Source organism: Cyprinodon tularosa, unplaced genomic scaffold (assembly GCF_016077235.1).
Source record: "Cyprinodon tularosa strain WSP-4 unplaced genomic scaffold, ASM1607723v1 ctg164, whole genome shotgun sequence".
In the NCBI taxonomy this organism is placed as follows: domain Eukaryota; kingdom Metazoa; phylum Chordata; class Actinopteri; order Cyprinodontiformes; family Cyprinodontidae; genus Cyprinodon; species Cyprinodon tularosa.
This window is the reverse complement of record NW_024038475.1, coordinates 673,774-745,862: the sequence shown is the minus strand read 5'-3', so window position 1 is coordinate 745,862 and position 72,089 is coordinate 673,774. Positions and strand designations below refer to the sequence as shown.

Sequence of the window (72,089 nt, the reverse complement as noted above, 5' to 3'; positions counted from 1 at the left end):
GGGTTCTTTCAGTTCTTTTATGTTAAACTACATTCTTGTTGTTGCTGTTTTGGTGTAGTTTCATTGTTTCTATTTTATTAATATTAGTATTTCCTATATTACATTCTAGTTTTAGAGTTTTTCTTACTTTTTAAATGACTTTGGACAACTTTGTTGGTTTTCAATATGCTTCATACTTTGACACAGGTAGGTCATGGAGATTTGTCACTTTTTGTTCTTTGTTTATTGTACCAGGGTACATAATCCTTGCATTTATAGCCATCTTTAGTTTATTGTTAATTTTTCCCTGTTTTATTTTTTATATCCTGTCCCTTTCTGTTCTTCATCATCTTTACTTCCTGTTTTCTTGTGGTTTTCAAGTTTCCTAGCCTCATATTGGTTTTGAATCTTTTATATTTGGCTGTGTTCTGCTTTTTATCTGCATAAAAGTTTCTTGTCTCTGTTAAGATCCTGTTCCGCCATTCATTCTCAGTTTCTTCCATTCTACCTATTAGTCTGTTTTGATTCTTGGTCCACTCATTAATTCTGTCAACTTTTGCCTTTTGGTTTTTTAGTCACTGCTTATTCGTCTTGACAGTGCTAAAGCATAATTGACTGTGATGTGTAACTCAGCTCTCCTTTTCCTTCCCTCTACATGGACCAAGTTTATGTTTAGGTTTGTTTAGTTTCATTAGCTTTAATTCACTTTTTTTTTATCTTTGGACCTTAACCCTTGGTTTTTTAGGTGTATTTGTGCATTTTTACAAATCCTTATTTTTACTTTCCGGCTTCCTTTCCTTTGCCCCATGCAGTTCATGCACAAGCAGCTGCGGTTTAAACCTCGGAGGGAAATATTTGGAGCTCTTGACTGCATGATGTGCAAAACTATCTTAAAATAATCTAAACTATTGTCTTTCCTCCAATCACTAACAACAGGCAGGTAAATGATGCAAATATAAGCTGCAGTCAGGTACCTTTTGTCATGTAAAAACTAATATATATATATATATATATATATATATATATATATATATATATATATATATATATATATATATATATATATATATATATATATATATATATATTAGTGCTGTCAATCGATTAAATTTTTTTAATCGCGATTAATCGCATCACTGCCTAACTCGCGATTCATCGCATTTTAATCGCACATTTTTTTTCTGATTGAAAATCATTTAAATACTCTCGATGACATACAAAAAAATACATACAGGCTAGGTTTGTGCCAATGTTCTTTTTTTATGAAAACAGGTCACAGATACTGATTTATGCCATAGAAATATATGGCAAGAAGATGGGGAGGCATGTAGCAAAAAATAACAAATATGTAGCCAAAAAAAAGGCCCTGAAAACAGGCTGATGTAAAAGACAGTCTTTACAGTTAATACAGTCTTTTGAACACAGACAAGCATTTTACCCTACTGCTAAATTATGTAGTAGAGTTAACATTAGATGTCAATTAACCAAGGTAATAATGAACAATTTTCAATCAATACATCAAAATCAATAGACCGACATAACTAGATGGAGGTAGTCTATGCTCTAGAAAGTTACTTTTGAGCCTCTTAACAAAAATGAGAACACACACACTCACACACACCCACACACACACACACACACACACACACACACACACACACGATACTGACCTGTGGCGTACACAGACAGCAGGAGTGCCGTAGCAGATTCCATTTCACCTCAGTAATCTGTTTTCTCAGCGTATTTCAGGTTGCTACTAGTTACCAGACACTCAACTTGTTTGTTGGTGGTGGGGCTTAAAGAAAAGGCACTAGCGTCACCCAGTGTATGAGCGTCTTTTTCCCTTGAGGAGCTCCGCTCTCGAAGCCTATGGAAAATGCATAGACTGGGGGAAAATAGCCCCGCCTTCCCGCAGGCTGCAGCAGGATGTACTTGGAAAATTGTACCATAAAACCACATAGCGTTAATCTCACGTTAAAAAAATTATCGCCGTTTAAATGGCCTCGCGTTAACGTGTTAATAACGCGATAATTTTGACAGCACTAATATATATATATATATATATATATATATATATATATATATATATATATATATATATATATATATATATATATATATATATATATATATATATATATATATATATATATATATATATATAAATTTGATGGATTTCATACTTATATTTTCTTTCTTTTCTCATTTAACATTTTCTCCTTTTACATAAGATTAATAAGAAAGACTAGGATAATGCTGTTACTGGTGACAGTAGTAATGGCCTGAAGAGAGATTTTCAGTCTGACTAACAGAAGGTGTTATCAGTGCTCAATATGTCACCGTCGCTTGTTTGGTTAAATGCAGCATGGTGCCAGTGTCAACCTTCCAGCAAGCCAAAATTACCCGCAAACACATACTCACACACCCATGGGCACACCACCAAACTTACATCACCAGTCAGCAATGACTGAATCATGATGCATGATGTCATGATTGTTTGCTTAGCTTGAAGATTCAGTTTAGGAATCAAACCCTGTAAAGTCATTGAAATCAAACATCATAACAACTAAATGAAAATCATCACACTAAGAAATGAAAGCATATATAAACATCCATAGAAAAAAGAAATCAATACAGAAAGTTGGAAACATTGGCTGTGTCCGAATGTCCACCCTAACCAATATAAAGGGGCCTTTATAGTGGTTAGGCCATCTTAAATGGGTGTCTGAATGTGAAGTGGATAACGATGTTATGAAATGAGCCGAGGCGTTTCCCTGAAGCGTGTGTTGAGGCGTGATTCCTTTAGGGGAGGGGCCAAAACTGATGACGTCCGAGAACTTCGATAGGCATTTAAACAGCCTCAGTCAAGGTGCTTGAGTTTGTAGGAGAGTTGCTGTCAGTTAGGTATAGCTTGGATATATTCTGGAAAAACAACCAATCTAGTTGGTTAAAACTATTTTGGTTTGATTAAACAATGTTATGATCAACATCTGGGCAATCCACTGGTCACAGTTGTAAGATTAGTGTTAAGTATTATTGCTTTCTGGTGAGCAGTTAAGGCTGATTTATACTCAGAAACCAGCTTGCATGCGTGTGTGTCACAGTGAATGCAAACATTCTGGTGCACCCCTCCAAAATTGTAGGTGACCGCAGACAGTGCCGCGAACGGGGGCCTCTGATTGGTCAATTCTACATCCGCTCTAAACTATCCGTATTTCCTGTTTGGTACCTTACCAGCTTGTTTTGTTTGTATGACCACTATTGTGGAAAACGACTCATGAAGTTGGAGAAGAGTGAGTTGCGCGACATGTCTGGGACCCTTTTTCCACCTGGATTCCCGTTCTTTTTCGCCCTCATGTCCCTCCGTTGTCACACAACCGACCACCTCAGTCGTATCTAGACCCACAGCTAGTTCATGATTCTCCCTGCATTGTGGCATGGAATAACATAGCGCAGACCATGCTTCAATAGTGGGCATAAATCAAAAATATATGCAACAAGCTCACAGCGACACACTGCTGCGGGGAGTATAACCAGCCCTTTACTCACTTTTATTCAAATATAAAAGTCTCTTCAAAGTTTTTTGGTTTTAATCGGGTTTGAAGTTAGGTTTTCAACTAATCTTTTGGCTAATGATCTAATTTGGCAGTGTTGTTACCCAATCTATATTTGTACTAGTGCAATCAAAGACAAATGCGTCACATTAGCCAAAATACTTGTCAAGTATTATTGCAACTTTCAAAAGTCTAAGGTGGGTGTCCAATTAACAACCTCAGGAGGGGAATACAATGTCTTACAGCTGACATGACTAGCAATGGTAAAGGGCTGGTTTTTACAAGGAGAGCTCTCCTCGCAAAGCATGGGGATTTGCTGTCACAGTAGCCCACTGTCGCCATAGGCTGTCGCTACCCAACAGTGTCAACAAATAACAAAGATGGCGCAAGCACCATGCTGGGATACTGAGTCACGTGACCAACGGGGAGCATAAAGTAGTGATCATCTCTCCGAACGGTCAGATAATGAGTTCACTATAAAATCCAATATATAGTCCCAGCTCTACATAGTGATTGAGGGGCCAGGGGTTAGGGCGGATGTTCGGACACAGCTATTGAATTTGACATTTCTTTATCTCTCAAATGCATTTCGGATGTTTCATAACTTATCCATTGGAACAGGTGGAGCTGAATATCACTGAATCCCTGGAAGATCAATGAAAAGCAGGGACTTTATGATCAGAGTGAGGCAAAGAGATTCCTCTCAATTAATACACTTACCTAGTCCCCTCTATAGTAGCCATAATATGAAGAAGATATGAAATGGGTCAAACTTCTATTAAATACAGAATTGCTCAGGTATGGTGTATTTGTCTAGTGTAGGTATAATATTCCATTTTCTAGGTTTTAGAATTGCACTTTCCTCTTACTAATTTGTAAAAATCCACTTTTTCCTCCTACGTACTCTCTCTGTGATGACTCTTTCGTGAGTCAAACATGATAACAAAAGTCCTTGGTGCGGTAGTCACCGCCAAACTTTAATCACGCCCCTTCAATCACAGCCACAGAGACTGCAGGCAATAGGAACCTGATAAAAATAAATTGTTTCATTCTTTCCCTGCTCCACACACAACCTGAACTTAAACTTGTCTTTTGGGTCTTGTGGGAAATTATATCTATTTATTTATGAGCTTATCTTCTTTAATTGTGTTACTCTTTGAATTGGAACATTTGTTTTATTCTGTGGAGGAGCTTAATGAGCTGCCTTGCACTGAGAATGTGTCCACAAAGGACCCAATTAAGTGAAGTATAAAGACCATCATTCTTTTTACCCTTGCTTGTGCGTTTAGTGTTCCTGTCACCTCCTGAGTGGAAGGATGTGGGGAGGTACAAGTCATTTTCACTTGTCAGTTAATTGCAGGTTAAACACGTCATGCTACTACTTAACGCATAGTGGAAAATTAATTCAATTCTTTAAAAAAAAATCCAAACTGATCACACACATTCTGCTCTTGATTATTTGACACAGTTTCTCATGATTAAATTCTGACATAAGATAAAGATAAACAGAGTTAACACCAAATTAAGTTTTCAAAAAAGGGAAAATTATCAATGGAAAAGGCTTTGTATTTAGGTTTGCTTACCATCACCAGGCCTGGTTTGTGCACATCTGTAGAAACAAGAGTTTACTTAAGAAAAAAAAAAATAGAAAAACCTTCAGACAACCTAAAAAGACAAAAAAATAAAACCACAACAAGAAATCGGTATGTTTCAAGGAAGAGTTAAATTGTTTTTAAAGAGTTGGGACCTCAGAAAACCACAAAGAAAAAAGGAATAGTGGTTATTGATAATGGACAAAGGGAACATATATGTAATCAATTTCAAAAGATTTCAGAGAAGAGCATCATACTGAACATAAAATAATATTTTAATCATTTGTTCATCCATTTGTCTTAAACTTATAATATTTTCCTTTTGTTATTTTTTTATGTAATATGTGTTTTTTAGTAAATAATTTTAAAGGTATAATGGAGGATTTTCACAAATCTTTAAAAAAAAACCTCCCTCTCCATTTAAACAAAAGTACATGCACAACCCTGTATCTGCCCCTGAGAGGGAAGGTATATTAAACGTGTGCCAGAGCATGCAGAAGCCCATTTCTCCACGTGCTTTAAATAAAATACAAACTTAGCTGGTCGTATTTTATTTACATAAACTAATCAGTAACACATGAATGGCAAATGTTTATCACATAGGGTTGCATTTTTTGCTAATTTGGCTAACTTGACTCGCCAATAAGACTTGATCATAAGTAAGCAGTAAAGCATTGTCAATTCTGTTTGAGCAAGAAGTGCAGGTTTATGTTTACTCACTGGCTGGCATACCCTCACTTGACAATTCGATCAAATCAAGGTGATCAGTTCAAGGAGCCAATATGTTTTAAATAAACCAGTTCAAAATGTGTAGCCTTTGACATATACAAGGTATTAACATCCCCACAGCGTATGAGATGCTTTTACACCATTCAAACATTTCCTCATTAAAAATTACAGAACAATGATTATAACAAAATTGTAAAAAAAATTTTTAACCATTTTGAATTTAAGATAAGAAAAGTTCTATTTTATTTTTTTTGCCATGATGCTCAATGCAGAACTCCTCACGTGGAAAAGTTTTAGTTTCACCTTGTTTATTTTGTTGGACGTCTTTCTTAGGGAACATTTGACTATCTGGTTATTAGTTGATTAGTAAAAGAAAAAAATCAACAGATAATCGATTCATAAATTTGTTGCAGTTCTAAGATTTTCACACCACCATGCAACTGGGTCCATAAAGTTGACAGAGTTTAACTATTTTTTTATTAACTTCATTTCAAGCCTTGTGTGAAAAATCACAAACATGGACAATTTTTTGTGTTTTATTTAATATTATAGTAAAGCAAATATGTATTTCTTTCCTTTTAGCTACTGATGTGATACGAAATGTATTGCAATTTATTTCATATAACATAAGGGACATTTAAATAAGTGCAAAGTGGCTTTGGTAGATTTACTAAAGTAAAGTTTATCAGAATAGATGAAATGAAGAAACAAAAGCAACAGGTGCAACATTCGCATGATTAGATTCAAAGCCCAACAATTACAATGGAATTATGTGAATGTCTATCTGAGTGAGGAAACCGAAGGCTGCTGACTGCTGCTCAAAATGAAATCCAAATAGGGTTTTTGTTTTGTGGTCAGAGGCCAGACTTAACACTTTTTACCAAACAGGAATTATTTATTAAAGTCCTTCTAAACTCCCACACACATTCATCCACTCTGGTAGAGAAGAAGGTGCCCCTGGCTTCTATACTGCAGTATTACAGAGACATGCACACCACACACACACACACACACACACACACACAGGCCCAGTAATAGGGCTGCAAGCTTGTTTTTTGTTATTATCTCTTGCTTTTTTAAAGGCTTTTATGCTTGTTGTGTTCACCCATGTTCAGGCCCCCACCACCCCCTCCTTTCCCCTGGTGATTTCCATAAATGTACATTTCTACCCCCTTCAGCCACCTTTTCGACAAGTTGTTGGAATCGCACATTAGAGGAGAGGAGAGTGTGTCTTTGGGCTGCTGTGGCAACAGGGTGAGTCATTCTGCTGCAGTCGGTTTAGTCACACTTACACCGACTGTATGTTTCTCTCTCTTCACATTCTTTCCATCCCACTGTCCCCGTGTTTTCCTGTCCTTCATAAAATCCCAAATACACTTATAGGAAAATTGTTCTGTGCAGTTTCAGTATTTAGAATGATACACCAAGTTCAAGAACTGGTTAAAATTGTATCTCTTAATAATCTCAGATTTTCTGCAGCTTTTCTTGAGATGAAAATGAGTGTGTATGCTGTTGGGATGTGTGCAAGCGAGCGGTAATAAGGGCGAGCGGAATATCACTGCTCTCACTTTGATTACTTATTTATGGAACAGGCTAATCAGTAAACCTACATCTGAGAAGCACTCTGCAAAAGAGACGGGGAGACATGAGGGGAGAAGAGGCAGGCTGTAAGAGGCAGGGGGCACCTAACACTCCTTTTCCAACGACACTTGTTAGCTCTCATTAACAGCATAATTTTATAAAACTTTTTTTTCCCCCTTTGCTGTTTTTTTTTATTATTTTTTGATTAACGCTGTGAGTCTTACTGTTTGGCTACAAAGGTACTTTTTTGCAAATTTACAGTCCCAAGGTTAAAGCTACACCTGTGTTTTAGATGTGAATCACCACACAACTCATTGTTATTTAAATTTCGCATCACCTGTTTCTTTTTTTTTAACATAATACAATTGAACATAATACACCCATTGACAAGAAAAATCAGTCACATTTTCTACTAAAAGGAAGGACTTAAAGTAATCTAAATCACTTATCTTTGATTTATCACAGATTAGGTTTGAAAGATTGCGACTGCATTTCAAAAAGGATGTTTACCAAGCCATGGGGCCAATTACAGAGAAAACCAACGATGCACCATGAGATTTTGCAATACAAAATTAACTTAGCTGATCCAATGTTTGCAAAGAAAAATGTAAAAGGATATTTCAAAAGCTGTTTGCAGGTGGTCATTGGAAAATCAGCTAGCATAGCCCAGGTTTCAAGTCTTTCGGTTGTCTTGTTGAAATAAGGAAAACGTGATAAATGAGAGCTTACTGTTTTGAGTGAGCCTTTAATACATAGGTTTCATTTGTTCCAAGGTGTGTATCTCAAAGCAAGTGTTACAACTAAAAGAGTAAAATGTGTGTGGGGGGGGGGGGGGGGGGGGGGGGGGGGGGGGTAAGTATTTCACTAAATTTGATCTTAATTAAACAATTTTAAACATTTAAGTTTTTTTTTTTAAATTGACTGTTGTTTTCTATCTATTTTTATTTGGATCTTCAAGTAATGTGTATGATGAAACAAGTGTCAGTTTAAGCATTTAATATATTAGCAATGGCCTGCCAATGCCTTTCCCTGGTATTATTGATGGCAGCAGTGTTCTTCCTTTTTTCATAAAATTGTTGAACTCCTGGTAGCTCTCAACCAATGAAATAATGTTAGTGTTGACATTTGGTCATGGCTTCTCAATAAACTTCATAATTTACTGCGTGATGCAACAGTGGTTAGTTAAGCCTGTCTTGCAATATTAACATTAAGCAATCAAAGCGTCTTTTTGGTAAAACACAATAATCGCTCCTTGACATTTTCTCTCACTCACAACACCTGAGGACTGCAGTTTTAGGATAGTAAGTAGTAAAAAATACTGTCTACAATCTGCGTTTGACAAACACTGGTTGCTTGTCATCAAGGCATGGCACAGAACGATGATTAGTGTTTTGAAGAAAAAAAAACAAATACTTCAGTCCTGATGGGAGCCATATATTGTGAGCTTAAGTAATCTTTGTGCACAAACTGACAAATTTCCTTTTTTTTATGGTTTGTTTTGTTTGACTAGAATTAAAACTATGTGTACCCTCCCATAGCTGCCTTAGTGAGTGGGGGCTTTTGCATAAAGCAGTGCACATTTCTAACAGGGCTGCAACTTTCCTGTTTGAATTGCAAAAACTGCTATTCAGACTCCCCAAGCAAAACCTAAAGCTTGATTTATGCTTGACCAATCCATGCAGCTAAATTGTGTCATTTTGGGCTTCCCTGCCCCTCCATGCAGCCTCCATGTGGACAGAATTGACGCACCGCTAGCATGGAAAATGTGTAACTGCGGACGAATTCACATGGAAAACATGCCAAGTGAGCAGCTACTCCTGCTGGCGAGGGTTCACAAATGTAAACATCTTGAGACATCCCATGATTTACCTCATAAACATCACCACTGTCAACAGGTTTTGGAAAAACTGCTGGAAAGAAATGGCTCCAGCACAACACAAAGAGGCTCTGGAAAAGTTGTAAATGGCTGTGTTTTCTAATTCCTCATGTAGTTTGGTGTTGTAAGCTTGCAGCTTGTGAATCACTTCTTAGTTTAACCATTCCTTTTTGATGTTCTCTCCTATTCAGCATTCTTTAGTCTTTACTCTAGCTTTATTTTGCCATTCATTGTTTGCAGTTATCATCAGGTTATGTTTCCCATGGCATCATAGTTATCTTAAGTTTTCTCCAGTCTCTTCCCCTCTCCTCTAGTTGGTCATTCTGTATTTTCTAGTTACTAGTTTATTTCCCCTTTAGCTTTATATAATGTATTTCTTAGTTATATTTAATCCCTGCTCTATTCCCTGGGTCCTCTTCATTACCCCTTCCCCTATAGCTCCCTTCTAGCTACTTCTGTCCACACCTGCTCCCAATTAGTTGATTACCCCATTCATTGTTCAGTCAGGCATATATACTCCTCCTATCATTGCTGGATTCTCTTCTTTCCCTTCAGAAGTGTTACCCTCTGTTCCAGTTCCTGTGTTCCCTGGTTTGTTATTTTGGGATTTATGTTTCTGTTGCCCCCACCCTCATAATTAAATCGGTAAAAAACATCTATGCTTCGGCCTCTGCAATTGGGTCCTCTACAGACCTCCAGTCAACTTGACACCTCGCTAGCAACCAGTCACCAATTATCATGCAAAGGACCCTAGATAGCCTGTCAAATCGCCTGGTCACACTGCTCCTACTACGCAGATTCTTATCTGTTCGGGACTGCGCTACATTTTACACCTCTGCACACTAATCGAAACAGTGTCTCGCATTTAACTTGGTCAAAGTATAAAAAAACAAGCATAAACAATGACTGTGGAACAATTTATATTTTGGTAAGGCCAGTTAAAATGTTTTAACCCCCAAATTGATAAAAGGGGGCTCAAGAAAAGCTAGCATGTGTACCTTGTTGTCTCACCTGCTTTTTTTGGAGCTTAAAGAGAATCACTATTTTACTTTATATGTTGTCTGAGCTCCATCGATAAAGTACACCCTTTGTTAGAGAATTGCATTGATTGTTTATGTTTGAGTGTGCCCCACATGCTATACGCACACTGCATGCTTCAAAAATTGGCAAACCTGGCTGGTTTCCCTTGCACTCCAGAGATATTACTTTGTATTTTACCCAAAGCATATGTGGTTTATCTTGCCACTGTGTTTCTCTTCCTATCTGATTATTTACATTGCTGCCAAACTGCTGCATTGCTCCAACCAAAACAGACCACGGTCTATCTTTGTCAGAAGCTACACAAGGACAGTTGCAGAGGAACGTGTTGAGTATGACCAGCCCCATGCATTTCAAAGCTCTTTAATTGGTGCAGCCTCTTTACCGTCTGATTGGATGCTTCATTGTGTCTGGTGTGTTCAGTCATTAACTATATGATGTCAAACGGCAGGATTAGAGTTCAACTGTTCAGCTGCGAAGAAGAAGTAAACCTCTGTTTGTCATAATGATTTATGTAGTTAAATTCTGTATAAATTATTTAAACAAAAATCAAAGGCAGACTGAGCATCCATTTTGTTTTAAGTAGGTAATGCTATGATATCCTGTGTTGCTGCTCTCTTCTTTTCTTTTCTTTGTTAAACACTAATGGTAAAAAGATGACAGGTAATGCCACATTTAGTTGAATCTGATGACAGTGCTGCTGAAAACAAACATTTAAGGAGTTTAAAAAATACGTTTGTACAGTTGGTAAAATGTTGAGAATTGTGAATGTTCTCTAAAGAAAAGGCCTGTGCACAAAAAAAGTTGATAGAGAATGTCAAGTAGCTTCCCCATAGAAGTGCTGAAAATAGTAACAAACATACAACATTCCTGCGGAAGACTGTTCTGCATAAGAAAGGTCACTCCAGTCAAGGAGTTCTTTTCCAGAAAGCATTTACAATTCCAGGTTCAGGAATCCTTTGACTAAATAACATTACAAACTAATATGACTAAAAAAAATTCTTATGCTCTCTGCCACTGAGCAGTAGACAACAAAATAGGACGATTTTGCCTAGCTGCTTGATTGCTTTTACTGACATAATATAAGGTTGAGATTTTAAAGGAAAGGCAGGACTTGGATTGGGTGTCATGCTGATCTGGGTAGGTATCCCATATGGAAAAGAAATAGAAAACAAACAAAAATAAAACATTTTATCCTCTTCAGTTTATACATTGCACATTATATAATACTTATATGATTTACCCTTGAAAGTGTACAATTTGTGTATATTTTATTCAATAAAATATAATAAATTTCACAAAAATCATGTGAACCCTATTAGTATGGTATACTTGTAAATCATGTTGACATATGTTTTCCGTACTTTTTACTGTTGCAAAGGAGGTTATGTTTTTAGGAGAGTTTGGCTGTGTCCGGATGTCCGCCCTAATCACTATATGGTGTTTACACCATTTAAAATGAGTGTCCGAATGTCTAGTGGATGAAAAAGAAGTGGACACGGAAAATCCAGAATGCACCTTGAAAAATTGTGATCATCCATCCTAACTAGACAAGCAGATATATCCCGGAATGCTTTGCAAGGAGAGCTCTCGTCACAAAGCATCATGGGATTTGGTGTCACAGAGGGCCTGCTGTCGCCTTGGGCTGTTGTTACCAGACAGCAGTGACAAATATCAAAGATGGTGCATGCACCATGTTGGGAGGCGGAGTCACATGACCAGCGAGGATAGAAAAGTAGCGATCATTTGTCTGAACGGTCAGTTAATTGAGTTCACTATAAAGTCCACTATAGAGTCTATATATAGACTCTATATAGTGATTGAGGGATTTAGGGGTTGGGGCGGACATTCTATCTGTCTGTGTGTGCGTGTGTACAAGATAAGTTGAAAAGTTATAAATGGATTTGATTCCTGATTACTATATAAATGTAATTATTATTTTGCAAGTATCTAAAACTGCATTTTGGGTAGGCATTATTAAAATTTAGATATCTGGAATTCTAATTTAACTAGTCATAAAATACATAATTGCTACCTGTAATGATTTTTGATATCAAGAATTGGATTTCTGTATATCTGTAATGTTATATTGATTTTTCATATGTGAAATAATCATTAGTAGTAACTTTATTGTGTATATCTGCTATTAGAGTTCATCCTCGTCAGAATGCATTTTAAGATAGGAAGATTGTTTATTTTAAATAGGAAGAATGTTATATTACATATCCCAGTACACATGGATAAGAAAAGTGACATAATTTGTACTAGTAAGATTTACATTTCAGATATCTGAAATATTTATTTTATATAGGAAGAATATTATTTCAGATATTTAAAATGTTCCTTTTGACTAGGAAGAAATGCCTTTGAGACGTCTAGATTACATATTCAGTCAAGCTAATAAACGTCAAAAGGACCTGCCATAGGCCCAGGGACTTTCTGCATAGAGTTTGCATGTTTTCCCTGTGCATGCGTGGGTTCTCTCTGGGTACTCCAGCTTCCTGCCACAGTTCAAAAAGATGACTTTTAGGTTATTTTGCTTACTCCCAAGGTGTGAATGTGTGCATGCATGTTTATTTGTCTTGTGTGTCTTTGTGTTGCCCTGCGATAGACTAGCGACCTGTCCAGGGTGTACTCCGCCTCTCGCCCGTAGACAGCTGGAGATAGGCACCAGCACCCCTCACATGATAAGCATGGCAGAAGATGGAAGGATTGGTGCAATTTCCAAGTGACACTTGATTAACCAACTACCAACAATGATTGATGTTATCTTGTTCAGCTGATTCTGATATAGAAATCATTTACGGAACCAAACACTAATTAATTAACATCATCCAACACATAAATTTACAATATTCCTGTGTTTATCTAGTATAAGCAGACATTGTTGATTTTTACCATAACATTAGGTAGTTCTTACGTATCCTTCTCAGTTATTCCTACTCTGTCTGATCCGGATGTGTATTGTTATTTCACTGATGATTTTGAGACATCATTTTTGAGTCATGTCCCTGTGGAAATGTTGACACTTTCAGTTGGATGCGTGAGGATGCAATGAGTCATCTTTTGTTTACCTCAAGCTTAATCTGTGTATCATCGATGGTTGGTCGAGGTGAACTGAAAAGATTGACACGGCCATCACAACCACACACACACACAGGAAGATATTTTTAATTCAAATGTGGGCACGCTGCTTCTTAAATATTGCTTTGGTTATCCCCTGGCCTTTAAAAAAAACAAGCTATTATTTGTAGGTTTCTCAAAATCTGCCCGATATCCTGTAATAAGCTTTGAGACAAATTACTAAAGCTAAATTCAAGGATGATAAAGACAGGTTGATGGTTAAATAACCTCTAGTTTTGGGCAAATCTCTGCATATGAGAAGAAGTATTTTTGTCTTTCAGCACATAGTGAAGCATCACTACTGTAGCAAAAACTCAAAACCACTCAGTCTGTATATCACATCACGGCAAAAGGTGGGGGTGGGGGGTTCTCTGTCCCCAGAGAGGTAGGAGGGGAGTGGGTGTGAGTACACAATGAAGAGCAGGATGACGCAGACAAGAAAGGAAAGGGCGGGATGCATGGAGTAGAATCCCCAACAAGGGAAAGAGGAAGAGGAGCAGAGGGAGGATGAGGAGGTGGAGAGGAGGAAGCGTAGGCAGACTGCGTGGGAAGGAGATGCTGCATAATCAGCTTTGTAGGGCTTTCTCCTGCTCGCTTTACTTGACTTTTTTTTTCCTGAATAGCCTACTCACTTCTGCCAGCCCTTTCCATCTCTGTCCGATGATTGCTTCCTTTGATTGTCCTCTAAAATGTTTCACACTTTTCTTCTTCTTTTAGTCTCATACCCAGAATGACTCATTTTGCAAATGTTTGTGTATTAATAACAATTCTTTAAATTCACGCCCTGATAATATATATATATATATATATATATATATATATATATATATATATATATATATATATATATATATATATATATATATATATTTTTTTTTTTTTTTTTTTTTTTTTTATAACATTTTGGCAATGTTTGTATCTAAAGATACGACCTCATGCTAACCTTTTGCCTGAGCACAAAATAAATGATAAAAAATTTGTTTTTCCCCAAATCTCATTCAGAAAAATTAATCTCCTTTTAACTTCATGGCTTTCTAACATTCTGTTTGTCTGCTCTGTCTATCTTGTTTCACACGTATCAGCTTTTGGCAACACATTAAATTAGCTTCACATAATGAGTGAGAAGCGGAGGGAGTCGTCTGATTATGAGCGAAGAGTAGCCCGATGAGTAATCGGCATCTCTTGTGCGTTCAAACCTCGTCTGGTGCTGCTCCTCTAAAAGGCAATCCGGAGCTTGAGAGGAGAGGCAGGGGAATGCGTGGGTGGTGGGGGAACGGAGGAGCAGGTGGTAACCGGGGTAAAGGAAAGCAATGAGGCAAGAAAGAGAGAGAGAAAGAAAGAGGGAGACAGGGTTTTCCTATCAGAAGCAATCCCCTGAATACTGAGTAACTCCATAGCAGGTTGGGAGGTGGAGGAGAGGAGGAAGGGATTGCAGAGGTGTTCATTCATATGTGTGGGATAGACTTCAAATGTGCAACCTGTGGGCGGGTTCATGGACAAACAGCACAAAAAAGTAACACAGTGGCTAGTTGAATTTCTAGGCTGTATGGGTACATGTGATTATGAATGAAAAGCTCTTATTTAAATGGACTGATTCATTAAGAAATCTGGATGTTTAGTTTTAAAGACTTCTAAGTGATATCCAATTTTTCTCTTTTCTATAAAGGTTGGTAACCACAGTGCTGCTCTGAAAGCTTTAATATTTTCATTGTAATTGTGGTTGCTCATTGGTAGAATTATCTTATGACAGAAAGAAAGACACCTGAACTCGATTCACATCATTTGTCCTCCGGAGGGGCGAAACATTTATTTACAATTCGAATTCCTACAGCTGTCTTAAACACTTCATAAGTTCAGCGCTACATCGTCAGACATCTCAGTCTTCCCCCAACTCTCATATCATCTCAGGCTGTTTTATAGTCTCAATATCGCACTACGCAGATGCACATGCACAACAGAATATGTCAAAATCTTACTGGAATTCACCTGTGCTGGTCAAACCCAGATGTTGCTCTGACACCGGAAAGGATGTTTATACAGACGTTCTCTGTTTATACCAAAACCTCTTAACATATACCGGTAATCTAATTGTGTACAAATCCGAAATTAGGAACCATGCCACTGCCAAGACTCATACTTGACCTTCAGCATGTACTGTTTTGTTGCTAAATAAGTATAATGCCACAAAGGAGGCTATATAAGACAATACAACTGCTTCAGCATGCTATATAAGGCAATACAACTGCTTCAACATAATAAACATTAAGCATTATAATATTTCAACAAATGAATAGAGAAAACCTGTCATTGGTGATTGTACTCATCAAATCATTTGTGGATAATAGAAGGTCACACCATGATCACCTGCATGCTGTTTCACATGTGTTTTCTCCTATGGTCTTAAAAAAGTTCAGCTGGACAGCTGCAGGTCCAATTGCAGTAGTTCTGTACTGAAGACATAATTAAATACATGTCTGTACTGAGGCTGTCATGGTTAGCTGACATAAGGGGTTAGTTAGACTGGTAGTAACCCAGTCAGTGATTTATAAATGAACATTAATTAATGCAGGAGCCTGTGTCTAATCCATTGTGCCAAATAGTATAAGGTTTAATTGTTTATAAGATGTTTGCAACAAGTGATGAATCTCCAGCAATAACTGAAAATCAACAGGAGCTTGCGAATAAATAATATCACCAACTTGTTCGAATAAACATGGGATAAGACAGTATCCAATTCCTAGTCTAATGTACACTTCTTTTTTAAGCTTTATGCCTATTTAACATTCTACCAGGATCTGCTTTGTCAACTCTGTTTTACAATAATCAACTTTTGGTATTACAGGAAAATCTTTTTATTAACACATAAAAAAAAGCATGGTCTATTTCTATAAAATAAAAACTATAATTAGTACCTCAGCTCCGCTAAAAATGTTCATTATAACTTGGGGTGTACATTAATGTACATTAAAAATTGGGGTACATTTTGCAGACTTATAAATGGTGAGATCAGCAGCTAACCAATGTACATTTAGTTTGCAGCGTCACATACTATAATAATTTAAGGTTGAACAAATGTGACTGAATAATATATAATACAGTCTGTTTCCCTGACTATAATAAGCTGTCATGACTGTAGAGATGAGCAAATGAATCGGGTAAATTGCAAATATTTTGGCCCAATACCGAGGCACATCTCTGTACTAAACTTTTCATTTACATAGAGGAATACAGCTACTGGAAAGTTAGAGAAAATAATAGATTTTTTAATACCCATCTGAGTCACATACTCAATTTTTGCCTATCTATATGTTAGGAATGCAGTTTGTGTGGCCTGTTTGTGTGTTGCCTTTTTCCACCACCAGGAGGTGCCCTGTCTTCGCTGTCCCTCCATGCACACCTGCAGCTAATTGGATCATAATCTGGAGGAGTATTTGAGCAGTGGGCTGTCACTACCTCAACGCCAGAGTGTTTGCCAGTTTTGGGTACTCTAGCCAAGCTAAGTTTAGCTGAGTCTAACCTAGCTTTGTTTCTCCGAGTCTTACGAGTTTTTTTGTCTTTGCTCTGGGGCAGAAAGCTTTCCTGTGTTACTGGATTCCTGGACCTTCTCCCCCCTGGAAGGAATAACCGAGTTACACTGAGCTGAGTTACACCGAGTTCCGTTCAACTTGGAAATCCAAGTGACAGTCCGCTCCATTACTCCTCCGGCTCCGACGCTTGTCTACCTGTCCGCCCTCCAACGTGTGCACTATTCTCTGGATTTTACACAGAGACTGTATTCAAGGACTAACAACGTCCCCCTCAAACGTGAGTCCCATTCTTGCATAATCTGAGTACTTCCAAGATTCCCACATTCCCTAAACTCACCTCTGAACTTCCCTTCTCACTTCCAGTTCCGGGTCACCAGCTCACTGAGTTCCAGATCCAAGATCCAGATCCTGTATTACTCCCTCAATAAACATGTTAAACTTTTTCCATGCTCTCTGAGTGGTTTCTCTGCATGTGGGTCAGATTCGTAAAGCCGATCATGACACTATATTTATCTAACCAGTAAGGATGCATTGATTTCATAGATGTAATGTATTGACTTTTATAAAATCTCACTTTATTTACAAACATCTTTGAGATAAGTGAGAACAGCTAACCTTTTTTGCATTAACAAGATAACACAGTTAAAACATATTAATAATAAAGAATATGACCATATTTATATCTGATTCTCTCACTCTGAATGGAGATTTTAGGATGAGGAACAGTATGCATGGGTGATTTGAATTATTATCGGGAGATATTCTTGATTTGCTACTCTGAAGATGACAATGAGGACCTCTCCACATACTGAAGGACAAACCAATTGAATTCTACCACTGGAGGTGTCATCCTTGGTTAGTGGCCAGCAGACATCGGAGACTGGTGGAGCTAAGCCTTGGTATGATGCAAAAGAGAGAAATAAAATCAGGAAGGCTTTAAGAGACCGTAGATGTCTCTTGCTTTCAACAAAGATTAATCTCAGCCTCCCCAAAGCCTTTCATCCATCCCCACTTTTAATGAATGGATTTAGCTTTTAGTAGTCTGCTCCTTTCATCCTGCAGCCCATCAGTGAATTACAAAGCACTGTATAAAATTAGTGATTTTGCTGAGAATACATTTTCTGTAAAAACTGATTCTAATTTCATGAATTTGGACAGTGGCAAATCGGTATAGAAATCAAGCCAATCTAAGTATTAAAATATACTATAATTTAAAGTCTTTTCCAATATTTTGTTGCTTTATCCTGTTCTTATTTGAATTGATGTTTAATGGGGGCTGCAAGGTGTCAGTGTTTTTTATACTCTGCCTTGCACAAGAAGGTTCCCGGCCCGGGCTCTTTCTGCATGGGGTTTGCAGGTTCTCCCTGTGCATGCGTGGGATCTGTCTGGGTACTCTGGCTTGCTCCAACAGTCCAAAAAAATGACCGTTAGGTTAAATAGCATGTCTGCATTGACCTGAGGTGAAAGTATGTGCATGCAGGGTTGTATGTCTTTGTGTGTCTATAGGGTTTCCCTGCGACAGACTGGTGACCTGTCCAGGGTGTACCCCGCCCCTCACCCATGGACAGCCGGTGTTCTGTCAATTCAGCATACCCTGTCAGAGCAGCACACGCATAGTCAATACGCATGCGCATTATCCCTTTAGTTTATCCCTTTAGTTTTGTACAAAAAATACACTTTAAACTACCTTGACGGGCGTGTATCCCTTTGGTCATGTACTGTACAAAAAACAATTTAAGGTCAGATTGCCACACGCTTCAAAAAACACCCAAAAAAAGTAATAAAATTGTTTTTTTTTTGTATTTGATAAAGGGATACACGTCCGTTGAGGTAATTTAAAGTGTATTTTCTTTTTTCTTTTTTCTTTTTTACAGTGTCCTGTCTGGCAATGTGGCAATAAGAATAATTGTCTTGATGCCAAAAAGAGCCCAACAGATTTTACTTTCACAAGTGTAGCAGTATGGCAATTGCCATACTGCTCCACTTGTTTCATGCATATAAATTGCTTTAATATAATTATGCAGGGAGTTTTACAGTTTATATGGACACTGCAATGTAAGTAGAGCAGAAACACAGAAGAAAAAGGAAAAAAGAGAAAAGATGAAAGAAAGAGGAGATAGAAAGGAGACAATGAAAAAACATTTTCAGTCTGCTTCATCACCTGTAACGAGATGAAAAAAGAACAGCACAACCAAAAGACATGGTACGAGATATACAATAAAGCAACACCTTTAAACTATCGCTAAAGTAATATTATTAAGTCTGACATGTACTCTGTGTTACCTGAAGATATGAATGTGGGGTTTCTGTTTGGAAGTGAATCTCTAAGTACCTGGAGCCAAGCACCTGTAGTTGTTTGTGTATTTTCTTACAAAACTAAAGGGATATACAGGTATTGACTTTGGATATGCTGGTCTGATCGGATATGCTGATCTGACAGAACACCGGAAATAGGCAACGGCTCCACCACGCCCCTGACAGAATAAGTTGGAGAAGATGGATGGTTGAATGTTTAATTGTCTGACAAATCTACTAACTCTTCAACATCCATTGTTGCTCAGTCTGCGCTAATTATATTCAGGTAAGTTTCTTCTTAGCAATCTGTTCCCCATTTTACACTACGCCAACTCCAACGCTTACTGCAAACTTTGCATTTTATTCAGAATTTAAACTCACAGTCTACAGCAATTCAGTTTTTTTTCATTTCAAATCATCATAATTATCATCTGAAGCACTTCACAAGAAAAACTTTCTTACGAGTTGATTTTAGTAACACTAGTAAAGGACTACTAATTGCTGTAAGTAGTCGGAACCCCACAACTCTCTAAATAAAGATGCTACAACCTTAGTTCAGGACCTCGCTAAGGCAATTCTGAAAGGACGATCAAAAAACACAATTTCAAAATCTGGTGAAAAGTAACTGTAGAGGCTTTGCCAACATTTTATTAGACATGTGGATTAAGGTCAGTCATGGTGTTTTTCTATTGGTTTAATTGCATAAAGATCACTGCCCCTTCTGCATTAATCAGTCTCAAGCAGGCATCTTCTTTCAACTATCACTGAATCAGTTAAAGCAATGACTGCTTGGAGGCAGTTACCCAGCCCCTGGAAGAGAGTAAGAAAGAAGGAAAGAAAAAATACCTGACATTATTAGAGAGCAGATATCTTGGATCTGATTGAGATATAAATAATCTTCAAGTTTAAAGTCAAAGTTGACATCATGTTATGTGTATGTTTGCACTGCAGTCTGCAGAAGAACGAAAGGTTAGATGGGGAAGTTGAAAGTTGTAAAACTGGGATAGAAGTACAAAGTTGTAATTTCCTTGAAGAGCATGAAAGTAGGGTTGGAAAATCTTGCAGCGCTGGGAGGCAAAATAGAGATAATTTTGTTTTGCATTAATTCATTTAACATTTCATGAAATCTCATTATTTGTCCGACACTGATCAGCACTCAGTGCCAATCATCTAGAATGAATACAGAAGCAACTTTGCCAATGTAGCATACTGGTCAATTCAATAAGAAAATAACTAGATTGCGATAGCTTGTCTTTTCAGTATGATTTAAGTTAAACCTGTCTCCACCTCAGTAAAATCCCATGGTGTGGCTGTGTTAAGCTGTTCTTATCTTAGAATATTAAAACCTCCATCTGACTACAGGGAGAAAAAGACAAGCATAAAGCAAACATTTTAGAATCCCCTATTCTCGATGACGGACTTGATTTCCCTGCTCTCTCCAACTAATATGGGGTAATGATAAGAAGTAGAGGCACAAACAAAATCAATAAGAGTGGAAGAAACACAGAGAGCAAAATGAAAGGGGATTCATAAGAGGCAGCCTGGGCTCTGTTATTTTCCCACCACTAATAAACTATCAAAACCTTTGAATAAAGCACACTCTGGCAGGCTTTACTTCATTCATTTATTCACAGATTGTAAAACAAGCCTAAAATAAACACCTGTTTTTAAAACAATTTGGTCCCTCAAGCTTAAATAAATTTGACTCAACAGAAGCAAAATTGCTATGAAAGCGTACAACATTTTGTTCCCTAAAGAAATGTTTACAAACAAGCAATGAACACAGATTTACATTCCAAGTGATAAATCTCACAAAATCTAATGGGTTATATCGTTTGAGTCTGACTCTTAAAAGCATTTCTGAATAAAAAAAAAAAAGTCTGCCTTTAACAATGATGATAAATTATGGATTTGATTATTTTGTACCATAACTCTGAGAAAAGGATAAAGAATCCATTATGAAATGTTAACTGTCATGCAGTCCTAAATGTGGCTATGGCACCAATGCGTACCAAATGTGTACAAACACCATTTACTTCACTTTTACAGTATCATCCTAAATCTAATGAAGAACATTGATTTAGTCTAGCTCTTGAAATATTGTGCTTGAATACACAGCAAACTGTATTATTGTTACATTTCCACTATTTCTCTTAACCATTGGTTTTATGGTTTCTAAGCTGTCTTTTTAATACCGACTCAGATCAGATATTTCAGGCTTTTGACGTGCAAAGAAAGCCGCTACCTTCCTCTTTCATAAGACACATCTCACCCACTGGTGTTTATGTTATCTTATTACCTTTCAGCTGATGACATAACATATTTGGGAGATAACAGATTCATATGCATGGTGTATGAATGACGGTAAAGAACAGCAGTTACAAGGATCTCCACTCTCTTATTTGCATTCACCTCCTTTCATCTCAGTTGGACGGGGAATTCTCCTCCTGCCCACTTTGCCATAACAGAAGACTCTTTTCATGCAGAAGGAGAAGATCTAATCTGTGCAGGAAGGGGAGAGGCATTATCATCATCTTTCACCCACACTAATAGAGAGGGAGACCTTTCCATTTACTGCAAGGCTGCAGCCTCCAAGACTGAGAAAACAGAGATGTGGGATAAAAAGAGGTCTATCCCCTTCCTTATATGATTAATATTCATCCCCATCGTCTGCAGAGGTGCCTTTGCTAAGCATCAGAGAGACAGATATGCTCAGGATTATTTAACATATAATAATTTGTCCTGTCTTTACTCTTGATGAATAATCAAAATATGTCATTTTACTTGAAAGGCAGCTCCTAATTATTAGGATCACACAGAAAGAGGAATAACAGAGGAACAAATGTTGGATTAAATAATATAAATATCAGTTGGACTCACTTTTAAAAGAGTCTTCCAGCTGTAGAAGAGAAAGGCAATGACAGTGCCATGTAGTGATCATCTATGACATCTATGGCTTTTGGTGGAGCATTCAATCCAAACCTTACTTCCCACATACAAAATTGAGTCACTTCTCTGTTGCCAGTTCACAGAGCTTTGATCCCTTTTAATAGATACTGAACACTAAAGACCAAGAATGCTGCAGTTTTAGGAGGTGCTCTGACTCTATTGTCCAAGCATACCATATCAGCCTTTTCTGAACTTTTTCTTACACATAATATGAAGAAAAAATCTGTCTCTTGCTGCCTAATGTTTCTCACCAAGTATCATATTGAAGTGGTAATCAGTAGCCTCCCTGAAGCCCCGTCACACCTTGACGATTTAGCCTGACGTACGAAAAATCTGGCAAAAACGCTGGCATACATTGGATAAGTTATGGGTGAGTTTTGTATCAGTGATGAGGACGCTGATGCACGCTAGCACACGTCGACAAGTACTTATGTCAGCGTATGCTCATACATGGGTCATATGTTACAGGTAAGTTATTTAATCATTGATAAACGTTAAGTGTAGGTTACTCATAAGTCATGGTATCTAGCTTATCTAAAACCTATGAGTAACTTATGCATAACTTATGCGTAACTTAACAAGAACTAATCTCCAGCACATATCAATGTATCTGACGTGTTCCAGACAACTGCTGGACATGTTTCTAACTTACAGCTACTGTATAATGGTGTAATGGCAGCGTTTTGGTATAAAAGGGGGTCCAAAGGAGGAAATGGAGGTAAACGGCCACTAGGTTAATACAGCGATCAAAGAAATCTTTTTATGCAGGTCGGGCACCTCCAGACGCATTGCCGCCCCCCTCAGGACTGGCTTGTGACATTTCATGGGCATTATGCTGCCATGCGTTATGCATAAGTTAGGCTGTCGTTGGGCACACACTCTGGACTTGTTATGAATACTCTATGCATATGCCCAAAATTCAAAAAATACATAGACAGTTCAGGGTATTCCAGTGTTTTAGAAGATTCTGGGACGTCAGGGATACGCTGTCTAAGTCGTTAAGGTGTGACAGGGGCTTTATACAATGTTTCCAGCATTAACCCATAATGACAAGCCACTCTGCAGGAGATCTGCAAGCTCGAGGAAGAATGTAACATCGTCAGAAAGCTGTAGCTGTAAAGACATCCGCTTTGTGTGTTTTATTTTCCACTATAAGCGCTCCTGAAAAGTAGACATTTTGCTGAAGTTCAGTGCTTTAATCTGTCTTGTCACACATCAGAGAAATTCATCCTGTGTGTTTATAAGTAGAAACGATGTGCAACAAGCTGAAAAGAGGTGGTCTCTGCTCAGTTATTTTTTAGAAAACATCTTTCAACTAGCTGGCCACAGAGACCACTTTTAAATTGTTTCATGATACTCTGGAGGGGCAAAGTTTGACTTCACGGCCCACTTAGTCATCAAAAAAGAACAAAAAGATGGTAAAAAGGCATCAAATTCCAACACATTGGAGGGGTTTTTTTTGTTATGAAAGAATAAAGAGTATTTTACTTTAAAAGCTAGTGTTCATTATGTTATGATTGGTGTATGCTAAAAGCTAAAGGATGTAAAAAAAAAAAACAAAAAAAAGCCTGGTGTGGATCTAATAGTTTTCTCATATTGGAAAAAACCTGTCATGTTCAGTAGTTTTTATACAACTGCTTAATAGATGGCTACAGACCCGTAAACAAAAAAGTCTATTTTTCATGTCGCAATAGAATCCCATTGTGTCAGTGAGGCCCAAAGCAATAGGAGCTCATAGAGGTCTTACATATACACTTTAAAATTTGTAAAGATGTTCTCAAAGCATATGAGAATCCCAATAAATAAAATACAAGTTAACAAAGAAGCAGCAGCAAAGCTGAGGAATGGACTAAGCAAAGAGAAATAATTAGAACCCCTTCAAATGAATGCACCCCACCAGAAATTTGCCTTGCCTTTCAAATGCTTGGCTTGTAAATTTTTAACCTGACCTACAGTCACATGGAAATTAACTTTCCCAAAATGGTTTTGAGAGATTAATTAAAAGCAATGTTCCCTCTAAATTTTCTATTTGTCTGGTTATACACACAAGCCCCCTGAGTAGGCTGAGGACCAGTGTGGGCCGCATCACATGTGCATTCTGTTCCCACACACCAATATTAAACTTGTTATAAACCTAGGATCATAGCAAGCTATATGGCTTATTAAAATTTAAGAGATTAGTGCAGCAATTCCCATTAGTTTACTTCTAATTTAGGTGATTTGGCCGATTTAAAATGAAAAAAAAAAAAAAAACGTTGTCCATTAGATACATGGTATACTATATGTAACAGTCCAGATTTGGCCAGGGTCAGGCTCCTGCTCTGGAAGAAACGAAAAAATAAACCTTCAGAAAGAACTTTTTGTTCACATTAAAACATTCCTACAATGAAATGCGTGCTGTGCTTTTTATACACTACAAATTCTTATAACTAATTTTTAAATCAGAATTTTCTTAGCATTTCTATAAATTATATAACAGTATAAGCATTTCATGATTAATATAGATAAGTAAATAAATAAAAAAGGCTTTAATAAATGTCACTGGAATAGGAACAAAATGACTTAACCCTGACTTAAATTTGGATTGCAGGGCTGTTGCAAAGTGGTGAGTTTCATTGTGCTTGACTTTCGGTCTGCTTTTCTGGTAATTGTGTGTGTGTTTACCGTGAAAGTACAACTTTTTGTTTATCATATGACACGACATATGCAAATCTGACGTCTTGCGCATGCGTACTGACTATGGGTATGCTGGTCTGATGGGGTATGCTGATCTGACAGAACACCGGAAGACCAGACTGGTAAATACTTTGGGTCGCCGCATATTTTTCTTATGTTGGATTATTTCTTGCACTGTACCTCCCTGGGAGAGAATTATGAAGACTGGAAAAATGTTTAAAAGTTAACAATTTTTTAAATATTATTTGAGTTTAATATGGGAAGAAAGTCAGAATTCTCACCTTAATCTTAGAACTTTGTTTTTAATCTCCGAAGATTAAAACCAGAATTCTGATATTAAAGTCAGAATTCGAAGATTAAAGTCAGAATTCTGAGAAAGAAGTCAGAATTATGCTCTATTCCCATATTAATCTCAAATAAAATAGTCAGTTAACTTTAAAAAAAAAATTTTAGTAGCCCTAATCCTCAATCCTAGCTCTTTGTTGTGTGACACTTACTTTTAATGAAACATATTCACCCTAATAAAACTCTTAACTGTATTTATATTTGTTATAAAGATGATTTGATAGAGATATTATAAACTGGGTTGGAAGAGTAGATCGTTCGCTAGATAGACTGTTTTCCATTTTTATATTAGGAAACAGAATTTGGGGATATGTTCATTGATGGTTTTAAGTTGAAAAAAATTTATACATGAATTCAAAATGATAAAGACAAACATGTTATTGGTCCAATTGATTGCAGTTTATAATGAATTTTATTTTATGCACTGCTTAGATTTTCATAGGCGCTGGGAATGCTTGAGTAGCACGCAATTCCGCAGCCACGCAGCTTAGAGGGAACATTGATCAAAGTCTAATCATTCATTTAGTTAGCCAACTATGACTAGGAAGGAACAACTGCGACCGTTTCAAGAGCTTTCCACTTGTCCAATAGCACCTGGTTTCACAGTGGATCAGTGAGCAGAGGCTGTAATTGCCCTCACTTTCAGGTATTTTCACTGGAAGGACATCAATGCTTTCAAAAATGCTGAATCCAGGCATAGATTGGCTATAAATAAAAGTTATCAGTAAAATACTTTGACATGTTACTCTTGTAAACAATTCTTTAAAATAATTAAGGTATTTTCATTTTAAACAACTTAGAATGCTTAAATTAGGCATATTTCTTTCAGATCTCATGGTTTCTAGATTTTTGTGGTGATTGATTGAAAGTATAATTTGGATGTTTTATTCATGGCTCTAAACTTCCCCAATCAAGCCATGCAAGACAGAACTTAATGAAAGCAAACCAAAATAAATGAAAATTTGTATCAGGAAAAGGGATGCTGACAAAGTGGATGATTGGAGCCCTGCTACACTGGGCTATGGTCCGGGGATGCACATGTTGCTGTCACTGTTACACACTCCATGGTTGTGTCCTTGGTCTGGTGAAGGGCTGTGTACAGTCTCTCATCCAGGTTAGCAGTCAGTTTTTCCGTAAGCTCGGCTGTGATTGTTTGAGGACCATACCCCGAAGACTCAGGCAGGTGAGGGGGTGAGCGCTCATCCAGGGGTTCAGCAAGGTGCCCACATTGTTTGCCATCCTCCTTAGTGTCAACTTGCTCAGCCAGTCCTCTGTCTTTTTCAGATGGGAAGATGGAAGATGGAAGAGTGGAAGATGTTTGTTCCTCAGAATCTTTGACATTGAGTTTCCTTTCCCTTTCTGGAGAAACAGTAGACGTTGGCTTGACTTTTGGGGTGTCGGGGGTGCTGCAAGTTCCATCGCTGGTCTCCTCGTCAGGAGCACTGACAATGCGGGGCAGTGTAGTGTGGTAACTTGTGTCCAAGGGGTAGTTTACACTTTCCCCCCTCCGAAGAGGGAGTCTGTGTCTCTCAAAGGAAGAATGGAAGTGTCTGACTCCAGGATCGCTCCATTGCTTGTGACGCTGCCACTGTTTGCGAAGATGGATACGGGAGCGATGTTTTCTAGGCGACTCCTGCAGGTCGAACTGAGGGTCATGGCGGAGAAACTCATGGAAGAGTGCGTCTGTTTTCTCATCTATGCTGTAGTCACGCCGGTGAAGGGGAATCAGCTGAGATGGAGGTAGTTCAGCCTCTCGTGGGGTGATTATCTGACCATATGGCTGCCAGCTTAAAGCACTAGCTCCTATTTCCATAGAAACCCCTCCACTGGCACCCATTAACAACTCATCCTCAGGCTCCTCCTCAAACAAATGAGACTCAAAACTCTCACCAATAGTACCTGTCCTCCCCGCATTGGTGAAATGATGCCTTTTTTCATGGGCAGTTCTGTCTTTAGGACTTCCAGTGATGCTACTGCTGCTAAACAGTCTCAGGTCGTCTGGACCTCGAGAAGGAGCCTCTATCGACGCATAGCCGCTGTCCATCTGTAACAGTTTACGAGTACCGGATTCTGCATCACTACCCCTTCGCTCTGATTCTGTGCTACCGTATTTTCTCTTTCTTGTCTCTTGTATACCAAACCCCTTATCCTCATGTGCAAAGAACTCATTGTCTTCCTCTCCCCCCTCTGCCTCGTCCCCTAAGTCCTGGGATTGTTGACTAGGAAGCCCTCCTTTCTCACCATCTGTCCGTCCACCAAGTGAACAGACACTGTCAGCATCACCGCAAACTGAGTTCCTGTCATTGTTGCTGCTCTGGTCAGAGGCAGCGTACTTCTCAAGGGATGCGCGTAGTGTCCATATGTCTCTATAAAGTGATTGTGGATCTTGGGGTTGGAAGGAGTCCGAGGAGTAGCCGCCTTCCCTCCTCCCCACAGAGAGGGTCTCTTTTTGAGGATCAGGGGACAAGCCAATCACCTCGGGCCCATCGTGGCTGCAGCTGGGCTCCACCACCACCTCTACCTCTACCCTGCAGTGTGGACACAGGGATTGGGAGACAAAATAAAATGCAATAATAAACGAAACTGAACGAAATAAGTGCAACACAAGTGTTAATGTCAGCGCAACTGACCTGAGAAACATATCGTTCTGACACATATTTGTGTTCACAGTGCACACAATGATTTTCATGACTTGCAATGGCTTCAGCTGAATGTCGCATGAGAGTTAAACCTCTGGAGTCAGAGGAACCACAATAGTAGCGCTGTTATTGGTTTGACAAAAAAATGTTTGTTCCATAAGGCATAAAATGACGAGTGACTGAGCAAGAGGCTAGAAAAGAATGAGTTTACACACGGCAGCTTCCAGAAAGTTAATCACATATAGAATATTAGCAAATAAACACAAGAAATAATACAGTTTGTATATTTAACTAATTTGTAATACTAGAAAACCAAAGCATGTATTCAAAGAAATGTTTTTGCTTTATAAAAGCAAAGGGATTTAACAAACATATGAAGATAGAAAACAAACAATCTACTGTTTGAGGACATTGTGAAATTACCCAGCTATGTCAGCAATGGAAGGGGCTTTTAAGCCAGAAATAAACTCTGCATCCCAATTCTCCACCCCCCTTGGGCTGGGGGATTCCCCGACATCCTGCTTAAAACATGAAATTGGGTTTAAAAGACTTCTTGTTTACTGGGACTTTGTCAAAGGGTCGATTTACTACAGCAAATTGTTGTGAGCTGATTACATCTCACTGTTCCTCTGAAGAAGAGCAGTTTATAAACACAGCTGATTGCATTTTCTTCTTTCTTTTTAACCCATATACATGGTTGCCTCACATTGTTTAAGGCCAAATTCCATATTTTGCCAGAATTAAGCTTTTTGTGAATTTTTAGATGGATGGATGGATGGATGGATGGATGGATGGATGGATGGATGGATGGATGGATGGATGGATGGATGGATGGATGGATGGATGGATGGATGGATGGATGGATGGATGGATGGATGGATGGATGGATGGACGGATGGGTGGATGGAGGGATGTACAGATGGATGGGTGAATGGACGGAGCAATGGATGAACAGACAGAGGAGTGGATGGATGGATGGATGGATGGATGGATGGATGGATGGATGGATGGATGGATGGATGGATGGATGGATGGATGGATGGATGGATGGATGGACAGACAAACAGAATGAATGTAAATGACTGAAAAGATGGATACACACATATGGTTTGTAAATGATAAATAGTTTTGTAATTCAAATATTTGTCTATAAATTTCCAGATTTTGGAAAACTTGAGTGAAATCTCCTATGTTTCCAGACTATATTGGTGTATAAGTCTTAAACCTGGTAAAATAACCTTTTAAGAACTTAAGCAGGTTAGAGTGGGAATATTAAGAGTCAGAGTTTCATTTCAGTGTAAATTACAATCGCAGCTTCTGTAGCTGCAGTAAAACATGGTTGAAAAGCAGCAAAGCAGTGGACGGGATGAATGGCAAGGGAATTAAAGATACCTGCCGAGGGAGGGGGGTGGTGTAGATGGGGGTGACAGAAGGCGTGTGGTGGGTTGACTCTGATAGTATGGGACATCCTGGGTGCGAGCGATGTACTGGATGAGGTCTATGTGGTGAGTATCGTCATCCTGGTCCATGCTCTCGCTGGCGGCTCGCTGGCGCTGGAACTGCCTTCGTTTCGGAGAACCTAGCAGACACCAAACATGCAGAGAGAGAAGTGAGTTTGACAAGTTTTGAGACAGCAGGAGCAAAGTTAGGCTTAATTCAGCTGAAAGCTCTGCCCGACTGTTTGGGATTTTGAGATCTCTTTGGAGCAGAAAATAAAAGAGCATCGGGAGAAACTGGGGGGGAGAGTGTGTCTAGTAGGCGAGGTGAGCGGCAGGGAGGATTGAGTGGAGGGATAAAAATTATTTGGAAAGCGGATGGCTCAAATTTTACGTCATTGAGCCATCTGGGTTGCATGCCTGTGTGTACATTCAGTCCAGTCAAAAGGCAGCTCACAGTTGGTTGCTGCAGCTCCCTGCAAATCCATGTCTGTTTACCATGAGGATATTGGCAAACATGCAACACAGGCAAACAACAAGAAATTACTACAGAAAATAACAAGGAATGATAAAAAAATAATTGATCAGAAATTACCTCTTGTATCCAGGCTGGATGCTCGTTGGCTGCTATCCAGTTTCCACTTTTTTATTTTGAAGTAGGGGCTGGCTCCCTCCAGACTAGCATGGCGCCGTAGTTTAGTGAGAAACTGCAAGACGGGCCTTGGACTTCCAGCAATGCTGCCAGCGGGGCCCATGCCACTGTTTCCCATGGCTGGCACTGCCTCTCCAATGCTAACGCTGCTGCCTCTGTCCCGGGGCCTCGCTCGCATCATCTCAATCTGAGGAAAGACACAGAAAATTGGAAATGTAAAAAAATCTGCCTAGTCTATCTCTTTGAAGGGGTGTTTCCACATTTATTCTTTAACCATCAAACTTTGTTTAGATTACATAAGGCGCAAAGGCTGGTTTAAAATGCATCACTCAAAAAAAAATATTATCCATGTCAGCATCATTTTGACCTGGATCATGCCCACTTATTTCAGTTTTTTTCTACATCTTTGGACAGTGTTCATATCCATACTTGGTATTTTTCATAGACTGAATGTTAATATGTATATTTAATTTTACGTTGATGTTACTTACAGAGCTGGAACTTAGCTCCTTTTTGCCAAGAGCTGCAGAGTTCTCACAGAAACTGGTGTCAACCACCGAATTGAGTGTATCCCCAGGGAGGGCACAGCTGGGATTCACGCCTAAGCTGATCAGAGGTGTTTGTGGCAGGGGGCAAAGCATTGGCTAAAAGGAAATAACCAAAAAAAAGGGAACTTGTTTTATTCCGCTTCATCTGAGCATGCATTGTTTACTTATTTAATCATCTTAAATAAAGCAATGATTCAGAAACCAGAGTTGTAGTCACTGACCTGGAATATGGAAAGAGCTGATTTAGCAACAGGCCGCGCCACTGCTGTGATAGTGTTTTCAGCCGAGTCACACTCGTGAATAGTGACTATTTTGAGTGCTGGTGGGGGGATGTTGAGGTTTGTGAGCCGTGTATTCTTCAGATGATGGAAGTCGCCTTCGGTCAGAGTGTACCTGAGATGCATAGGTAAATAAGTGTTTGCAGCAAAGGGCCTTCCACAGACACTACCATTATTTCAACTTGTCAACGTTTTGTGTTGTTGCAACCACTACCAATAAAACAAAAGAGAAAATGTAGAAACTAATAATGAAGCACAAGGAAAGTATACATGGGTTTCCAATAAAAAAAAGTGTGATGAATTTGAAATAGGCCCCATTTAATCTGAAAATAAAACCAAAATAGGTGCAGTGCAACCAAAACAACAAATACTGTAAAAACACATGTCTTCAGGGGTCAGCCACTAGTTAACAGATTAACTAAATGTTATTTCATCTCAGTTTTGCAGCTCTTATGTGACCATCTCGGTTTGCTGGAGATCATTAGTTAAAGGTATAGTGGAGGATTTTCGCAAATTTTTGAGCAGAGCCACCCTTTCCACTTGCACATGCACAACCCTGTACCCGTTCCCGAGAGTAAACGCCTATTAAACACATCCTGAGCATGCACAAGCCCATTTCTCCTCGTGCACACTCTGTTTAAAAGTTACTGTTTGCATCGCTCATACAAGCTTACTTTCCAAAAGAAGATTTGCAATTTTTCCACTATGTCAGACTAAGCACCATTAAGTGAAAATGGGGACGAGCACATAGGATGGCCTTATGTAAACATATCACCAGAATAAGTGATAATTGGAAGGACCACTTATTTAGATGATCCAACCGAACACCAGACTCACCACTGATAAATTACATGCTACACAATGCTTTAAAGAATTTTAAAGGACTGATAGAGCCCAGTTTATTCCATCATTTGAAAATTAAGATTATGACACAATGGCAAAACTAACAAACAAACACACTGAAGAGATTAACAAGGAGAGGATCAATCAGAGAAAATGGGCTGGAGGCCCATGATATTTCTGAGGGGGTGAAGAGATCCACAGCTTAGGGAATAGAATGAATCAACATGGGAGATATTAGCAGTGCTCTCTGCAATCCTGGCTTTATTGGAAGAGTGGCAATAAAATAAAATAAAAAGGAGCAAAAAAGCGACTGTTGAAGGAAAGACATAAGAAATCCTATTTGCAGTTTGCCAAAAGGCATGTGGAGCACAATAACTAGTGAAAGGAAGATCATTTTAGACTGAAAGGTACTGTATATGTGACAAAAGATTAACACTGCTCATAGCCCTGAACACATTTTCTCTATAATAACACATGATAGTGGCAGTGGGCTGCTTTTCAGCAAAGGAAGGGGAGTGAAACTGGTCGCAGTTGGTGGGAAGATGAACAGAAGTAAATGAGGGAAAACCTGTTTGAAGCTACAAAACCCTTAAAACTTGACCTCAACCAATGTTGAGCCAGTGCTACGATGAAATGATTCAGATGAAAGCAGATTAATTTAAATAGCCCAATCAAAGCCCAGAAGTAAAGCTAATTGCGAATCCTGAAAAAGACTTTCAGGTTAGTATCTTTACACAACTATGTCTATCCAGACTATCCCATCTCTATAAAACAAGGCTAATCCTTATGTTAAAATTCTACATTAACCTAAAAACATTTAACATTTCATGTCAGAAAAAGCTAAAACATGAACAGAATTGGTATTTGTGCTCAGTCTGTTATAAATAAAGAACATTTCACTTTCAGAAGTAATGTAAATATCTAAAAAAAAATGAATGCAAGAACTTAGGTTTCTTCTTCTATATGATACAATTAAATAAATTATTATTAATTATGTAAATCAGAATCAGACTCAAGTTTATTGCCAAGAAGGTTTGCACTTACAAAGAATTTCATTAGGTGTTAATGGTGCAGACAAAATAGATATATATGCAGAATACAGCATCTATAGTTATGTACAATTTATATAGCTATACACAAAATATGTAAGTTTAGTTTTGGGCTTCAATGCAAAACCAAGATGGTTTTACTTGCCAATATAATTTTCAACATTGGAAAATATAAGTAATTTATTTATTCTATTTATTTATGTTTATTTTTTTCTATAATAAAATCTATTTGTTTTTACTTGCCAATTTAATTTACTACATTAAAAATATAATAACTTTTGTTTTGTCTGAACTACTTGAAAAAGGTAATTTCGCTTTACTTGGATTTTCAGATAAAGAATAATGTGAGTAGCTGCTTTAACCTTTTTATGTAGATAGAGTTGAATATTTTTATCAGTGTGATTTTAGAAAAGAATTTGCAAAAACATTGTTTTTTTATGTATGAACACACTCAAAGGGGATAAACACAAAATAAAAAAATATATTTCCTCAGGTTCCGTAAAAAAAAAAAAATAAAAAAAAAACAAATGGTCACATAGAAAGCAGGGCAATGTAACAAAATCTTTTTAAAAAATGGAAAGCAAATAAACATATTTGCATCGAGTGGAAGTGTCGCACATTTAACATAAAATGAACTGTTGCCTCTTATATATTTTGATAGATATGCATCTCAGACTGTAGGTTTTGGGAGAGAAGTAGGACAGCAAAAAAAAATCTGAAATGCTTGTTTGTATCCACAGCATATATAATACATTCTAGATGGGCTACATTCTCTGAACTACACTAGCATAAAAGTTGGACATACTGAATTGTTTACATGCTTTGATCTCAGAAAACAGCAACCATTCAGTGCAAGAGATGAGTGCTGAATCAAAAGGACATAAAAAAAGAAGATATTTGCAAATGTGTGGCTCTGTGTATGTGCTGGCTGTCTGACCTGCGGCCCTTCTCCTGGGTTTTCTTGCCATGATCAAAGAGAGCAGCTTCATTGAAGGAGACACGGCGGCCTGTGGGGCCGGTGGACAGGAAGCGCTCTGTCTCTTGGTCGTGAGAGCTGGCCATGGACAGGCAGTCTGACTCATCCACCCTGATAGTGATTTCTACCAAAATGTAAAGAGACAGAGAGAGGTCAAAGAGGGTAAGACTTTCAGGTTGACAGACGACTGAGGGAAAAACAAAGCTTTAATAAAAGATGAAAGGAAGATGGATATATGTAATAGTGATTCGTTAAATGTGACTGGTAGTCTGCTGTTTCATCTGCAATCAAATTGCCAAAAAACAACAAACCCATATTTTCTTAAGTTCTATCCAGGGTTGTAAACAGTTATGTTTTATTTATTGTTTTAATGATCAAATTGATAGACAAACATTTCAGCTTCATGGATGCGGTTCCTTAAAAGTGAACAGAGATCTAAAGATCTGGTTTTAAGTGGGGAATGTATTGCCTCTTTCTCAAAATTCACTTTAAATGTATTCAGCATGTGATGCACGGCCATGGGAAGTGGGGGTGCTGGGGGTGCTGCAGCATTCCCTAGTGGTGAGAGGGAGATTGTTTTTTAAATGTATTAAAAATACTTTGCACAATTTATACATTTCTTTTGAATGTTTCGGGAAATGATTTTGACTTTTTTTTTATATGGATTTGGATTTTAATTTAATAATTTTAAGGCCTAATCAACACAAGTTCGCGGATGTTACGTTGTCAAACAAGCTAGTGGTCGAAGAGTAAAGAAATATCCCCATCACGGCACCAGACTAGTACATTTACATATTTACATAGCAGCAGACTAGTAAGTTTACATAAATTTACATATTCGAAATATGGCACAGAAACGCATTTTGGATTTTTTTAAAAAACCAACCCAGTGAAGAAGAACACTGGTACCGCAACCACGACAACGGAGAGAAGCAGGAGTGAGGAGACTGTATGCCCGATTCTCTGATGGCAGCTGCATCGGCAGGCCCAGCCCCAGCACCCGCAACCCAACCTAGCATGATTGGATTAGATAAGCCCTTCCAGCCAACATCCAGTTTCAAATTTCCTGCACAGCATTGTGGTAATAAAACTTTCTCACGTTCTATGGCGGCGGCTTGGTTTGCTAGATGGCTGCATTATGTAAAAGAGACTGATCATATTTTGTGTTTCATTTGTCTGAAAGCAGTCAGAAAAAAAGTCATACCTAGAGACAAATTTAAGAGAGACAACCACTTCATGAATGCCGGCTTTTCAAATTAAAGCCACTGAAAATGTTTTATTGTGAAGTTTAATTAATAGCGCACATATTAACCTGAGAACTGATTAATGGTTAATATGATTAATGTCTGCGTGTTACAGTACGTGGTTACTTGCACTGAAGGGTACTGACAATAAAGTATTGAATATACATCTATTTTTCTATTTTTTATTTAAAATATGCCTCTAGGTGGATTGCTATTTTGTCTAAAAAAAAAAACTAAAAAAGATTTCACAGCACCCCTTGATCAAAATGACTTCCTGCGGTGGTCTAATTGGCTCTATATTAGGCACCTCTCTACTAACCTGGCAAGCCAGACTAATTTTCGCTGTGTGCATGGCATATTGGTGTGGAAATTAATGGTTAGAGCCCAATTTCAAAGAAAAGTCAGCAGAAACAGTAAGAACCAATCAGATGTCAGATCAGCCTGTTTTTCAGTGTAGTCCTGTTTCTGACTGGGACTAGCTGGATGTTCTCTCTTCATCCTCTTACATGGGAGCTGGCTTGGAGCTTGTCTGCCTGCCTGTGTGTTTCCTGGATGGGGCCGCCTGTCGAACTGGTTGACAGTTGCCTTTTGTATCTCTGCTTCTTTCTGTATGTCTGCTTATGTCTCCTTGAACCCCAGTCGGCCTCAGCAGATGGCCGCTCACACTGAGCCTGGTTCTGCTGGATGTTTCTTACTGTTAAAATTAAGTTTTTCCTCTCCACTGTCGCTACAAGCATGCATAGTGTGAGGGATTGCTTTAGAGTCAATGACTCGATGCAATAAACTGGTTTTCCTTAGATAGAAAACTTTGAATCAATCTGACTGTATGATCTGGTGAACTGTAAAGGGCCTTGAGATGACGTGTTGTGAATTGGTGCTATATAAATAAACTTAATAGAATTGAATATAATAGATGTCTACAGATGTGATGCAAAAACAGCAACTAGTTTTTGAATTTCAGCCATTTAAATAGCTCTTTTGGGACATAATAAAGAGCATCAATAAAACATCGATCCATTGCAGCTGCAGTCCTGAATATTATGGATACAGAAAAATGCTGTTGCAATCATGGGTCCGCCTCCCACGCCCTGATTGGTCAGGTTTGCTTCAAACCAGAGTATTGAGCCGCTCCAGACTGAGTCCAGACGTGTAAGTAAGTCTGTGTGACCAGGCTACCTCTCTACCACTATGCAAGGTCCACCCTGATGTTTATGTTTGTGTTTGCAGGGCAGAAGCAACTCCTTTCTACCAGCCTGAATAAGCAGGGTGGTAATAAATAAAATGTAGAGATGCACTGATCTGATACCTGGATCGGATATCGGTGATTTGATATAGGACATCCAATCCAGTGCACTTTACATGGAAATGTTAATTATTTAATTTTTTTTGCTGTTTATTTGTTGGGAAATAATATAAAATACATTTATATCTATGTTCATATGTTAGCTTATTCTAACAATGTTTATGTCAAGGCTAAAGCCTTCATTCGCATGGTAAAATGCATAGTTCATTCGTTTAACAATCAAATCGGATTGGTATCAAGCATTGGACGATACACTAAGCCAAGGTATAAGTATCATAACAGAAAAAGAAATGGATGGATTTTTAATAAATAGTTACACAGATGAAAGAACAAGGGGCACTACCCAGCAAGGTGGTCACTAGCTGAAAGAAAAAAGAGAACTGGGCCATGCAATCACATCTTTATGCATCAATAGAAACTGAAAGCAATATGATGCAAGAATCTCTTAAAATATATTATAACACTGTAAGTAAGTATTTAATCTGTTTTGTTCATATTTTTGTTAAAATGGCACGTCAAAAATCCTCTGCACCATTATTGATAAATCTTTATTGGTTTTTAACCAATAACAATGTTAAATCACTCAAAATTTCTGAGCAGGTTTCTTTGATCCCTCCACAAATGATCAGGTCGAAGTCAGGACTCTGATAAATAATACTTAGAGTCAGAAGTAAGACTTTAGTCAAATTAAAGATTACTTTAACCATTTATGTACAAAGGTGTTATTAGATTTCCTGCTCAAATGTACTCAGTAGACGTAGGGACATTATGATTAAAAGCAAACATGTGAAGTTACATTAAGTCAGGTGGTATAAGGCCACACTATTTACTAAGAAATGTAGATTTTCCACCTCTGAGGATTATGTGTTAACACAAAAATCCCTGTCGATTACGTCCCTCCCTTTGGTATGTGTTCTTTTATCTTTCTCCATGCCCTTCTTACCATTGGTGGGCTGAGACCCCTCCATATCAGTGGCAGTTTTCTCGGGGTCATCGCTGGCCCTGGGAAGAAAGAGAATTGCATTACTGCTGTGACGTGGTTACCCACAAATATTCGAACGATCAAGACACCAAGATGGACCCTCCTTTTTATACAGGCGGTCATCAACGTGTAGTGTTGCTTTTGGTTAACAATGAATGCGATCAGGTTAAACTGTTGCCTCATAATGAATAAAAGAAGATGATTTAGGAGCAGACATCAGCACCTAGACAGTGAATATCTAAGATTGTTTGGTGTATAAATGATTGCAGCAGTGAATGTATAGGACCTTTAAAAACTTTAAAACTTAAAAAAACTTTTAAAAAAATTTCATAATTTTTTGCATTATGGTCATAATACTAAATGTATTAAGTTGTGATTTTCTGTAAAATATTAATGCTGTGTTGCATAAATTAAAATGTATGGCAATGTTTTTCTGTTTAGCTCCTACTGAGTCAATACCACATCTCAATCTTTCTCTGCAAAAATATTTTTTGCCCAAGAGCTATAATTGAATAAAGTGTACAAATGTCTTGCCTTAGCCTTTCAAATGTGCCATCGTAACGTAATGCACGGTTCCAAATGTTCAAAATACAGCTGTTTAGTGTCAAATTTAGTCTCCTGGGTGGAGAAGGTCCATCACAGGCGTACATTTTATTTAGCATGTAGCATCCCTCCCTATGGAGGATGCTTCTTTGTTCATTTTCTAATTTCTATCCATGTTGTAAAGCAGATTTCCAAAGCATGATGCACCTTTTACCTGATAAAAGGGTGATCAATCCAAATGCATGCTATAAAAAAAAAGTATATCTAAAAAAGAAATGCAATATTATATTAATTTTACTTACAGTTATCAACTACTTTGTACCACTCAATCTTGTAAAATCCGTCAATGCAAAAATGCATGCGTTAGGAAAATCTCAATACTGTGATACAGGATGATCCTTCAAGGACAGGAGTCTTACTTGTGCCTTAACAGATTTTAGACCAACTTTCTAAGTTGCTGGTAAAACAGGCAATGAAAGATTTATACTAATATGATAGAGCTTCTACACCTACTCACTGGTTGCTCAACATTCTTTCTCAACAAGTTTATTACACATGTGGGATATTTTCTTAAAACTCCCTGTTTTACCATCATTATTAGCTGCTGATCCTCTATAGTGCCTCTTAAATCCCAAGCAGACTATTTGCTTGATGAGATAAGAAAAAAAAAAGCTGAAAGCTATCCCTGGGCCTTTTCCTCCATCTGATTTCATTCTACAGGGCTGAGAACTGCATGCATGTGCTTGTGTGGGTGTGAAGTGACTAGAGGGACATCTCCATCCACCCAGATCTGTGCTTTTCCTTGTCTTTCATTTCCTCTGTGGCTTCTGCTTTGCCATACAAGTGTGATTTGGTGACTGCGCTTGTGTGTGCGAAGTCTCTGCACAGTGCTGGGTTGAGACGCAACATTAATCACCACCGATGGCTGCTATGAAATCTCATTACCCTCATCATTTGTACCAGTCAGCCCGGTTCTCGTTTTCACGCCTGAGCTTGTGTGCTCGCTGTTTATCTGCACCTAGAGCTCTCGCCTGTTCAAGTGTACGTGGGGGTGCATGTGTTGCTATTGGACAGAGACACAGAAATGTGAGGGGCGAATAGGGAAAGGTGGGGGTGGGGTCAGGCATTTTTGCTTTGAATAAACACAGACGTTCGCGGATAAATAGCCGTGGATACTGAAAGTGCCTCCAACAAGGTGTTTTCATAACAGCACAGCAGGAGGTCCTGACATTTAAGCAGCAGCCATGTAAAATGAGCGAGCACGCTGTGCTGTCATGCTTTAACATGCTTACACGTCTCTGTAGGCTGGCACTTTGTTCCTGCAAACAATAACAGTTCAGCCTTCTGAGAGCCTAATTGTTAAGGTTTTTTTTTTTTTTATACCCTACATAAACAACGGTTTACACATCCCTGATTAAAAAGAATGACTGCCTTTTCCATATTGAATGTACTTACTATTCTGTACAAAAAATGAAAAAGCACATTTTGCAATAACTTGGTTGCATTAACACTATGAAACAGAGACATTGCTCCAGCATTTGTTCATTCAGATTCAGTATTCAGTGTTTGTTGGCATCAATATTTTCCTAATTTAGTTTGCAAATATATCCCTTATATATCTGACTGTGAGGAAATCTTTTTTTCCTTCTCAGGGGAACTTGGAGGTCTTCTGTCAGATTTTATTCTGAAGTTAATGGCAAAGCTCCAAATATTTGTTATTGTTGATAATGAATCACTCTCCATATTTAACTTTTAAACAGACACCTACATGACATGACAAAACCCCTAGTTCCATCAGAGCGAAAAATAATACCAGACCATGAAATTACCAAATTCACTCCCCACAGTTTTATGGTGCTCTGAAAAACACAATGCTGTTTTTCCTCTCAAACCCATGTTTTGGAATTGGACAAAATATGATTTTGGTTTTATCAGACCGTTCTTCAGGATTCTATTATGATTATTTATATTCTATTTATTTAATTAAAAGAAAACAACATAACATACGGTGGCCCTGAAGTGCAAACTGCAACTACAAATCTAAAAGCGCAACTACATTAAGGAAATCGCAACTACATAAAGCAAAGCGCAACTACATTAAGAAAAACAAAACTACATAAAGCAAAGCACAACTACATTAAGAAAAACAAAACTACATAAAGCAAAGCTCAACTACATTAAGAAAAACAAAACTACATAAAGCAAAACGCAACTACATTAAGAAAAACAAAACTACATAAAGCAAAGCGCAACTACATTAAGAAAAACAAAACTACATAAAGCAAAACGCAACTACATTAAGAAAAACAAAACTACATAAAGCAAAACGCAACTACATTAAGAAAAACAAAACTACATAAAGCAAAGCGCAACTACATTAAGAAAAACAAAACTACATAAAGCAAAACGCAACTACATTAAGAAAAACACAATTACATTAACCTACAGGAAAAGGTAGGTACCAGTGGGAAACATGAGACATCGCTGATTGGACGACGGCGCCGTTTGACCCTTGAACCGGAAGTCATTCTGCCTGCTGCGGCTTTTGAAAACATGGATATTGTCGCCGCCCAAAACATAGCTGCCGTTATCCAGGAATATTTTAAATCAGGACATACGTACGAGGTAATACTGGATATGCTCAAGACTAATCACGAAATTTCAGTTAGTTTGCGTAGACTGAAGAAACACTTAAAAGAAGCTGGACTGTTCAGACGACGCAACGTCCGGTTCAAGGGTCAAACGGCGCCGTCGTCCAATCAGCGATGTCTCACGTTTCCCACTGGTACCTACCTTTTCCGGTAGGTTAATGTAATTGTGTTTTCCTTAATGTAGTTGCGCTTTGCTTTATGTAGTTTTGTTTTTCTTAATGTAGTTGCTCTTTGCTTTATGTAGTTGCGATTTCCTTAATGTAGTTGTGCTTTTAGATTTGTAGTTGCAGTTTGCACTTCAGGGCCACCGTAATAACAAGACCTGTGCAGGTGACAACTGAAACTATGATTGAAAAGCAGCATAAATAAGTAGAAACTTAGATTATCTGCCCACATTTTCAACAAAGTGTTATTTATTAAACTTAGATCATTGGAAATATTACCAAAATAATAAAAAAAACACACCATGTTTACCCATACACAGAAAACAAACTAACAAAAATGAATAAAAGCTATTCATCAGCTTTTGCACCGTCATATCGCCTCATCAAAATGACCTTGAACTTTCTATTAAACACAGAATAAGCTTCAGCTTTTTTTAACTCACTGACAAGCTTATTCCACAAATCAACACCTTTAATAGAAATAAATATTTTCATCATTGCTATTCTATAAGTGCCTTATACATGAATTTAAAAATATTATACTCTGTCAATTCATTCCGTTTTAATGTATTTAATGTAATAAATATCTAATTTGTGTGATCTCTGTATGCTCTTCCACTTATAACTGTAATGGATCCTTATTATTATTAAATCCTACTTCGTAATACATTGCTAAAAAACAAAACAAAATAAAAAACAGGAGGTTGTGGCCACAATTACATTCAAGTTTCCTGACCAGTTCCATTCTTGTCTAGTTTTGGTGCATTTGGACACTTTCAATCTGTTGCCATCTCTTTCTGTAGGAATGCAAACAGGAACTATCTATGAATAAATTATACTCAGAATCGAAATACATTGAGGTTGAAACTAAAAGATTGCTAGTATTTTTTATTTTTTTTATCGGACAGGGTTTATGTCAGATTAAAGATGGAAAATCACACTAAGACACTTTTATTTCAAAATGAGCTTAACAATAGAAAAGGTGTGTTAATTTGTTGCTTCTTTCACTTAAAAGTGCTATATAATCATAACTTATAATATTTCTATAATTATATTTGTTAGATTAATCTGATTCTTCCTGAAGAGTTGTCAGATCCAAGTTTAGCAACTGTATCCGTGGCTTCGAATTGAGTTTTAGAGAGTTTTATGCTCTGGTCTGTATACTAGGAGGTTGTGGGAGGTTGATCGGTGAGTGATATAACAAGAACTTCAAATATCATAGTGAAAATCAGTACAAAAACCCTCTTTTACAGCCCCAACATCAGCAGTAGACTTTAATCAGACCTGCTGAAACTCACTCAAGTCAATGAAAAGCGAGCATGGAGGGGCTTTATGAGGTTATTATCTATTACTTTGCTCTCGTTATTAGATTATACAGCTGCTGCTTTTATTACAGCCTCTGATTGTATCCGTTATATCTATTGGTCTCATGTCGTCTCAAGGTTCATTCAAGTCCAGACGTGAGGACTTTTGTGTGGATAACTGTAGAGCAAAACATAAATTAATAAATAAATAGATGAATAAATAAATGAATAAATAAGTAAAAGATCTACAGTAAGTACAGTGGGTCTAAAAGATCTTTTTATACCATACCTGGCACAGAGCTGCTCTCCTCGACAACAGCGACGGCAAAAGATGAGAAAGACTGAGATGCTGATCAGCGTTCCTACCAGAAAGATGGAAAGGATCACCAGGAGAAGCACATAGCCATCCTGCTGCTCCTTAGCTTCATGTTGGATCCCCTAAGGTTAATGGACAGAAAGACAAAAATAAATAAATAAAATTATACAATGTTTAATCAGTTACATAATATTCTCTGCATCTGTTTAAGATTCTTTGTTTTGGGAAATATTGCAACTTGTGAATCCTTGCAGTTAGTGTACGGTAAGTGTGTAAATCCCAGTTTTCGACTTGCTCTTTGTGGCTTACTATTGCTTCAGGACTGTTGGGCCATTTTTTATGCTCTGCTCTCTAAGTTCTGTAAACAGATTGTTCCCAGCGATTAGACAGATAAAATGTTAAAGGGGCTCTTCTGCTTGCAATTTCCACTATTTATAACATTGATGGTGCACATGGTGGAAAAAATATCTCATTCGGCACCCAAGAAATCACTAGGAAAGCCTGGAGCTTGATTTGTGTAACACTGTGAAAATCAGCTCCTGAAGTGAGCCACCCATTGTTCTCCTCTTTAAAGCCTATTTTGCAAGAGTTGTGTACTTGGCATTCTGAATCATGATGAGACTGCTTTTGAAATGTCTTTGCAATAACTGCAAAGACAGGGTTTCATATTATTGGGAGATGAAACTGTAAACCTCCCAATCTGTTGAGGGATGGCTCCTTTTTTGACACAGATGAATTCCTTAGTGGTGGTTCTACAGGTGGTTCTACAAGGGGAGTCTGGGAAGGATCAGTGTTTTTATCACAAGAGTGCATAGCAAAAGAATAAAAGAAAAAAAAGCGGACAATAGCAAACTGTTTAATATATCCAGTAGACCACAAAGCCAATGTTGCAGATCTAGCCTGATCTAGCAGATGAATATTGGGATCCTATAGTAATGTCATGATCTTGGTGCTTATGGCTGGTCTAATTGCTCTCTCCATTCACCTTTCTAACTCTGCCCGGTTGCTCATTACAGCTCATCTGATCCACCTGCTCCTGCCTCTATTTAAAGTACTTGCATCCAGCTATCTTGGTCAGATTACCTTGTTCTCAGGGGCCAGTGTCTAAAAATGTATCCTGATTCTGAGCTGTTTTGTCTCCCAACTGCTGAACCTGCCTGTTCCCATCTGAGCGTTCTGCCTGAGCTGCCTGTGGACTCCTGGAGCCCTGAATAAGCCAGCTCCTGTTCTGATCTGTTTCCCTGACCTGGCTGGGACTCCACAGCAGATCCACAGCCCGCTTGTTTTTAAATAAATGCTTTGAATTATCTCACTCATCTGTTCTGTGACGTGACAAGTAATGCACCCGAAGCTGAAAGTGACACTTCTAATAGTTCTAGATAACTATTAAAGCAACACTTGATGTAAAATATTCACATAGTTCAAAGAACCAGTAAGTTACGGACTCTTCCGTCTGTATATATCATCACAAACAATTAATTTAGTCTTATATCTTCAGTACAGGGGCTATAACAGCGGCAGAGACCAGTTCTTCAGGGAACCCCTTGTGGACTCCCTTTACCCCTTCTCCAAAATATCTATCCTCTTTGTCCAAGATCTGAACATCATATTAGTCAAAGGTGTTTCCTTTGCTCTTGAGGTGCAAGTGTACCGCTGAATCTTCCTCTGAGCTGCTAGCTCTTGGTAATTGGGGGGCTGCTATCCGCCTGATAACTTACAGTTCTGGAAAAAGTTTGTGCTTCTTTCCAGTGAGTGCTGTAAATCTGTGTATGTACGTTTCCAGTAGACCTCAATGCTGAGACTACAATCGTCCTCAATGAGCACAGCAGTGTAGAAATGCCAAAAGGTTTTTCTTGATATTCTCTCTGGGAAACTTGATGTTTTTGTTTACTACTGCATTAATGCGGTTAGTAAGGGCCTAACTTCTTGGATTTCTGAACCCACCAAAATTCAATGTTAAACTTTGAACCCACCAAAATTCAATGTTAAACTTTGAAAAACAATTTGTGTCGTTTTAAAAAGGATGCTGTTTTGAACTGTATCTATCATGTTACAGTAGATTTCATATAGCTAATTTTATATAATCGTGCAATTGCACACTTTCTAATAAAGGAAATTCAGAGAGACCAATCATCTTAATATAAATATATTTCTGGAGTGCAGGGGGGCACTGGCTGGAGTACCCAGAGTGATCCATGCATACAGAGAGACACCAGGCTGTGATTCAAACCTAGGATCTTGTTTCTTCAAGGCACTGACTATCTATATTAACTAGTGTTGCACTGATACCGTTACCAGTATCAGGCAGGGCCCAGACACTGCACTAAAATGGTGGTATCGGCGAGTACCAACAAATAGGGAACCGATACCATTTTAAGAGCCAAACGTTTATTCAACTTTTGTCACCCATTCCAGGTAGTCTATAAAAAGTTCTGCTGGATTCACTTTGTATTAGTCATTTCTGCTTGACAAAGCCATGATGGCAATTATTTTACATCCAAGAAGTATGCAGCTCTTCATATATATACACACACACATCAATTTTAAACAGATGGTACCATTATGGTATCGGTATCAGCCGATGCTGTACAGCCAGGTATCGGTATCGGGGCCAAAAAATGGCATCAGCGCAGCACTAATACTAACCAATGTTAACCAACCTGGATGATAGTAGGAAACAGGCTGCTCCTCTTGACTTATTTTGGGATCTGTAGCTTCAACTCTATAACTTCAGGCAAGAGCAAACGTTTTGTGGGGTTAGGAGGGTTATGATCCCTTAGAAATCTGATCCGTTTAATAGAAACCCCCCCCACAACATCAAAGATAAATCACATCACCGGGTTTTACATGAATAACTTGTTTATTTTTATTCTGTATTTTCAATCTCTATTTGAATAACATGTTTCATCATTTGGTAAAGTACTAGCCTGGGTGCCATTCCGAACTTAGTCCCGCCCACAATGTTTGAGGTCGGGAAGTTCGGTCTGGCATTGCTCAACAGTAGTGCGAGTATGCTAGCACAATATCTGGCGGGCCAATCAAATTATCAGGACGGGCTTTATACGACGATGGACAGATGATCAACAGTACCGTAATCAACCACATGACCAAAGCGCGCTTGGGTGACAACAACAATGGCTGCCGCCGGAGAGTTGAGGTGAGTAGATTCTGCTATTAGGTCTGTTCTAGAAGATATCGACAGAAAATTAATTTTAAAAGAGGAACAGAGAAACGCGATCAAGGCTCATCTTCTTATTATAGGCATGAAACTACACGCTTTGAGTTTTGTTGACAACAACTATGCGTCACTTAACATACGTCACGCATTCCGTTGCTCTTATTGGTTGCAGGTCTATCCAATTGAGTGCAGAGGCATTTTTTTTCCTGGTTCGTTCGAAACATGCCCCATAATCACAGCTCTATGGAGCAGTATCAGACTCATATTCTGACTGGAATTGAGTAGGACTATGTCAGGCTAGTAAAGTACCCCCACTGGCCTAAACTTGGTATCAGTCAACAAACCTAGTTTCTCCACCTCAGGTTCATTGTTTGAAATTGTAAATGTCCTGGCTCGCAAGACTGGGAGTAAAGATGAAAGGAGTGCCGAGATTTGGAAAAGAAACAAGTCTTTATCATTAGTCAGTTCAACCCCTTATAGAAAAAGGCTTAGCTTTGAAATCCAAAAAAAAAAGTTAAAAACAAACCACTGGACTTTGTTTTCCAAGTTTGAAGACGTTTCGCTTCCCATTCAGAAAGCTTTCTCAATTCAAAATGTCTAGAGTAGCGCAGAGTAGCATTGAGCCTTGTTAGGGTTTAGAAAAATGCAAATTGAATCATAAACAGGTCCACCCCTTTGTAGTGGCGAGTCGTTAAGGACGGTGTTGGCTTGCAAGTCAAGCTGAAACTGGCCGATGCCTCCGTAATGAGGAGTTGTGAGGGTTGTTGTTGGCCTGGCTTACAGGAGTGATGTTTTTGAGCACCTGCATGGCGATAAGGATTGAGGTGATAGTGGGAAGGATTCAACTCTAATGCTGCATCCAGTGGTTTGTTTTTAATCTTTTTTTTCATGACTATGACCTGTGGGGGGTTACTCTGGGAGAATGGAGTACTATGCACTTTAATAAGGGCTATTAGGTCTCTCTACGACCGGTGTCAGAGCCTGGTCAGCATTGCCGGCAGTAAGTCGGACTGGTTTCCGGTGAGGATTGGACTCCGCCAAGGTTGCCCTTTGTCACCCATTCATAACTTTTATGGATAGAATTTCTAGGCGCAGCCAAGGTTTTGAGGGGATCTATTCTGTTCGCAGATGATTGGGTTCTATTGGCTTCATCAGGGCGTGATCTACAGCTTTCACTGAAGCGGTCCACAGCAGAGTGTGAATCGGCCTGGATGAGGATCAGTGCCTCCAAATCTGAGACCATGGTCTTGAGCCGGAAAAGGGAGAGTGCATTCTCTGGGTTTAGGAGGATGTACTGCTCTAGTGGAGGAGTTTAATTATCTTGGGTCTTGTTCACGAATGAGGGGGAAATGGAGCAGGAGATCGATAGGCAGATTGGTGCAGCGTCTGCTGTGAGGCGTGCACTATACCGGTCTGTTGTGGTGAAGGGAGAGCTGAGCCAAAAAGCAAAGCTCGTGATTTACTGGTTGATCTACGTTCCTACCCTCATCTATAGTCATGAGTTTTGGGTCAAGACCAAAAGAACAAGATCCCGGATACAAGCGGCTGAAATGAGTTTTCTTTGTAGTGTGTCTTGGCTCTCCCTTAGAGATAGGCTGAGGAGCTCAGTCATCCGGGAGGACTCAGAGTAGAGCCGCTGCACCTCGACATCGAGAAGAGCTAGTTCAGGTGGCTTGGGCATCTTGTTAGGATGCCTGCTGGACGTCTCCCTGGTGAGGTGTTCCAGGCACGTCCCACCAGGAAGAGGCCCAGGGGGAGACCCAGGACACGCTGGAGGGACTATGTTTCTTGGCTGGCCTGGGAGGGCCTTGGGATTCCCCTGGAGGAGCTGGCCGAAGTGGCTGGGGAGAGGGACATCTGGGCCCCCTGCTGCAGCTGCTGCCCCGCGACCCGACCCCGGATAAGAGGAAGAAGATGGATGGATGGATGGATGGATGGATGGATGGATGGATGGATGGATGGATGGATGGATGGATGGATGGATGGATGGATGGATGGATGGATGGATGGATGGATGGATGGATGGATGGATGGATTGACTATGACCTGGATAACTGAGAATCTTTACCAGCATTTAGTTTTGAGTAACAGTTGTGCAAACCTGTCACTGTGAGCTACACGCGACAAAAAGTCACAATGTTCAACATATTCTCATTATCAGTTCGTATGAAATCGTACGAAAAGTTATGCACAGTATTTTCCTCGAAAAAACAGATCAGTGCGCATGCGCAGCCAGACAGATGAAAAAAGCAGATCCGCAGACAGACGTAAAACAATAATTACTTCTTGTTGGATGTGTGTATATATCATGTAAAACTGTAACTAGAGCGTGTAACAAAAGTAATTTCCCTCTGGGATTATTAAAGTATTTCTGATTCTGATTCTGATCTGATTCTGATGTCTCTAACTACATTGCTTGCTGTTTTGTATCTTAGGGTTAGGGTTAATTGTATGTTAAATTCTATGTTATTGAATGGTGCGTAAGATGCGCATGCGCAAGGATATCTTCTCTCGAGGCAAGACGTAAAAATAAGACGAAATACCATGAAAAAAACTTCAAAAACGTACGAAATTACTGTGCATAACTTTTCGTACGATTTCATACAAACTGATAATGAGAATACACTGCAATGTTTGTGCTACCTGCTCTGATTAAAAAAAAAAAAACATTTTGCAGCATCTTAGAACATGACAAGGTGAGAGAGTCTGTGCTAGAGCAAAACTTTAAGATTCAGTTCCTTTACAGCAGACATATATGATCTGTAATAGCTGCACTGGATCAGACCTATGTGGAAAGCAGTGGCAATTCCGATTTTCTGTATCCACAAGTTAACATTGAGGACATTTTCTGGAAGAACCTAACTTGTGTTCTTGCACTTTACTGAATTCAAACTTTATTTCAATCTTTTATCTCAGTCGCATTATAATCAATCCTGGCTGTTTGCTGCAAAGCAAGCTGGAAGGTGGAAAAAAATGGAATCTAATGCTTGTATTTTCTGCTCAAATTGTTCAAAATCATTTCCTTTGCATCGTGACCAGCTTCAACAATAGAGCCTAAATAAGGCTGCTTCCCCTTCACAGCGACACCATGCAGTGTAAAAGATTGATTCAAGCCCTCTGGTTGGTTGGCTCGCCTAAACCGAATCTATATGTAGAGCTGTCTGACTAATCAATGATCTCCAGGAACTATTCATATGTCAAAGGTGAACCTTAGTGATGGGGAAACTCTCTCAGGAAGAAAAACAGCTGAGGGGGTTATCCACACACAAACAGCACAGGTAAATGGTACTATCAATTCCCTTAGCAAAGGAATTCTCACACACACTTATCAGGACATTTTACAAGCAGGGCATAATAATTCCAGTTTAATCTTGAAATTGTTATTTTCTAAGTCATTTTCATCAGTACAGTGAATAATTTAATGTACATATCCAAATGAGCCCATCATTTCATCGAGACACCACCAAATTCTTTTTTTGTATTATCTGTTTTTACACTAGTTCTGTAATTAGCAAATAAAAGAAATGTATAAAGCAATGATAAAGCGATGCATGGATACAAGGTTTTACCAAGATAAGAACTAATACTGGGTATTATAGCTTAAATATTCAGTCTCTCATTTTTTCATACCAAATCCAATGGATCCCTGTTTTTCTCATGAAAAGTTTTATCTAGAAAAATAAAATTACATATATTGCTTTCAAAAACTACATTTGTTTTCAGTCATCCGTTGTTGGTGGTGACCTCAATCAGGATGTGAAATATTGTTATAAAATAATCATTATTTACAACATACAATTAGAGAATGTTTCCAGCTAGTGGTGTAACAAAGATAGTTAGTTTATTAGTTATAAGCACACATCTCAGGAAAAAAAAAAAGTATTGAACAAAGGAAGTCTAAGGAGTGGATTAGAGAAAATAAAAATCCAGATTATTTTAAAAAGTGTACTTTAAAAAAAACAAAAACAAACATGATTTGTATGAAAAAATAAATAAAAATAAATTACCTTCATAATTTAATACATTTAATAATTATTATTGTGGTTCCTGTGGCTTCAGAAAGCTAAAGTGACCATATAAGTAGCAGGTTGCTACTTAAATGATTAAAAGAAGACAATATCAATATGGCTTCCAGCTGATTAAAACAAAAAATCTGTTTCTGACTAAATTAAAATGTTTAAAAAAATAATCAAGAAAATATATTTGTATATTTATATTTGTATTGAAAATATATTTGCAGAAATGTAGGAACTATAGTCTCAGCACTACTGATTCAGGACTCTGTTTACATGAATTGCTGCATCAATGCAGCGCAGCATGGTAGGGATCAGACTGGGGCTCTGCTGGAGGCTGGAAAATACCATATTGCATTGGTGGCAGCTTACAGCTCATTTAACGTGTCGTGTTTGGTGTGTATAATATCCGGCTTGACGGTACCCCAACAGATTCACACTGAAATGTAGCTTAGGTCAGTGATAATATGGTCATCAAATAAGGTGAACTTTTGGCAACATAGAAAGCTGCCCAAGTCCTGGTAGAAATTTAAATCAGCATGAGGCTCATCCCCAGCATGAAGTGCACTGAAATTTAACAAGCTAATTTGAACCAATGGTTCTCCACTCTTCTTCCAGACTCTCAGACTAAAATGTTGAATTTCCTGTGATCTATAAATTGGACTTAAGACCTATGAACAACACTCCATGGTTCAATTTTAGCCAAGGCAAGGGGCTTCTGACATTAATCACAATTAGGGAATTCAAAAGTTGATTCAGCTGATTTGGCTTATTAAGCTGATTCCACTTTAAATCCACTCTTTATAAATTTGAACTAAACCAAAGAAGAGCTTAGTTTAGCAATTAAGGCTGTGGTCTTTCTTCCATTACTCTTTCCATTAACATTACTGGATACTATACTCACTGCCAGCTTCAGTTTTCCCCGTGTTTATGCAAAAACATGTCCATAAAATACATTTTGTATGGAAAATCAACATCTTTATAATTTTACATAATACTCTAAATTGATTTTAGGTTTTCGTCATCTATATAATCAGTACATAAGAATTGGAGAAATAGTAGCATGAAATCTACCTTTTTGAGTGCTACAAATTGTGAGTTTCAATGGATTAAGAGGAATAATCCCACTTTTTAATGATATTTCCATTAAAACTGAGATGCAACTGCATAAACAGGATACCAGACAATCCTTTGAGCTCTATAAGAAATAACATAGCAAGTGTTAATGTCTACAACCCTTTGACGTCACTCTATAATTTCTCTGCAAAGGGAAATTAAAGCTGAGATTAGATCAGAGATTTAATTATACCAGGCCCAGGTCAGGATGTTCTCTATTAGCTAGTCAATCGACCAGAAGAGAATATGAGGGGAAAGTATGGCTCTGGTAGTGATCTGCTAACAACACACACACACACGTATGTATGTATGCACATTAACAGGATGTTTGAGAACAAGGCAATGGTGAAAAAGCAGACTTACTGTTGAGTTTTCTGGTAGGATGTTCCAGACGGTAGACTCATTGCTCATGGTCCAAGCCAACTAGAGAGTCCCCCTGAGAGAAAAAACAAACACACCAATACACAGAGGAAGTGTCTGTTACTGGAGCAGTTTATCAAATCCAAGTCAGTCACCAAATGTGCTGTTTTATCTGAGGGAATAAATCCAGACATGTCAGCCCAAAACAATCTAACAGAATGTAATTCAGTCACTCTTTAGGATGTAACTGGTTGGTATTAAGGCCAGGTGTTGCAGCAAGCAAAAAATTATCCTTGAAAAATAGATGAACATAGCAACAATAGACAGAAACGGGAAAATGCCTGATGCACAACTTTGGTTTGTAAATGAAAGCATTAACTCTGTGGTTGTAGATCATCACACAGTTTTGGATCATCCTGAAAACTGGATCAATTCCCCCATACATTTACACACAGAAGAACATTGGCTCTATTAACACCAATGCCTTTTATTTGCCTTTGGTTTTTAAATCACACCCATTAATACGACTGCTGCTGCATCAAACACCCACACATACACACACACACGAATAAAGCTACTCACCGAGTGAGGAAAAAGCAACATGCCAGCAGCATTCAGCTCTTCATGTCTGCCAACCAATCACCGCAGCACTCAACTTCAGCTACACAATCTTTAATCTGTTACCTAGCTCCCCCGCTGCAAGCCAACTGACTTCCATACACATCTATAGCAGCTAAGCAAGTAAACAGTTTCTGGAAAACACATTTAACTGGGATAGAAATGCTTTCCTTTGCTGTATTCTCCTGCACCACATCCTGCTTTCTGCCAGCCAAGTGATCTTACCCTTATGGAGGGCAGTGCGCAGCAGCAGCAGCAGCTCTGGATTTGTGTGTATGTGTGTGTGTCAGGCTGTAACTCAGGGCTCTCCTCCTCAGTTCCCTTGCTGCATCCTCAGCCCACCCAGCCGACCGAGCCAGAGCAGCAGTGCTTCCCCTTCAGGGCTGCCCCACTGGCCTTGGAGCAACAGGATGAAAGTGTTGCATGGCTGGCAACAGGCAAGAAGATATCAGAATTATTATTAATCCACTGTAGCTATGATTTTGGCATCTGCAGTCAACCAATATGCTGAAGAAATAAAATGCTGAAAAATCCCATTTTATTTCTATGGTACACATGCCTTAAATCGAAGTATATACAACTTTAAGTTCATCAGCTTACGCATATAGGAAGTATTCAAACATACTTTTCTATAATTTAGCAATACTGATTAAGATTTAGAGCATATTTGATACAAATAGTTGAACAGCTTTATATTAAAAATAGCTCTATCAAAAAACCTGAAGAAAATGTTTCTTTTGTTTTAAGAAAAAATAAGGAAAAACAAAAATTAGGAGGTCATTTAATCCTTGGAATATATATGTATATATAAATATATAGTTTGTTTTTCCAACAGCAGAGTACAATATGTGTAGGATCTTTATTTAAAGAAATATAAACTACTTCATTTTGTATTACATAATAGTATTTAAAATAAAAAGCTGTTTTAGAATAAAGGCGAGCAGTTCAGTCCGTTCATTATAAAACTATTAGGATCCTCTGTGCTGATCTGTGTTGTAAACCCTGAAAATAGCTGTGCTGATGAGATGCCAAAGCAGATGGTGAGACACGGGTGTCCCAGCAGTAGTGTATCTCATCACGCTTAAAATCTCAATTTCTACCAGCTGTATTACTGGTATCACACAGCGCATCTTCAGATTTGGTGTCATGTTTTAGTGCCAATTACCTCAATTCCTCCAATAAAGTAAAAACATTAGGTTAGAAGGGGACAAAAAGACATAAAAACACACGATTTCTCCATGGAGAAACACAGATTGTGGTTTTTCAGAATTAGTATTATTTTTTTTTTTAATTGATGCAATCTAATCGGATGTGGAAAAGTGGAAAATGTATGAAAGTAGCAAGTTTCAAATATATCATCTTGATATTTCACAGGCTGCTTTGATTTTTATCTGAGCGAAGGCAGGAGCTCAGTTCACGATCCTTCCTGTCCACACACACACACACACACACACACACACACCCACATATGCACCCCACCACCACCACACACACACACACACACACACACACACACACACCCCTGTGTGGCAGCACTCACCTTCTCTACCAGCCTGGTCCATAAAGGAGGTGGATGGGCGAAGGAAGTGACACAAAAACCCTCCTCTGAGCGCTTTAATGTGATATTTCTTTAAAGCTAAAAGTATTTATGAATGAAACCCCGCCGTTTAGGACACGCCCACCGCCCCGTCAAAGGCGCACCACGTGACGTAGGGGGTGAGGTAAAGATGAAGGATGGAGGCTCTCTCAAATTATCCCCAAGCGCATCAGAGCTGGAACACGGCGAGGGGAAACCCTGAGTGGTTAAACTAAACGAAAAACCACGTTTGATCCTCTATAGTGCTGCAAATGTAGCTAATTTTCTTCCTTTTATTTTGTTTAAACATGTAGTCAAACCTCTCGCTCTATTTGAAACAATAAGGTAAAATTATGTTTTGTTTGAGTGTGTTTTTTTTTTTTTATCATAAAAAATATTTTTTTTATCTTTTTCCTACCCCATGTTTCTCAAATATATAAAGAATCTTTTGGCCCCATATTTTGTACTAACAATCAAATGATTTTAGCGCCATCTCCTGGTTATGAGGGGCTATAAATTCAACAATCATTAAAATGTGACAAATAGGCATTGCTTATGTGCATTACAGTTTGTATGTAAAACAGACTAGAGGTGGTTTAATTGGGTTGTATGTATTTTTGCAAATTCCTACCTAAGTTCCCATCTGGACTTTGACTAGGTCTTTCTAGCCAAATTTGTTTCGATCTACATCTAGCTATAATTCTTACTTTATGGGTAGAATTATATATTTTCTGGCCTCTGACATGTTTTCCCTGAGAATTGCCTTCAGTGTATGCGTTCCTGCAGAATAATGCTGCCTCGATCGTATGTTGCCATTTAGATTGTATTTTCAGAGTGATTATGAGACCTAGCATTTTGAATGCAGGCAAAGAGTTAATGATCTGAGCAAACACCTTGTTCCATGTCTTTCCTGAGTGGCTTTTGAAAAGGTTTTCCTTCAGATAGAAAGAGACAAGGAAACATTTTGGTCCTTTGTTTAGGCTGTCACTGTAGATGGACAGCCCAATCAAGTCACAACTGCACTTTATTCATGTTGTGCCCCTTTAATATCCAAAGCAAATAATCATATCTCTGTTTAACGCTGCTACATGCTTAGGCTGCTGGAAGACATAGGGAACACTTTTTCTAACTCGCTACATTCTGCTTCTGTTCTCCAACGTTGCATTATTTTCTTCATAAAAATTTTAAACGTATGTTCAATCAGCTTTTTTCATTATTGTGGCTACACCTGGTTTGGTGTTCTGTTTGGATATGACAACATCCTGGAGGAAGGCATCAGCTGTAGATGAAAGATTTTGACCTGGTTTTTAGTGTTTTTGTCCTGTTTCTCTCGTGTACCTAGTTATGGCTCTGCTTTTATTGTGACTAACTTTATGAGCTCTGTTTAATCCTGATGATTTTTTTTTATAATTAAAGATTCTGTGAGCAGATAGACAAATACTCAGTTCTGTGCAAATTCTAATATTTAAAAGACTGAAATTAAAGAAATGTATCATTTTAATTTAAAGCCAGGAACTCAACAGAATGTGTGTGTGTGTGTGTGTGTGTGTGTTTTTTTTTTTTTTTTTTTTTTGGTAAAACAAAAAAATGCAACTACACCAACTAATAATAAAAACAACAATAAGGCCAATTATAATGGTAATAACATTAATAATGAAATCCTAAAAAAGTCATAGATTATATGAAAACAATACATAATATGCAACATAATTTCGACATTTTTCATATAAATGAAATAGCAGACAAGATAGCTAAAAAGGCTTTAGGAAAGCAGAATATAGATCAGATTCCATTAGGGAAAGGTAAATCAATAATTAAAAAGAAAGAAACAGAAGTATGGCAAAAAATGGGATGAAGATGAGAGAGGAAGAAGATTATATAGGGTATTGTTCAAAATTGTGGAGAAAGAAGCAGAAGGAAAGAGATAATTTATACTAGATTGAGAACTGGACATACCTACTTGAATGAGTTTTTGTTTGTACAAGGGAAGAGAAATAATGATTTATGTGAGTTGTGTTAGAAAAAAAAATGTGGATCATGTTTTGATGGATTGCATTAAATATGCAACTGAAAGAGAGAGGAGGAGGAAAGTAATTATGGAAAAAGGGAGAGAATTGAGTATTAAAGGAATTTTAAGGACAGATGGAGATAGGGGGGAAATTTTGGTTATTAATAAAGCATTGTTTTTATTTTTACATAAAACAAAAATAAAAAATAGAATTTTGTAGGTGGAACTATAGAGCTACACACTAATGTACAGTAGATGGCGGTATGCACCTATAAGTGGTTTGCAATCCGCCAATCTAACGAAGAAGAAGTAGAAGAAGAAGGAGACATTTTTCATAAAACTACGCTACCCAATATCCTTTGCGCAAGCGCAAAGGCTGACGGGTAACTCCCAACGTCCTTGTCCTACCATCACCAGTAAGGCGACTGCCTCCACGCTCGGCCGGGGATTTTTTGTCATTCACTTGTACCTAGGTAAAATAAAAACTTCCCGACATGATGGCAGCCAGGTTTCTTCGCCGAGCTCTGCCTGCTTTGAGGCACGCTCGCTCCTACGCTGAGGCCGCCGCCGGTGCCCCGCAAATGTCCTTCACTTTTGCCTCTCCGACACAGGTACTGGCTTTAAGCAGTAGCGAGGTTTGAGGCCTAGCTTAGCCAGTCTGCTAACTATGCTTTTTTTTTTATTATTAAAAAGTATTGATACCTTCTAATAAAACATATATTTATTAAGTTGATATGCAGATTTGAGCCATACAGCGAGCTTGTTTTAATTGCAAGGTATATAGTTACTGTCAAAAAGCACAGTTAAATCCAAGTTATAATATGAAGGGGCTAGCTTTGATGGCTAACCTGACTGTCATTCAGGCTCTTCAGTTCTTTATCATTTGTCTTTAATTGGTACCAATTGCTCTAATATATGTTTACTTGATGGTGGAGTTAAATGATCTTTGGGTAACGATTGTTGATAAAACTGAAAATGAGCAAAACCTGTGCAGTTGTAAACTGTAACCTTGGAATAAATGTAAACAGTTTTTTTCCTCACAGATCTGAATCTACTTTTTAAATAGCCACATTTATATGATTAAATTATATGATTAAAACGTTCCTTTTCATTGTGGTTTTACTAGATTCTGCAGTATTTCATTAATCCAACTGTGCTGTAGCTTGATACCTTACATTTTTATATAATTATTTAGGATAGTGTTTGGATTTCCTCGTGTTAAGTCTGCTTTAAATCTCTGCCAAGTCTTTATTCCATTAACCTGCTCTACAGCGACTGTTGATTTTTTTCGATTAATCGATTAATAACCGGATAGCCAAAGGTTCCATAAAGAAGCGAAATTGCTAAATTAAACTGAAATTTTTACTTGAGGAGCTCTGGATAGAGAATATTGACATGTAAAAAAGATATATTAAAATGCAAAATGTTAATTTTTTTTTTTTTTTTTTTTTACAATGCTGTTGTAATTACTGCTCTGAATGGGTTGCTCTGGCAGCTAAAGGCATGTTTTACAGTCTCTATACTCCAGTTAATGATTAATCGATTTCTAAATTAGTTGACGATTATATCAATAGTTGATTAATCACGATGAATTGTTTCAGCCCTAATGGCGACCCCAGAAAAAAGGAGCAATACATTTGCATTGTAGTAACAGCCTTAAATAAAATGCATCGAGATTTAAGTTGAAATTTACTTCAAAAATGAGGGAATCCTATATAACATAAGCACCTGCAAGCTAATAATTTGCTTCTACCTTTTTTAAATTATGCTACAACTTTCAGTTTTAGAGGCTGCATTCTATAAGGACCCATCTTTATCTGGACTGGGTCCTTCTAGGTTTATGAAAATAAGGAGGCCGGAAGAGTTTTGGCTATGGATTCAAACAGGTCCAGGTTCTCCATCCTCCACCACCCATAAACTCTGTCCCCTGGCAGCAATGACAGTTGACACACAAAGCAGGCAAAGAATGGAAATCGAAATTTTCACCATTGTTCTGTGTGACAATTGCATTTTTGAGGAGCTTCAGCAGCAGTACCGTCATCATGAATATCAGATTGATGCTCTGTTCGAAAACCTAGAACGCGTCCTTAGAAGACCAGATTCGAAGGCTGATGACGTCATAGCGACGAGGCGGTCTTAAAATGCGTCCTTTTTTTTCCCTGATTTGAAGGACGGGTCCGATGTATCCTCGCTGTACTTGGATATCCCAGGATTCATTGCGAGACCAAGCAAGCCGTGATCAGAGGAAAGGTTACTTGGCGCCGAACAGTGGTGAAAATTGGAAGTTCAGTTTAATATAATACAAATCTGTGAATAGTTCCGTCTGAAATGAATAAAAAGTAGTTTTAATGGTTATTGAGTCAGATATGCGGCGGTAATGTTTGGTTTATCTAAAGGTTTTTATCTGTTACTGTGTAAATCAGTTTGCAGATATATTAGAATCTGTCCTTAGATTATAGCCACAGTGGGAACTATAAATCTGATAGGATTTTTATCTTTTTATTGCTGTTTTGCACAATATGCTTAACTAAGTATTTTTTGTTGTTGAATATTAGAAATTTTGCAGATATATTTTTTTTATACATACATTGTTTAGATTTACTTCTGTCTTTCTTCCCCTTTTATAGAATAGAATAGAAAATCCCTTTATTGTCCCACAGTGGGCAAATTTACAGCAGCAGAAAGATGATTGAAAATGGTCACACAATAGAATAAAGAATAACATAATAGGGAAGAGTTAAAATATAAACTATATAATTCTGTAAAGTGCTTTAACAATATAAAACTAGAGAATAAATAACCAATATGCAGCTATGGACATTTTTACAGTAATGGATATTTGAAAATAGCAGCAACATCAGAGATGTGCAAAATGACAGCAGCAGGTTATTTAACTGACTAAGGTTTCTATCATTACATTTGATTTTATTTGTTCCTGCTCCCAGTGGTTGGAACCTTTATTCCACTCTGGATTCTTGTTAATGTAGTCTTTGTTCACTTTACAATAAAACTAAATAAATAAAAATACAGTTTTAAAAACTTAGGTTTTCATTCTTTTCCTGCTTTGTGTGTCAACTTTCACGGTTGCTAAGCAACAGAGCATACGGCAGTAAAACCCGCCGAAGGGTGGACCTGTTCGGATTCACAGCCAAAGCTCTTCCGGTCTCCTTATTTTCAAGGACTTCGAAGGATCCAGTCTAGGTAGACCGCATCCTTGGAGGATGCTGCCCAGGTTTTCGAACAGAGCCTTATAGTCCCCACACCTCAGAGATATTGGAATCTGTGCTTAAATGTCAGCTAAACCCATTTGCACTGGACTGATAAAACTTTTCAATAACCTAAACATTACCTGTCACATATCTGACTCAATAACCATTTAAAACAATTGTCATTGATTCCAGATGGAACAATTCACATACATGTATTATATTAAACTGCATTTACAATATGCACCCCTGTTCGGCACTAAGCACCTTTTTCCTCTGAGTGAAGAGCAGCCACGTGTGACAGCAGTATGCTGCACTGCTTTCGGTAGTGAAGGATGAACTAAACGTCCATAGTTGCCAATCTAGCAACTTTGTCGTCATATTTTGCTTTGTGTTAAACCAAAACAGAAAATGGCCAACAAAGGGTAAGCATGGCAGGCAGAGTAAGGGTCAAATATCTTGACAATGTTTTAGAGATGGTGTACAGGAGTGATTCCCAACCAGTGGTACGCATACCCCTAGTGGTCCGCGAGTGCATTTCAGGCGGTACATAAAAATATTGTTTTTCTTGGGTAGTAAAATACAATAGGGCTGCGATCTGTTCTGCATTGTTAGGATCCAATTGAAAAATTAAACAAGCTTTTATCAACCAAAAAGTATGTTTTTGTTATAAGTTCGAGTTCACCTTCAGCTGTGACACATCAAAACCAAGCAGAGGAAGAGACTGGATGTAGAGAACAGCCTGGTATCAGCTGTTTTCCACACTGAGCTATCAGGGCAGCTCAGGTGTCTTGATGAAAACAAAGTAAAAATCCCTAACTATATTTTTGTTTTGTATTTTGTTCCCAATTCATCCAGTTTTAATGTAATTATAAGAAAGTTACTCAGAGGAGCGCCAGCTTTAAGAATACAGATTTATAATATATGTATTTATTTCGATTTCTTACTAACTGCCAGGCTTATGATGTTTTTTTTAAATTTGAAATGGAAAGAATAAAATGACTAAGAATTAAATGCTCAGGTTAAAATATTTTGTAAAATAGTCTTTATTTTATAATAATTTATTGTATGTTCCACTTTGGGAGGATCATAGATACTTTTGACTGAGGGGGTACTTGCATGGTAAGACAAAATGCCCAAAGGGGCACACAAGTCAAAAAAGGTTGGGAAACACTGGTGTTCTAAAGAATAATAGTGTAAAATCCTACAATCTTGAACTAGAGTTGCCAATACAGTAATGATAAATGCTAGAAACAAAGAAATGTAAATAACTGTATGTTGTCTATGTTTTTTGGTTTTTTTTCCCCAGGTGTTCTTCAAAGAGGCCAGTGTTAAACAGGTCGATGTCCCCACACTCACCGGTGCGTTTGGTATCCTCCCGGCCCATGTACCCACCCTGCAGGTGCTCAGGCCCGGTGTCGTCACCGTGTTTAATGATGACGGCTCCTCTACCAAATACTTTGGTAAGATCTTAAACTGCTGTATGACACAAGAACTGTCAGCTGAATTATGCGCCTTTATATTTTAGGGTTGCATATTTTGGAAAAGTATAACATTTGATTAAAGTGTGAGTAACTTACATAGCAGTTTATATGCATAAAGCCTAACGTGTTTCATATTTAAAGTCTGACTATAGTTAAAGTTGTATCCTCTATAATGGTAATCTTTCTTCATAAAAGTATTTCTTTGTACTTAAATAATTAATTAGTAGTTAAATATTTCTTAAATTATTTATTTTAAGAATGATTTAAGTACTGCTTGGATAATTCAGTTTCATAAACTTTAATAATTTAGTTACTTATAATTCAGTTTCATTAATCAATTTCCTATTCCAGACATTTGCCCCCACCTTGCTCTGACTATTACAAACACTCTGAATTGTCTTACTGCAAAAATAAGCTATAGTATACCAATAAGCTTGCCTGTTTCTGCAGCGCCATCTACTGTTTAACTTTAGATCTACATTAACTAAGCAGTTAATCAGCAACATTTATAGCAAAAACTAGCAGAAATTAAATGACAAAACATGCTTACCTGTGTTGGACAGACCTCTGACACTAACAACATTGGCTACCCCAAATACAATACTCCAGGTATTAAAAAAGGAAGATTGTGTAAGGTCAAAGATTAATTAAACCATTCAGAGATTCTGTTTATATGTACAATACATAATATGAGGCAAACTGGGAATCTGATCACTGTCAGAAAACATGTTTTGGACCATTTCAGACCCAATCGCAAAGCAGGACTTGTTGCTGAGAGAGGGCTAGATGCAGGTGGTGATACCAGCTAAAGTGACAGAGATGTCAAGAAAACATCCTCTTTAGCTACCATTTTAGATAAACAAAATATTTCCTTTATTAAACTTTACCCTTACCTCTGGCCAAGTACAATAGTCTCCTTCCTCTACTGGTTCATTTGAGAACAGAACATGCTGAATTATAAAAAGAAAGGTTGGTACAATTAAATACGTTCTGATACTGCACACTTTATCAGAATATTTTTCTTGTTTCTTTTTTTTAAATACCCAGGTTATCTACTTAAATCTAAAACCCTTTTTGGCCTGCCATCCCTGGAAAGGTTCCACTCTCCTCCAGGTTTTCTGCCTTTGTTCCCCTTGTGGAGGATTCTCAGCATTAGAAATGTTCATTACTCTTTTCCAGAAAGATGGTTGTCAATAACGCCAATCTAGAAGTATGACGAGCATTGCAAAAACCTTTTCAGAGCATGGTGTCTCTTCACTATATAACTGTAAACTGCATCAGGAATTATACATTTATGTATTCTTATGGGGGGAAAAAAATCCTATTTTTGTGTCTGTTTGCAGTGAGCAGTGGGTCAGTGACAGTCAATGCTGATTCATCAGTACAGCTGCTTGCTGAGGAGGCTGTTCCCCTCGACCAGCTGGACGTTGCAGTAAGTATAAGCTTTACCATAATACTTAATATGATAACTAAATACCTTCATTTTATTCCAGTCTGGTGGCATATATCATCTAAAGCTTTCTTATTCTTTATGGCAAATTTTCTTTTGTTTCTCTATTTCTTTACATTAAGAAAATGTATTGATGGCTAATTTTATTATTTCACTTTGACTTTAATCTGCTTTGCTCTCATTCAGTTTTTTCTTGTTATTAATATAAAGTTAACTGATGAAAGATAATGGTTGAATGGTCAAATCTAAATGTTTTAATACATAAATTTTTCATTGAATTAATAACTACTAGTCTTATCAAGGAAGCTGCAGCACATTTTTCAGATGCTCAATTTTTGTTGCTTTCACTTATTAAAACAAATTAAACAAATAGATCTCAAATTGGAAGAAGGCTTCAAAAAAGAATGGTAAATCCTGTTTGACTTGGTGTTATTTAAAACATTTTTATTATGTGTAAAGGATTCAGTCTAGGCTACACAGTTTGATTTGCTCTAAAAATATAATATAAACTCTTTCTAAAAGGTTTTCTCACCCAGGAGTCTCTGATCATGTGCACTCTGTTCTTAAAGGAAATTATTGTTTAAACTTATTATATTATTATAACTATTGTGACTTGTGTTTCTGTTGCTGTGGATAAGCTCTGCACTACTATGCTGTTTACTCTTTGGAAGTACGCTGCCTTCGGGGCAATTTTCCAGTCGTGCGAGAATTTTCTGATCGGCCCGACTTTCAGGCTGATTGAGCGTTGTGTAGTGTACAGGGGGTGATGAGGGGTGATCAGCCTCTCACAACCACCTCCCAATCAGGAATTGTGAGGTTGGGAGAAAATCAAACATGTTTGGTTTTCAGTCCACCATTGTGGGCAAATCGCTCAGTGGGCGAACAAGGATTCTTCTTCTTCCTCCTCTCAGATGAAAACACAGAAGCATGGTGGGGGTGCGAGTGAAATGGATTTCTTTCTGTAAAAGTGAAAGACCGTAGTAGCCACGTTTGCGTTACGGTTAACCCTGCGGTTATGTCGCACAGTGTGAGCTGTAGCTCCGTGCAGCGATTGAAAACATCGTAGTCTATGCCCGGCTTAACCGGCTCCAAATGAAGTACTTGTGCATTTGTGTCTAGGAAAGACCCAGATGTTTAGATAGTTTAATATTCAGTTACTCCTTCATCAAAGGTTCTGAGCAATATTGAAGTTCGGTATCATGCCGACATTTTAAGATGCAAAAACAAGCAGTTTAGTCGAAAATAAAACTCATTTCTGGCCTACTTTACAAAGTCGCATATTTTAGTATCATGGACATTAATGCAACAAATTAAGGCTGGACAATGAATATAATTGCAATTTAACAAAAACGCAATTTCCAAATCACAGATGCACTTAATTTTATTTAACAAGAGTAAGACGTTAACTTTTCACCCCAGCTGTTTGAGTGGCAGTAAAATACTTGAAGTTGATTTTTCCCCACACAGAAAGCTAGCCAAAGTTGCAGTTCGATCCATGCATGCAAGTTTTCAGTCACAATGATTTCATTTTTCAAAGATGGCAGGGAGGGAGGGAGCACTTGTTGATGGCATTAAGAATATTTCTAAGAGCATTAAAAGACCATTAAAATACTTACACATTCCTGTATAAACCCTGCTGCAATCAGACTTGTCTCTCAATACTGCTATTAACTCAGTTTTAACTAAAATTGCGACAATCCCCACAGTTCATGAGGCTCCAGGTGAACATGTCACCACCTACTGGTGTAAAGCAGAACTACAGTTGGTAATAAAATCTGTGATTTTTTTTTTTGCAAACTTTTTTCGTTTTTCCCCTTTTTAAGTGCCTTTGAAATTGTTAGTGTGTAAAATAATTTTTTTTTTTTTTTTATTTTTTTAAGTGTAAAATTTCTTAGAACAATCATTTAGGTGCACAGTTTTTCTGCCATTTTAGTGAAAGTGAAACAGTGAATGTGTTTGTGCAAATTGGGCAATGATGAGCAAAATGAAAGGTGTTAGTTATATTTATTCAAACTTAATAGTTTGTCTACATTTTTGGTTTTATTCAGTCGGAAGTTGTGTTCAACCAGTCTTTTGGCTAAACCAACCTAATTTGGCAGCGTTTTTACCCAATCTATATTATTACTAGGGCAAACGAATGCAAATTAGTCTCATTAGCCAAAATAATTAAGTTTAATCGCAACTTTCAAAAGTCAGACAGGTTTTGAACAATCAACCTCTAAGGCGAGAGCCTGTGTCTTCCAGATGGCGTCACTAATATGGATAACATTAGAACGGAGAAAATACTCCTTAATCCTAACTGTGTCCGGTGGCTTGCTCAGATTTTGATCATTACATTTTTTTGTTCTCACCTAAATAATTTTAAACAACTAGATTGGTTGGAAAAACAACCAATATATTCTTAGAATCTATCCAAACTCTATCCACGTGACAGTAACTCTCCTACAAACTCCCACATCTTGACTGAATACTGAGGCTGTTTAAATGCCTGTTGATGTTCTTGCACTTTCTGAACCACTTCCTAAAGTGGTCACCTGGTATCACAGTAGCGTGGCCTAGGCCGTCATCAATTTTGGCCCCTCCCCTAAATGAATCACGCCTCGACACACGCTTCGGCGAAACGCCCACTCTATTGCTTGACACAAGCATGGAGGCCTCGGCTCATCTCATAACATCACTAGTACTAGCTGTCACGTCACCCAATCAGCTCCAAGTATTGTACTAAACATCCCTCCTTTTCACAGATAGACTGAATGGCAGCCATCCCAGATTGATGACATAGAACTCCACTCAGTTCTACGTATATAAATCTGGCTACTGGCAGGTTATCAAACTCCAGGAATAACTGGAAATCTCTGTCGTCCACAAAGGCTTAATTTGTACATCTTATGATATAATGAGATGATAATGTTATTGTTGATAAACATTTTCAATCTTGACTTTGATCGTGAGACTTAAGCCAAATCCTAAAATCCGACCATACGACCCCTAAGTAGACGCTTTACATTGATAGATGATTGGTGACAATCCTGTTGCTCCGACACTGTGACTTAATGTTTCATTTAGATGCAAACATTTCTAAACGGTCCAAATTTCTTCTAACCAAGGAAAATAGCCCTCTTTCAGCCAGCTGACCAGCAATTACACTTACACTAACCATTCTGGTACTATTTGGGGTTATTCTTAAAAGAACCTTTGTCTCTATAGCACCTGACCTTCGGGGAAAATTTAGACATATTTTGTAAACCACAAGCATCCATCTAAATCTGGGCGTGTTTGACGTGAAGATTTGTAGCCAACAGGAAGTGAAGCGCCTTAGCTTGCACGGAGTAGGGAGGGTCTGTCCTAGAACAGTGGGTCGTTATTTGTTCACTGTCACTTCCTTCTGTATTTGTGACTGTTGAAACTGTGTTAACATTCAATGTTTAATTAGGTTTCAGAAACCTCCATAAACCTCATGTTGTCTGTCCTTTAGGCGCTGTGCTTTTTCACATTTATTCTTTTTGTATTAATATGATGCTGTGTGTTGGAGGAGGAGGAGGCTTGCAGCTCTGGGGCTGATGTCATGCTTTATCAGTTCAAAGTGTCAAAGATGCCGTCTTCCATTTAAAGTACACGTCTATTGATTTAGTCACAAACTAAAAGGAGATTTTTTCTTTTAATGTTTTAATTTTCTAGGCCATTTTAAACGATAGTAATTGGCTCAATTTCCCTCCAACTCTGATTAGTGCGTATGGTTAGCTTTTCCAACTTCATGATCATCCATCTGACCTGTCTGGAGGTGAAAGCTAGATTAAATGTCGGCCATGATAATGATGGGCTTTGTTATTATCCTCTCATCATAGAGCTGTCTGTCTCTCGCTTTGGGCAGTGCTGCGGCCTGTCAGCTTGACTCTGTCGCAGTAAATGAGTTATTTTTTTTTTTTCCCCTTCCTCGTTGTCTTTCACTCCATAGTAACAATGCACATGGGCCCACACTGTTAATAAGACGGGAAAGGTCAGTCACTGTCGAGTTATAGCAGATGTGCCAAGTCCCTACTGGGAGACCTTTAACTTCCAGCTATGTTTGGCATTTCTCGTTTCTAATCGCGACTGTGACAAATGGAGCTTTCAGAGCAAAGAGACAGTGGGGATTTTCTCCGCTCGTCTTTGTCTTCTTGCTCAGCCTGGCTATTTCAACTCGGACGTCTTGGTTGGGGGATACAGGGATTCTAAACAGGCTGGAAATGTAAGGGATTTGAAGCGTTTACCCAGTTACAGATGGTGCTGGGAAAAAGAATTGAGAAGGGAAGAAAAATGTCATGTTTATTCCTTTTTCAAAAGTAAAAAATATTGGATACATATGTTTAACAGTTTAGCATCCACCCATTTGTTCATCATACATCTGTCTACCCATCCTGTTGTCTGAATTGTTTTAGTCCATGCTGTTGTCTAAATCCATCAAACTTTCATCAATCTGTCCATCAATCAATTTACATCCATACAATGTTTTTTCTGCCATCAGTTTAACTCTCCATCCATTAATGCATCCTATTTTCCATCAAACCAGTTCATAGTTTTTTGCTATGTAAAACCTAACCTTTATAGAAATGTATTTAAACTCTTCCCATCTTCATCCTTTATTCCCTGTTTCCTTTCAGGCAGCTAAGGCCAACCTGGAAAAAGCCCAGTCCGAGCTGGCTGGCACGGCTGATGAGGCAGCAAGGGCAGAAGTTCAGATCAGCATAGAAGCAAACGAGGCCATTGTCAAGGCTCTGGAGTAAACCTGTGGTACGACCTCTCAGCTCCTTCACCTGCTACTAATAAACAAACGACAACAAAAAAAAACTTGTATTTATTTTTTTCTTTTTATTTCAGATAATCTGTCACTTTGATGAAAATCAACTGTCCTCTTGGGATTTCCGACCCGTCAATGTCCAGAAAATACCATTCTTTCTTTGTACAGTGGATGAAGTTAACAATACATTTATTTGGAATTACTCTGTTGTGATTTCATTATTTAACGTGCCATATTTTATTGCCTAAAGTGCACTGTTGTATCAGAATGACTCCCGTTCATTTTTAAGTATGTTAACTCATGTTTATATTCACTCACAATTCGGTTTAACAAAGTAGTGTTCTTGACAGCAGCAGCTGCTACCACTTGATGGCAGCAGAGAGTAGTACAACTGTATATCTAAGTCGACCTATTTTTTTATTTATATCTATATATATTGTTCTTGGCAAATCATTTCAGAGAAAGATACCTCACAGAATTTATCATAGTATTGCTTCTCCCTACCTTCAGTGAGTCTCAAAAGCTTGGGCGGTTTCCCATTTTACAGCTGCTGTTTGGTCAAATCCTTGTCACTTACCGTAGTAGGAGAATTTGTGGGTTAGTACTACTTGGAATCCTGTGTCTCAGTAAATAGTGTTGGCTGAGCCAATCGAAAATACGTGATGACCTTCAGGTATTTGTTATAAGGCAAGAAAATGACTCCACTGTCTGTTCTGTAGAAGTCAGGATCTGTTTAGTAACCACAGGATTCACTCTCATTCTGTGGCTGTGACCTCATTCACGTGCCCAACTGATGCTACTACAGCATGAACTACCCTATCTTAAAGCTAGGCACCCATAAAATGGAGGAAATATTTTTTATTTTAGCATAATTTACTAATGTTCTCTCAGCCTCCAACATTTCCTCAGAAAAGCTGTTTATAATACGTAGAATAAATCAAGATTATATCTATTTTGTTATGGATTTTATTTAGATAGGTCAGTAAAGGAGGCTTAACCCCAAAAAACATTTTCCACTGCAACATATCCAAATAAAACGTAAAAGGTAACACAATTTAAATAATGCAACTCTTGCAAAGCGCTGTGGAGTGTTCTTGCTGTCTAAATGATCTCAGATGACTCACTTTACAGTCATTTTCATTCCGTAAACGTGAGGCGCAGAAGGCAGCTCTAGTATGCACCGTTGAATTTGGATGAAAAAGCAGCGGTCACTTTTCACATCCTTTTCTCTGTTCTTCTTTCTAATCTGTCATCAAAACCATGTTCCAACTACAAAAAAAAATGTCTAAAGTGCAAACTCATACTCGCTTATCAGTTTTCCAGAGAGTATGAACACGCATTATTTCAGAGAATAGCAGCTGATTTCTTAGTTTAGAGGAAACTACTGGCAATTTGGATTCATTATAAGGGATGTTGGACCAAAACTTTTTTTGAGGAGTTCTCACTAAAAAGGCAAGCAAAGAAAAAAAGTGTTTTCCAAAAGAACAACCTGCTGTCTCGCTTTGCTGCTGTATGTTTGGGGAAAATATGATCCTGTAATTGAGGAAGCTGTTCCTTTTTGGTTGTTGGCTTTCCAGCTCAGACTGCCTATAGATATATTTTTAGTCCAAAGGAAAGACGTGACATTAAGGCACTGCAAGAATTTTTTTAGGGAGGGGGGTCTTCCTCACCCACTCATTCACATGGAATGAATGTCTCATAATAGGCTTTCAGACCTGAGTGTCTAAGTGCTGCATAGCAGCAAAAAGCATCCTGCTTTATAACTGCTGCACATTGATAAAAGGGGATGAGTATTGAGTGAGAGCCCTTACTAAAGGGCCATTTGGTGTTGAGTAAGGGCCTAGGATAATAAGTCAATGTCTATACCCCATGTACTGTAATTAAAAGACTGTACAGTCTGCAGCCGGGAGTGAATAACATGATACCGGCTATGACAATCCACAGAGTCATCTTTGAGTGGTCCTCTAACAAAGGGAGTCACAGCTTTGGGAACGCTTAGTGCGGCATGTTGATTGAATAAACCATATGGCGAAATAAAAGAGCCGAGCCCGTCTGAGTCATTGTTTTTTGGGATGATGTCACCATCAAGCAGTTAAAGTTTTGTTTTTCTTTACCCTCAGGCTTGAAAATGCATGTTGTTGAAAAGGGGTTAGTGCTTACTGAAAGGAGTATGCATTTACACAAAGTCAGCGCTTCCCAAAGGCTTTTTGTGCTAATGAGATTTTGGTATCGGCTATTTACACAGCAAAAAAATGAGGAATTGGTTGGAATGTGGAGCTAATTAACCTAAATAGCCAAAAAGCCGCTTTCTTACAATGCTATTTGCATAGTGAAATAACTAAACTAACTATAATGCACAATCTCTAACGTGAACATGTTTACTGGGGATTTATCTATGTGTGAAACTTTTATTGAACTCTAAACTGTTTTATGTACTTAAAGCATTGCAATAGATTCTGAAGTGAAAGTTGGTGAGAAATTGCCTTCAGTCTACATTGAAAATAATAATTTTCGCTTTTCTTTGTCCAAATGAAACCATTTGATTTGTACTTCAAAGAAGCAATGCAAATTGATTTTTTCTTAAAAATACATCAATTATAAAAAGTTAAATGGATAATAACCAATAACATCTCATGTCCAATAGATGAAAATAGAGAAAAACTGCATATTGACTAAAATACACAAGTATTCTCTACATTTTTTTGTCTTCTCTACAACTTCAACGTTTGTGTCTTAATAAAATCCTAACTGTAAGACAGGTCCTATAGAAAACCATCAATACTGTATTGTGTCCATTCCAGTGTAAAAGTAGATTCATTATATTAAAACAAGCTTATCTCACCACTTGAAAAGAGAAATTGGCCAAATTACTTATTTATAGGGAATCCTAGTTGATCCAAATTGATTTGTTTAATCCATATAGAGTCCAGCCATTCACTTGAAAAAAGAAATCTGAGAATAAAGTAAAAATAAAAAAGTAACTCGTACAGTAATGTCTCATGTAAGGCTGTCTATATACATTTATTTTAAAAAATACTCCAAAGGGTTCATCAAGATGTCATTTTCTCAGCAGCAATGATCCACCTTGAAACTCACCCATAGATTCCCCGTTCCTTTTCGTCTGGACGCCGATAGGACATCCTAGGAGGTATTGATGTGTTCTATGTTTTCTCCATTTGTTAGAGGTGGGCGGATCGATCCTGGTACCGTATCGATAATTGATCCACCCCACCCTCCAGCACAATCTTGCACATGGCTCAGCAGCACCAGCCAAATAGGCAATATCTGCTGTGGTGCAATTGTAAATTGCTTTAAAGTTTGTTTTGTTCATGTTTAATTGTCCAATTATAACCCAAAAATGAACAGTTGCAGGATACATCAAGCTTGTTTCTGATACTTTATGTTAAAGTATCAGAAACAATAGCCATGCTGACCCTGTATTTACTTGGTATCTGATCGATCCCAAAAGTCCTGGTATCGCCCTCCTCTACCGTTAGTGGACGATAAAGAAAGGGATTTCTTGACTTTTGTAAAAAATTTTGTTTCTCATCTTTTTATGTCCTTTTTTATTTAGACATTTTAGCCAATTTCACGTTATTAGACAAGCTCTTTTTATACACTGCTTAATGCTTGGGAATTGCTAAACAAAAACGGGTTAATCAAAATGAATTAACAATTAAACAAGGGGTTATTATCTTTTAAATACCAACAGCATGGTTTTAATATTTTTTTTAAATTTCCTTTTGAAAATAAAATGATGTTAATACAGCATTTTTGTCATATAATTATTCCGTATGCCTTTTGGAAGTGCATCAGTCTGAAGATTTAACATTGAGCTTTAATAAGCGCTTTCCAGTTGGTAAATAGAGAAGCATAGAACAAAGGAAATTAGATGAAGTGTTTTGTAACCAGCGTCGTTGAACTATTTGTCCAAAGATGTGTCACTGCGGCAAAGAAGACGGCAAAAGAATGAATCACAAAGCCAACAGAACAAAAGCAAGAGATTTTCTATATAAATTGGCTAAGGCTCAAGAGTGACACATTCTGGTTCTGAGACAGTGTGGTATTTGCCTGTGTTTTCATGCAGGCTCACTCACCGCCTGCATGCCCTGCTGAAAAATAAATGTGCTAAGTGTACTAAAATTTTGCATACTTTTGTGTACTTGAAGGCACACTAATCATTACTATACTTTAAGTGTGTTTATGATTAGTTAACTTGAAGGATGCTATTTTGGAACAACTAATTTTGTACTAAATATATTTTAATTGTAATTAAATTGTGGACAAGCTCAACTTGAAGTGTATTTAGTGTACTTTGATGTGCTAAAGTGGAACAACTTAAAGTATATTTTGTATACTTTAAGTATATGAGTTTATATGTACTAATATATGCTTAATTAGTCAAATTAAAGTGCACTATGGTTGTATTATAACTACATTAAAAATGATTTGTTAGTGTCTTAAAAATATATAAGCTTTATACTTTTAATATACTCTTACTGTGGTAATAATATGCTTAATTATACTGTTGGCTTATTCCAATTACTAAAAAAGCATACTTTGCAGTTAATAGTAAATATACTTTATCATTACATTGCTATACTACTTTCTACCTTGCACATTCTTGCAAATGTATTAACAGTATACTAAATGCTGAAAGACTTGTGGATATACTTCCGTGCAGATGAAAAAATATACTTTAATGTATTTGAAACATGTCCAAATTATAGTACATTACAAATAATATAACTTGTACTATCTCAGAATGTATAAACATTTACATATCGACGTTAACCATTTTCATTATAAAACTTACAACACATTTTCAAATATTGGTACTTTAGTACACTTTGTAGAAATATGTCAATTTCAGGCAGCAGACCTAAACATTACAAATAAACTTTAAAGAACGCAGAGGAATACTGAACAATGAAAAACAACATTCCTTATTATTGCACCCCTAAACCCTCCCACCATACAAAAACACGCCCACCACACATTATTTTCCTTTTTTTGGCTGAACTGCTCATTGTTACATTTTCGTCTGATGGCCGTGCGCACATCAGAGACACTTGTCTACGGAAACTCCAGAAGAACAGCGTCTGTTAACCAAACAGAGAGATACTGTAAATTCATAGTATTTTTGAGCAGTACATCAGAAAAGTCTGACAAATTGTATCAGTATGATATACCAGGGTCCATAAGTGCACCAGAAAAAAAAATTGTCCATTTCAGTTGAATTTAAATAAATCTGATGCATCAAGTGGTTTTATCAGATCTGATCAAAAAAATTAAACAAAGTAACAACAAAAATTGTCAGAGATCTCAGAAAAGAAAAAAATTATGAATCCGCAGAAAGAAAGGGAAGAAAAATCCTTAAGTTTCCTTGTTTTTCCTACCACCCTCCAGGGAACCGGATGGCATTCACATTGGGAACATTCTGCATCAACATCTCTGGTGGAGTCTAGTCCAGTCCATACAATGAACTGCTCAGCTGTAACAGCAGATTCTGCAACTATGTAAAAAAAAAAACAGCCTGCACACAAATGTGCAGAGCAATTACTTCAATTGGAAAATAAATCATGTAATCACCATAATATAAATTGGTTTTTACCACATTTATACAGACAAAAATATAAAGTAAAATTATCAATTTACATGTGGTTCACTGTCTAAGAAATCATTATGGTCAGTAGTCAATACTTGTATCTGGAAAAAACAATCCAGGACACCTATGAAGGGTTAATTTTACGTTAACCCCTTGTGGGGGTTTTACAGCAACATCACACAAGATGTAGCTAGCTTGAAAGTGCATTTTCTTTTTTAGAAGAGCACATGGGGGGTGTGTTAGCCTCCTTCTCACTGTGCTAATGCATTCAATAAATCAAAAGAGCTAGTAAAATTACATATATTACAAAACATTATATCCTGACTGGTTTTACATCTCAAAAAATATATATATTTCATTCACAGGTTCATGTGAACTCACCAGGATATTCTTCAACACAATAATACAGCAAATCTTCCTGCTCAACCGATTACATCTCCTGTTTCTACAATACAAATATAATAATCAAAATCGCGTTTTATACAGATATCTTAAGATTTCAA

The 72,089-nt window shown here is 37.8% G+C and overlaps 2 protein-coding genes and 1 long non-coding RNA gene across 6 annotated transcripts in view; 1 reads left to right on the top strand and 2 right to left on the bottom strand.

The window, feature by feature from the left end:
• Positions 1-20,904: 20,904 nt before the first annotated feature.
• Positions 20,905-53,155, bottom strand: cbarpb (CACN subunit beta associated regulatory protein b). Of its 3 annotated transcripts, XM_038280782.1 has the most exons (11): positions 53,018-53,151; positions 51,703-51,904; positions 50,863-50,935; positions 42,166-42,314; positions 37,176-37,234; positions 33,647-33,809; positions 30,761-30,932; positions 30,483-30,635; positions 29,935-30,178; positions 29,296-29,482; positions 20,905-27,792 (listed from the first exon to the last, which is right to left on the bottom strand). In XM_038280782.1, exons 3-11 carry the CDS (start codon positions 50,908-50,910, stop codon positions 26,274-26,276), a joined length of 2,694 nt encoding a protein of 897 aa, XP_038136710.1. In that variant the 5' UTR covers positions 50,911-50,935; positions 51,703-51,904; positions 53,018-53,151; the 3' UTR covers positions 20,905-26,273. The 3 variants fall into 3 exon arrangements, with proteins under 3 accessions (XP_038136710.1, XP_038136709.1, XP_038136711.1); XM_038280781.1 differs by lacking the exon at positions 51,703-51,904 and having other exon boundaries at positions 53,018-53,155; XM_038280783.1 differs by lacking the exons at positions 51,703-51,904; positions 53,018-53,151 and adding an exon at positions 51,442-51,696.
• A 2,277-nt stretch (positions 53,156-55,432) lies between these two features.
• atp5f1d (ATP synthase F1 subunit delta) lies at positions 55,433-66,180 on the top strand. Its single transcript, XM_038280754.1, has 5 exons — positions 55,433-55,672; positions 59,577-59,730; positions 61,095-61,183; positions 65,842-65,971; positions 66,059-66,180. The coding sequence occupies exons 1-4, from the start codon at positions 55,556-55,558 to the stop codon at positions 65,962-65,964; spliced, it is 483 nt and encodes a 160-aa protein (XP_038136682.1). The 5' UTR covers positions 55,433-55,555; the 3' UTR covers positions 65,965-65,971; positions 66,059-66,180.
• Positions 66,181-70,798: 4,618 nt separating this feature from the next.
• Positions 70,799-72,089, bottom strand: part of LOC119780674 — a 2,151-nt gene continuing 860 nt past the window's right edge. The window contains exons 2-4 of one of the 2 annotated variants that reach the window (XR_005280432.1): positions 71,968-72,031; positions 71,171-71,514; positions 70,799-71,080 (exon numbers count right to left, since the gene is read on the bottom strand). This is a non-coding gene — a long non-coding RNA (uncharacterized LOC119780674). The remainder of the gene's footprint in view (positions 71,081-71,170; positions 71,515-71,967; positions 72,032-72,089) is intronic. The other variant, XR_005280431.1, reaches the window with a different exon arrangement.

Excerpts from the sequence above, each read along its gene's own strand:
- cbarpb (XM_038280781.1), bottom strand. The coding sequence starts at position 50,910 with ATGAGCAATGAGTCTACCGTCTGGAACATCCTACCAGAAAACTCAACA. Across the intron at positions 33,810-37,175 it reads GGGGTCTCAGCCCACCAATG|AAATCACTATCAGGGTGGAT; the intron begins GTAAGAAGGGCA and ends ACATTTTGGTAG. Across the intron at positions 30,636-30,760 it reads CAGCTCTTTCCATATTCCAG|CCAATGCTTTGCCCCCTGCC; the intron begins GTCAGTGACTAC and ends ATTTCCTTTTAG.
- atp5f1d (XM_038280754.1), top strand. The coding sequence starts at position 55,556 with ATGATGGCAGCCAGGTTTCTTCGCCGAGCTCTGCCTGCTTTGAGGCAC. Across the intron at positions 55,673-59,576 it reads CTTTTGCCTCTCCGACACAG|GTGTTCTTCAAAGAGGCCAG; the intron begins GTACTGGCTTTA and ends TTTTTTCCCCAG. Across the intron at positions 61,184-65,841 it reads TCGACCAGCTGGACGTTGCA|GCAGCTAAGGCCAACCTGGA; the intron begins GTAAGTATAAGC and ends GTTTCCTTTCAG.